The sequence below is a fragment of the Hoplias malabaricus genome, chromosome 6 (assembly GCF_029633855.1).
Source record: "Hoplias malabaricus isolate fHopMal1 chromosome 6, fHopMal1.hap1, whole genome shotgun sequence".
Taxonomy (NCBI): Eukaryota; Metazoa; Chordata; class Actinopteri; order Characiformes; family Erythrinidae; genus Hoplias; species Hoplias malabaricus.
The window spans coordinates 46,447,249-46,519,337 of record NC_089805.1 but is presented as its reverse complement, the minus strand read 5'-3'; the positions used below and the strand labels follow the sequence as shown (position 1 = coordinate 46,519,337).

Here is a 72,089-nt window from a genome sequence, read left to right as displayed (position 1 = left end):
CATCATGAAATCTGTAGATTACCAAAGGATTCTGGGTAGCAACGCAGGACCCGGTGTCAGAAAGCTATGATGTTGTCGTAGGTCATGGGTTCTCCAGCAGGACAATGACCCCAAATATACTTTAAAAAGCACCCAGAAATGGATGGAAACAAAGTGTTGGAGAGTACTGAAGTGACCAGTAATGAGTCTGGATCTAAATCCCATTGAACAGCTTGAGAGTGAAGTTGTGTAATAACATAATTTTGGGAGTAGGTCTTCTCAGCCCTATATATACCCTGCAAATTCATGTCAGTTCCACGTCAGACAAACTCGCCTCATTTAGTTCAGGAGATGGATGTGGACTCGACTGCTTCACGATGTTAGCTCGCTCCTCCGTGCTGGGTCATTCCTGCTGATCCCCATATTCTGAGCCGTGTTCGGCGTTTATCAACCCGCTAAACCTCCTGTTTTAAACTTGCTCCTGCCTCCACCTCGTCTCCACCCTTTTCTCATATTCATTTATCCAACAGGGGGGTCCGGCTTCATAGGCATTCATAAGCCGCCCAGAACTCTTCCCCAAAAGACTTCTGAGTTCACCTCCCTGTTTCAGCCTCTACGGGTGTGGTCCGTACTAGCAAAATTGCTGTTGGGAGAAGGCACCCTACAAATATAAGAGACCTGGAGCAGTTTATAAGGCGAGAGTGGTCCAAAGTTCCAGTTGAGAAGTGTAAGAAACTTGTTGATGATTATAGAAAGTGATTGATTTCAGATAGGGCAGCACGTTGGTGCAGTCACACAGCTCCAGGGGCCTGGAGGTTGTGGGTTCGAATCCCGCTCCGGGTGACAGTCTGTGAGGAGTGTGGTGTGTTCTCCCAGTGTCGGCGTGGGTTTCCTCCGGGTGCTCCGGTTTCCTCCCACAGTCCAAAAACACACGTTGGTAGGTGGATTGGCGACTTAAAAGTGTCCGTAGGTGTGAGTGTGTGAGTGAATGTGTGTGTGTGTGTGTGTGACTGTGTTGCCCTGTGAAGGACTGGCGCCCCCTCCAGGGTGTATTCCTGCCTTGCGCCCAATGATTCCAGGTAGGCTCTGGACCCGCCGCGACCCTGAATTGGATAAGCGGTTACAGATAATGAATGAATGAATTAATTATTTCAGATATTTTTTCCAAAGCGTATGCAACCAAATATTAAGTTGATGGTGACAGTTTTATCTGGCCCACTTTTGGAGTTTTGCAGGAAATTGTATCAATTGTTTTTTCCTCTTTTTCTTGTATTGGTCCAATACACACAAAGGAAATAAACATTTCTATAACAAAACATGTGTAATTGCAATAATTTTCTTGGAGAAAAAAAATTTCAGGAGGTGCCAACATTTTTGGCCATGACTGTATATATATTACACATTTAAAAAAGTTGGGACATTTACTGTAATTTGTTAAATTGCTTACACAAATGAAGAAAAAATTCTGTGTTATCACTGACAAACCTGATAGTATTTTGAAAATAAAAAACAATGTATTTGATGCCAGTTTCCAGAGTTAGCAGTTTAACCCTTGTGTTGTCTTGCAGGTCAAAAGTGACCCACTACCATGTTTAGCTGTAGAAAAAATACCTTAAACTATCTTTTTCCAACTTGAAATTTTATGACTTTTCCTAAAGAGACCCCTTCATTAGAAAAAATGATACTTTGTTTTTGTTTATGTTTCCATGTGAGCTGTACACCACTAGGGTTCAAAGATTGTCTTATGGGTCATTTTTGACCCGTGAATTATAAAAGCATTTAAACACCAGAAAAAAAGTTCAAAGGCCACACACAAACTCCCTCTAACACACACACACACACACACACACACATAAAATAAACTCTGGCCTAATAACACGTGATCAGTTCTTAGGTCGGAGTTTCTTTGATGGGACCCTGAATCAAAGTACCCCAGTTGGTTGCTTGCTGAAGCCATGAATAGACATTTCAGTGCCCAACAGGTCCTGGATGAGATATTTTCAGGAGCTCTGGAGGAACAAGAGGAAGAAGATGTATCTGAAGAGGAAGATGGGGAGGAATGCAACCCAGAGGATGATGCATCTTCAGATGAAGAGGAAATCCCTCACGCTGACAGAGAGACTTTTTTGTCAAAGAATGGCAAAATTGCATGGTCCTCATCAAATTCAGACAGCAACCAGGGAAGAACAGCAGCATCAAACATCATAAGGATGACTCCAGGGCCAACAAGGTATTTGGCTGCCCATGTCCAGGACATGTTATCCACCTTTCTCCTGTTCATCACACCAGCCATCGAAAAAATCATCCTGGAAAACACAAATTTGGAGGGTTTCCGGAAATATGGAGAAAACTGGAAAAAAAAATGGATGAGATTGACCTGCAGGGCTAAAAAGGGCTTTTGATGGCAGGAGATCAACCCAACTTGGATGTCAGGGAAGAAAAACAAGAGAAGGATGTTCCTTGAGCAGTTGGGAAAGGCTCTTGTCACCCCGTGTATTGAGAGAAGGGAGCGCCTGCCCCGCACAGAAGCCTCTGCAGCCATTGTGGAAGCTGTTCAGGGAGTAGCATCTTGTCCTGATCCACCTGAGTCTGCAGCTGGGTCACTCAAAAGAAAAAGGTGCCAGTTCTGCCCCTGGAAGAAGGACTGCAAGACAAAAGACAATCATCCAGTGATTAGCCTCGAGAATGAACGCTGGCGCGTGTAGCTGCCGCTGCTCTCCGGTTATTTATTTATTTATTTATTTTCCTGCTGTCTCCTATCTCTACTTTTTCGCCATGTGGATTAATGTCTTGTTTGTAAGGTTTGTCTTCGCTTGGGCTGTATTGTCCACAGTAATTCATCCATCTGCAACCTTAAACCAGTCGTCAGCTGCTGAACTTCTCAAGCTGCAGTTCCACCTGCCCCTTGTGCCGCCAGTACTTCACATCCTCCCGGACATCGCCCGGCCTCCTCGACGCAGATACATCCACCGCGGATCCCGACGGAACTTCCACATTGACAACTCCTTGGCCATAAGTACCATCTGGTCTAAATCTCGTCGCCCTTGGAGAAACCCTGACAGGAAAGTGGACCGTGCTGTCTTAGTCAGGATAGCTAGGTCGCCTAACACCATTGAATCCACGGACCATTGTGAAGCTAACGTCGGGCTTCTCAACACTCGGTCCCTCACGGGTAAAAGCCTTCTCCTCCGGGGCATCCTCCTCGACCGTAAGTTCGACATTCTCTGTCTTACTGAGACGTGGCAACAACCAGGGGACTTTTCCCAGCTGAATGAGCTCACGCCGGCTGGGTTTGTTTACATCTCTCAGCCACGTGTTACTGGTCGAGGAGGAGGTATCGCGATACTTTACCGTGAGCAGTTGAAAGCCACCACACTCATTTTACCTGTTTACATCACATTTGAAGTAGTAGCCATACAGCTGCATGGTCCAAAACCAACTGTTCTGGCTACTATCTATCGTCCTCCCAAGTCATTTCATAAATGACTTTTCAGCATTTCTCACTTTCCTCTGTTTACATTTTTCCAATATTATTCTGCTTGGTGATTTCAACATACATATGGACAATGTAAACCACATCACCACTAAGGATTTTACATCTTGCCTGGACAGTTTCGGATTACAACAGCATGTCAACTTCCCAACTCACTCTAATGGACATACCTTGGACCTGGTCTGCTGTTCTGGTGTAACTCCACACAACTGTACTGCCAACGAACTCCCTGTCTCTGATCATTCTGTTATTTCTTTCAAAATCAATATGGCTTTATCTAAAAATAGACCACCACGTACCATTACATATCGTAATATCAAAAATGTTAATCTAACCTCACTTTTATCAGGTATTGACAGTCTTCCAAATCCGAGTAATTCAGCCACTACTGATGATTTGGTACAACTCTATAACACCGGACTTCACTCTCTACTGGACTCACTCGCTCCTTTAAAAACCAGGACTGTCATTTTCACCCATTCCGCTCCTTGGTTCACAACTTACCTACGTCAGCTCAAAGCTACTGGACGCCAGCTGGAGCGCCTCTTCAAGAAAACTGGACTCACAATCCATAAGGATCTGTATCATAACCATCTCCTTCTATACAAAGACAACCTTCGCACAGCAAAATCCCAGTACTTCTCCCAACTAATTAGAGCTGGTGATGGAAACACACGGGCCCTGTTTTCTTTGGTCACCTCCACTCTCCGCCCACCAGACTCTTTGCCTTCTCATTTCTACTCTGCCGACCATTGCAACTTACTAATGTCATTCTTCAATACCAAAATAGATCTGATACACCAACAATTGCTTCCTGACACTCTCTGTACATTATTTTCTCCAGTTCCAGCCCTTTATATTCACCCATTTACTACATTTCAACTTCCAACCATCTCCAATATCTCTGATCTCATCCATAAATCTAAACCTTCCACTTCTCAACTTGACCCTCTCCCAACACCCCTGGTTAAAACATGTTTATCTTCACTATTGCCTCTGATAACTGCCATTATTCACTCCTCCCTCACTTCTGGATCTGTCCCTTCGTCTTTAAAGTCTGCTGCAATCACCCCTATTCTTAAGAAACCCGGTCTAGATCCTAACAACTTCAATAACATTCGTCCCATCTCCGACCTGAGCGCAGCATTTGACACCATCTCCCATTCTATCCTCCTCCATAGACTATCAGCCATCGGTTTTTCCAACACACCACTGGACTGGTTCACCTCATATCTTTCTGACCACACTCAGTTTATTCAGTTAAAGACATTCACATCCCAGCCATCTCCTCTCACTTTCGGTGTTCCTCAAGGCTTTGTCCTTGGTCCAATTCTCTTCATAATCTATCTTCTCCCCCTTGGTCATATCTTCCGTAAACACAACATCCAGTTTCATTGCTATGCTGACGACACCCAGCTCTACCTTTCTAGCAAACCCACTTCCTCTCTCCCTCCCACCTCCCTATGCAATTGCTTAGAGGAAGTCAAGTCTTGGTTCTCCTCCAATTTTCTCAAACTCAACAGTGATAAAACAGAGGTTCTCCACATCGGTTCAAAATCCACTCTTGCAAAAGTAAACAGTTTCTCCATCCCCATTGACAATACTTTTGTTTCCCCCTCCTCTCAGGTAAGGAGCCTGGGTGTCGTCCTTGATAGCACTCTGTCTTTCCAAACCCATATAAATAACATCACTCGCTCTGCATACTTCCATCTTCGTCATATCAACCGCCTCCGTCCTTCCCTCACTCCTGACAATACTGCCATCCGGGTCCACTCCCTGGTCACATCCCGTCTGGACTATTGCAATTCTCTTTTATCTGGTCTCCCCTTCAATACCCTTCATAAGTTGCAATTGGTTCAGAATGCTGCAGCCCATATTATCTCTAGAACTCCATCCATTGATCACATCACCCCTGTTCTTCAACAGCTACACTGGCTCCCTGTTAAATCTCGCATTGACTTTAAACTCATATTGCTTACTTTTAAGGCCATCCATCACCTTGCCCCACCATACCTCACAGAGCTCCTCCACATAAACAGACCCTGCCGGACTCTTAGATCCTCCTCATCCATCAGTCTCACTGTCCCTCCAGCCCGTCTGACCACCATGGGGTCTAGAGCTTTTAGCCGCACCGCCCCCCGTCTTTGGAATTCCCTCCCACCGGACATTCGTAATATTGACTGCCTGGACATTTTTAAATCACGCCTCAAGACCCACCTGTTCAGGACAGCATACAGTCTTTAGCCTAGTCCTTTGATTTTTGATTTTATGTATCTCTTTAATTAGCCAGTTTAGCGAACTAGCTTTGTTTATATACCTGTTGTTTTGCTTTGATTTTATTATGTATGGTGACCTTGAGAGTCTTGAAAGGCGCCAAAAATTAAATGTATTATTATTAAAAGCTGTGTGCTGCACATGTGAGAAATACATCTGCAAAGCCCATTCTCATCTTTGCACATACTGTCCTACATGTGCTAAATAGAGTTTATGTTCAATATTGTTCACAAAATCAAGCAACATTTTGCTGTTTTGTTAGTGTTATGAGAGAAATATTTTTATAATTCACTTCCTAAAAAATATAAAATAAAGATTGTTGACAAAAAAGTTCCAGATTGTTGACTGTCTTTTCCCTTTCAATATAATTAATTCAGAAGTAATAACTTCACATTTATATTATAGCAATAATAAACCTCTACTGTGTAAAATAAAACTGTTGTGACAGTGTAATCTTTTTCACTGGTGATCTTCTTGTATTGTGTAATAAGCTTTGGTAGGGCGGGTCATTTTTGATCCATAGGACAAGGGGAGTAAACAGAATGTTAAGATTGCACAAGGGTTAACTAGGGACCTCAAGATTGAGAATAAAAGGAGCTTGCACCAAAAGCTTAGTCTTTGCAAGCAAAGCTGGGTCACGGTTCAAAATTTTTGCCAAACTTTGTGAGAGAATTCTAACTCAACTCAAAGTGCAAGATTCAAAATGTTTCAACATACCCTGAAAAGCTTCAAGGAGTCAGGGGAAATCTCAGTGTGTAAAGCTCAAGGGTGGAACACACTGTAGAATGTGTGACCACCAAGCCCTCAGGTGGGACTGTTGGAGGTGTCATGCTTACAATGGACATAATGGGCTTTGGAGTACAAATGATTGTCACTGAACACAGTTCCAAGCTGTATCAAGAAATGCAGCCTGAAACTGTAAAGGGAAGCCATAAAACAATTTTGCGTTGGAACACCGGTGAGTTCTTTGAGCCAAAGTATTCTGTGTTCAACAATAGAAATGTGTTCTGAGGTCAGACGAGTCCAGTTTCAGCTTGATTTTGGGAAAAGATACGTCAGATTCTACATGCCAAATATGAAAGATATTTAGGCGGTTACTGAAAACACTGAAAACATTTTCTTTGTTATTTTGTTTGTTAAGTGAAGGTTCAAGTGAATTAACAAAATACAATTCCGTTTTTAAAGTGTCCCAACTTTCTTGACAAAGAGTCTATTCCCTAAGTCATGCCCAATGATATACAAATACATACCAATGACAAATAAATATGACAAATTTATACAAATATGGAAATACAGTTAAGTCCCATAGACTTATGTTGACATAAATTACAGTTGTTTATATGCTAATCACAAATGAACTCTGAATAAATACATGTTCTTAGGTATTTCTTAATTATTTTTGAGTTGTTTTGTATCCAGACCATGTTTTGGTAACGTTACTAACCTTTAAAAAAAGAAATCTCTAAGCAAGTATATTTTATCCTTAACGATACAGTGTGCCACAGCTGCTTTCCGCGCAGCAAAGCTCAGTCAGCGGCGCTGTACCTACTGTTCAGCTCTGAAATGAGCACCGCTACAGACTAGTAATTTAAAACCATTTTATTTCACATAATGCTACAAGAGATGATGTCTAGATGAGAGCATATGTTGTTCTACAACCTGAACATAGTTCTCTGCATTAATGGTGCCTTTCCAGACATGCAAGCTACCCATGCCACAAGCACTCATGCAACCCTATACCATCAGTGATGCAGGCTTCTGATCGGAGCGTTGATAACAACTTGGGTTATCCTTGCCCTCTCTGGTCCAGATGACATGGCGTCCCAGTGTTCCATAAAGAATTACAAATCGTGACTCATCTGACCACAGAAGGGTCTTCCATTTTGCCACACTCCATTTTAAAAGACCCCTGGCCCAGTGCAAACGTCTGAGCTTGTGGAGCTGGCTTAGAAATGGCTTCCCCTTTGCACTGTAGAGTTTCAGCTGGCAACGGCAGATGGCACAGTGGATTTTGTTCACTGACAATGCTTTCTGGAAGTATTCCTGAGCCCATTCTGTTATTTCCTTGACAGTGGCATTCCTATTTGAGGTGCAGTGACGTTTAAGGGCCAGGAGATCACGAGCATCCAGTAGAGTTTTCCGGCCTTGACCCTTACGCACAGCAATTGTTCCAGATTCTCTGAATCTTTTGATGATGTTATGCATGGTTGATGATGATAACTTAAAAGTCTTTGCTATTTTACGATGGGTAACACCATTCTGGTATCTTTCTGTGCAACAATGGTGGAATAGGTGATCCTCTTAACATCTTGGCTTCAGAGAGACACTGACACTCTGAGAAGCTCTTTTTATATCCAATCATGTTGTCAATTGACCTAATTAGTGTTAATTGGTCTTCCAGCTGTTCGTTATATGTTCAATTTCCTTTTTCCAGGCACTTATTGCTACTTGTCCCAACTTTTTTGGGATTTGTTGACACTGTGTAATTTTGAATCAACATATTTTTCCTTTAAAATGTTACATTTACTCAGATTAAACTTTTGATCTGTCATCAATGTTCTATTACGAATAAAATATTGACTTTTGCCACCTCCACATCATTGCATTCATTCATTATCTGTAACTGCTTATCCAATTCAGGGTCGCGGTGGGTCCAGAGCCTACCTGGAATCATTGGGCGCAAGGTGGGTATACACCCTGGAGGTGCCAGTCCTTCACAGGGCAACACAGACACACACACACACATTCATGCACACACTCACACCTACGGACACTTTTGAGTCTCTAATCCACCTACCAACGTGTGTTTTTGGACTGTGGGAGGAAACCGGAGCACCCGGAGGAAACAAACATCATTACATTCAGTTTTTATTTACAATTTGTTTAGTGTCCCAACTTTTTTAGAATCCAGTTTGTATATTATTAAGTAATTTGAGTATCCTGCAGGATGTTCAAGGCACCTTTTGTTTTTAAAGTGTGACATAATCAAAGATCAGTAATCTGGCATCTGGGATGCCCCATGACACAATGACAAGAGGTCTAGCATTTTAAAATTTTTTGGATCGTTTCACCTAGTGTGATATCTCCTACGGCATGTTCCTTGACGATGACCAAACAGAGCTTTGTTTGGCGCACATTTAAACACAGAGAAGAGAAAGAGCAAGGCTACTGCGACAGTTATCAGATGGAAAAAAGAATGTCAACACATTACATCAAGTTCTCTTTGCCGGACAGACAGTCTATTCTCCCCTCCTCGAAACACACTGAAGTGGGTCCACAATTGTGTTTTCTTCTTCTTCTTTTTGGAACACAAAACTAGCAACACACGCAGCACTTCTGTAGTCATGATTGACAATTTACAACTCAATGCAGACTCAATGCACAACAGTCTTCATGGTAGCGGCCAAAGAACAGTAATACAGTATACAAGGTAATGTGCAGATTATGCACTGTACAACAATATGCAAGATGATCAAATATAGCACACATACAAGATGCAAAAGTACACAATATATCAAATAACATCAGATGGTTGACTATAGGTGAAGGTGTTTAAATGCCTGCAACCCTTGTGTTACATTTCAAATGTGTCACACAATGCTTGAGAAGAGGGCCTTGGACAGTCACAATATTTTTGTGACAATTTTAAATATACATGTTTACATTAGTTAGTGGTGTATCAACTTGATCTTTCCTATAAAATATTAATTTAAAAACATAACAGAAAAGCAGAGCCTATTAACAACAGTGTAGAGGAACACACCCTTGATTAATGTCCTCCGTTTTATGCCAGGTGTCCACAAATGTCATAGCATCATGTAAGTATCATGCAAAAGCTATAGTTTTACTGAAAAGCTTTAATGAATTACAAGAGCATTCCTACAAGAATATGTGAGTTCAGGTAATGTCCTTATTATATTACCATTCATATATATTCACATCAGTCAATGATTTTCAAACTATGAACAGTCAAAGTGTCCCACACTGAGACAATAATCAGGTTCTGACAAAAGACACTTTCTTCCACAGTTGGAAAATTAACATCTTGATCCTTTTCAGAATCTCCTGCATCTTCAGTCCATATATAATGGGGTTAAACAGAGGAGGAATTATCAAATATTCCACTGATATCACCATAGAAACAATGTGAGGAATGTGTGATTCCAGGCGAGCATTGATGACATCAAAACAAGCATTGATTAAGAAAATAGTGAAGATTAACAGATGAGGGAAGCAGGTCTGTAGCGCCTTTCTTCTGAAATCTTTAGAATTCCTTAAACACACAGCAAGAATTCTGATGTATGAAAAGATGATGAAGATTACTGGAGGAAACACAAGAAGAATGAAATTAAATGCTCCATAAATATTATTTACAGATATATCACCACAGCTTAGTTTAACAATTGCATAATTATTACAGTAAATTCTGTCCAGCTTATACTTACACAGCCTGAGTCTGTATGTTAATATTGCTACTATACCATTTCCACAGGCAGGTAAAATAAAACAGAAGAATAAAGGTTTCCAGACAGTGGACAGTTTTACAATAGTTGAATATTGTAGGGGTTTACAGATGGACACATATCTGTCATAGGCCATTGCTGATAAAATAATAAATTCTGCAGTTATATAAGTGTTGATACAGAAAGCTTGGGACAGACAAGACTTATAAAATACCATCTGTACTTCTGATAACAAATCAGTCAGAAATTTAGGATAAAACGTGGTGGCTCCAAAGAGAGAATTCCAGAGTAAAGCAGTGATAAAGATGTACATTGGTTCATGGAGATGTTTGTCTGTGTAAATGACATAAATAACAAGAGCATTAAAGCAGATGGTGAGGATGTAGAAAATGAGAGTTATTGTAAAATAAATATATCTGTACTTCTCCAACTCTACTTGTCCCTCCAAAAATAAATATGTAAAATTTGTGGAAAAATCCATTAGTTCTCAATACATTCTCCCTCTAGAAACATGGAATAAACTTGTCTGGATGTTCTGGTGCTGGCAGCAATCACATTAACCCAGGCACCATCCAGTAAGTATCAAAGGTGCTGATTTACTGAGGCTGTGTACATTTAGAAATTTTAAAACATTTTTACAATGGGGAGTTCTTCAGCAACTGATGGACAGATCAGAGTTCAACCCTTTTTTGTTTCTATCGCAACAGCAGCTCTCCACTGGACTAACTGCAGAATTCAGAAGAATTACAGTCAGAAATGAAATCTGTGTTAAAGAAGGCTCTAAAAGGGCAGATTGTTCATCTTGACTCATAGTCCATCTAGGGCTGTAAATCTTTTATGTGTTTACTTTAGGATATGAATGTGATTTAAGTGAATACAACAGCTATGTTTTAAACAAAATCTAAATTTAGGGATATTATTGGGATTATGATTAAAAGTTTGAGTAATCTGAGATTTTTTTCAGAATGTGTTCATCTTGTTTTTAAGATTCTTTTTAGAATCCTAGTTGTTTTCTGTAGATATAGGAAACAGTGTGCATATAAGGAGTTTTATGCACATTATAGGCTCAGATAAAGTGTATAGGATTGTTTTAATGTGTAGCAGAAGTGGTTAAATGATCCTGCTTAATTTTGTTTAAATAATTATTGCACACTTTGTGTAAAGCCTATAAACTTAATTTCACTTCTCAAATATCACTGTGTTCATCTGCTATATTATATATTTAACTGAAATTGTTGATCAGAACAACCAATGACTTATAAAGGAAATTATAATTATAATTATCAGGTGCCAAACCTTTTCATACCACTGTGTACTGTAGGGAAGCCAATTCTGCAAGCTTTATCCAATCTTCCATCTCTTATGGAGGTACAGGGTTCTACTTCATTCTAAACAAAACAAGGGAAGCTGCACCTTTACATAGACCACTGGGGCCTCAGCGCTATCACTATCAAAATCAGTTTTCCATCAGGCTTCCATCTTTACTAGGTTGGACCTGCACAGGGCCTATAACCTAATTTGTATATATCAAAGTTTCATCTCATCTCATTATCTGTAACCCTTATCCAATTCAGGGTCGCAGTGGGTCCAGAGCCTACCTGGAATCATTGGGCGCAAGGCGGGAATGCACCCTGGAGGGGGCGCCAGTCCTTCACAGGGCAACACAGACACACACACACATTCACTCACACAATCAAACCTATAGACACTTTTGAGTCACCAATCCACCTACCAACATGTGTTTTTGGACTGTGGGAGGAAACCGGAGCACCCGGAGGAAACCCACGCGGACACGGGGAGAACACACCATCTCCTCACAGGTAGTCACCCGGAGCGGGGATCCCTGGAGCTGTGTGACACTACCTGCTGCACCACCGTGCCGCCCATATATCAAAGTGATAAGTGAAAATGATGCAATTTGGGCTGGTGAATGGCCAGCCATCTTCCAGTACCTAAATAATGACATTCTGATGGACATTCTGTATGATATCCTGACATACAGTCCTACCAGAGAGGAACAATTTGGCCATGTATTACACATCATCCAGCTATTTTTGGAGAGTTGTTTGAATGCAAAAAAGCTGGAGTTCCATGTCTTTACAGCCTCCTTTTAGTGTTTAATTTTCTCCAGGAGGACCTTGCACGTGGACTTTGTTTTTGCTTTGTTTGTGTTCCGCCTTATACCCCTCCTTGTCATTAGTGTTCCCACCTGTGTCTCATTTGTAATCCTGGCCTCTTGTTAATTTAGCAAGTGTTCCTTGTGTATATACACCCTTGGTCTCAGTGTATGGTTGTCTGGTCTTGTGTGTACGTCCCCCTCCTTGTCCTCCCTGCAGCCGTGACCATTTTGAAATTCATAAATATATGTCTGTTTGTGTGTGATAATGCATGGTTAGTGTCAGGCCCTGGTCCTGTCTTCTGTTGTTTCCACCATGTGCTCACGTAGCACATGGCTGTTTGTTGTTGTTCCTCTCTCCGCCCTTGTCCCACCTTAGCTCCACCCTCTCGTTGTGCCTCCTTTGTAATCCTGCCCCCTCGTTATCTATTCCAGGTGTCCCTTGTCAGTGTTGTCTATTTAGGCTCCTTTGTGTTACAGCCTGTTTTGTCAGACATTCCACCTTTTGTTTTGCTCATTCCAGTCTGGCTGTCTCTGCTGTTCCTCATTTTGGTTTGTTTCTATGTTTGCTTGTCTGCCTCCTCTGTTCCTCACTTTGTTTTTGCCCAAGTATACTTGTATCGTCTGTTCCTCGCTTTGTTTTTGCTCAAGTCTCAACTCTGTTTCTTTATATTTTGTTTAAATAAAAGTCAGTGTTTTAGCGTGTGCGCCTGTCTCCATCAGTCGATCCAGTCCTAACAATAAGGACTTATTTCTATGTGAATTTTTTATTTCTTCTTTTCTTTTCCTATTGTTTTGTTTCTTTTAAAAATTGATGAAATGTATAAGTTATAATTTTACATAAATAAAAAAAAAATGTAGATGTCTATGTTTGATTTGGTGACTCTAAATTCTAAATACACAATCAATAGAATGGGTGGGGAATTGAATGAGGAGTAAAGTGGTTAAGGGGTTTAACCATTTAGAAAAAAAGGAAAGTGGGTGGGGTGTAAGGAGGAATGGGGCATCATGGCTGGAATTTAGGGGAACCAAGGATACTTACTCTATGAAGTTTTAAAGTTAGATTGTTGGACGGAGAATCTTAACTACTGACAAAGCAGTAGTAGAGACAAGATACATTTCTGATTGAAGTTTCCCATTCAGTTCATCTTCTAAACTCTTAGTTAACCGTGAGCTAACTAATTAGTGGGTCGAGAGAGATCTACTGGTGAGCTGGCTTAGTTTGTGGTAGCAGCGAGTCTAGTGGACGTTTCTGAGCCAAAGTTCATTGTGAAAGTCTTCCAGCCTTCTGAGCTATGTTGGATGTGATTCTCTCTGGATTCCCCTTCATAAACCCTTAGCCCACCATCGAGGACTGAGTGAGTTGGTTGTTTTCTGTTGGTGCTACTCAATGAGGAGCGAAGTGGGCATTTTAAATTCTGGCCTCGACACACCCAAACCTAGAGATGGGCTGCAACCGAAAGAATATATAATTTATAAAAGGGTAGGCATAGGTCTTATTTCTGTTCTTTTAAAGGGTACATAAGGTTTATGCTATATATGAAGAGGTGGGCCCACTGACCTACCAAAGGGTGTGTGTGTTTTTTTTTTTTTTGTTGTTTATTTCATCAAGCTAGTTATAATTATTTTATTGAGATAGTTGATAGAAAGGTTTCACACTAAAAACAATTAAAATGAGTAAACCTTGAAAATCTGTTTTAATTTGTGATTCTTTTTTCCTGTACTCAAGTACAACAGTTCAGAGAGTTTATCCTTACACATGTAATCTGTATCATATTACTAACAGATATAGTCACAACTGTCTATGTTATACAAATGGTATCAACAGTCAAAGAGTTGTACACCCTCAGGAAGAATCAGCCTGTTTGTTAATATTACTAATACATGTTTTGCTCCACAGATGAAAATGTTTCTGTACAATGGTCATTTTGACAATAATTGAATATTGCAGTGGTTTACATATGGGTATGTATCTGTCTTAGGCCATAGCTGACAACAGAGTAGACTCAGCAGATACATAAGTGTTGATACAAAAGCCTGGAACATATAGGATTGATAAGAGATGATCTGTTCTTCTGATAAAATATCACTCAATTTTGGGATAAATCACAAGTGGCTCCAAAGAAAGAATTCATCAGTAAAGCAGTGATGATGTACAATAGAGATGTTTGACTGTGTAAATGACAATTTTATTGCACTCGTGTACTGTGTTTTAAATGAAAGAATAAAAAAGTGAATAAAAACTGAATGTAATGATGTGGAGATGGCAAATGTCAATATTTTATTTGTAATAGAACATAGATGACAGATCAAAAGTTTCATCTGAGTAAATGTAACATTTTAAAGGAAAAATATGTTGACAAGTTGGGACAAGTAGCACGAGCATCCAGTAGAGTTTTACGGCCTTGACCCTTATGCACAGCAAATGTTCCAGATTCTCTGAATCTTTTGATGATGTTATGCAGAGTTGATGATGATAACTTAAAAGTATTTGCTATTTTACGATGGGTAACATCATTCTGGTATTGCTGCACTATCTTTCTGCGCAACAATGGTGGAATTGGTGATCCTCTTACCATCTTGGCTTCAGAGAGACACTGACACTCTGAGAAGCTCTTTTTATACCCAGTCATGTTGTCAATTGACCTAATTAGTGTTAATTGGTCTTCCAGCTGTTCGTTATATGCTCAATTTCCTTTTACCAGCCACTTATTGCTACTTGTCCCAACTTGTCAACATATTTTTCCTTTAAAATGTTACATTTACTCAGATTAAACTTTTGATTTGTCATCTATGTTCTATTATGAATAAAATATTGACATTAGCCATCTCCACATCTTTGCATTCAATTTTTATTCACAATTTGTTTAGTGTCCCAACTTTTTTGGAATCCGGTTTGTAAAAAAAAATGCAAAAATGTGCAAATAATTTAAAAAGGTTTGAGAAAGTTTACTACTTTTTAAATATTTGCCTCTTTTGAATTTGATGCCAAATTGATTGTCCAAATTTGGGAAAGGCATATATTTACCACTCTATTGCATCATTTCTTTATTTAATGACATCATAAAATTTGGGAATCGAGGAGACCAATTGCTGTATTTTTTAAAGTGAAATATTTTATCGTTCTTGCTTGTTATAGGATTTCAGCTGCTTGATATTTTTTTCAATTATATTTTTAAAATTTCGTATTGTGCCATTTTTTTTCAGTGAGCATTAATATCTTTAGCACCTCTCATTTAATACAGGACAGTACTGTTGTAATCCATGCAGAATGTGGCTTTCTCTTGTTACACTGAACTAAAAAAACGCTTTGCCTGAAAAAAGGTGTCTGGATGTTAGCATGTTGCTCCAAAACCTGTATATCTTGTTCATAGTTAACGGTGCCTTCAGACATGGCATGTACAATACTGCCTCCTCATACCATCATGAACGATGCATTTTGAACTGTGCATTTTTACAAGTAGGATGGTCAATCTGCTCACACAATATCCATGATTTCAATAAAGAATTTAAAATGTAGATTTTTCAGACCACATGATATTTTCCACTTCACCTCAGTTCCTTCTTAAATGAGATCAGGTCCAGAGAAGATCACGGCATTTCTGCATCTTGTTTACTTATGATTTTTACCTTTGCATGTGTTAGTTTTAATTTGTGTGTGTGTATTCAGTGACAAACAGTGTTTATATACAGTGGTTTTGGGAATTGCCACATCACAACTTGTTTACAAATGGAATTTGTACTTTAAAATACCTGATAGACCTCAGGACCAGGCATGACATTTACTGCTCTATGGTGATGGTCTTTTAGATAGAAAGGTGGGCTAAGTTTTTTCTAAGGTATAATGTTTCAGGTAAAAGATCTTCAGCACATAAAAATGAATAAAAATGAACATTTTGTGTTTGGTTCCTCTCTGTTTTTCATTTCTTTCTTAAGGACTATAAAGCAGGAGAAATGTGGAGACCAAAGCAGGACAACTGCTTTAGGACAAATGCTTCTGAAAACACTATGAAAATAAACTGAATTGCTGAATAGTAAATTGCTTCCTTTACTCTGATACTTAATACGTAGTATATACTCCTTCACACTTTTTATATGTTTGTGAAATACAAAGCCTTTGTGGGATTCATTAAAACTCTGTTCAGGGGTTTCTGTCATTTGTGGAGCATAGAGTTAATATTAATATAACAATAGTGCCATATAAACCTACATGGAAATTTTAATGCAGGTGTGCCCTAAAGGTTACTGAAGTGGGCTTGAAACAGAAATGGCACCTGTCTGATCCTCTGGAACTATGGGAAAAATGAAGGCAGCGGGAGTGAAGGAACTGTGCCTTCTTTTACCTCTGCTTTCACAACTGGGCTGCCCTCGAACATGACACCTGACTCCCAGCTGCTTCCAAGACAATGAATTGGCTGCATACCAGTCAAGGTATTTTTGTTCACTGCAGTGGATTGATTACATGCAGATTACAGCATCAATACAGCTATGCACTGACAATTAAACCATGTTTCATTTATTTTCCTTAAACTTTTATAAACATTTTAATTAATCACTAAATATAGGTCTTGTATTTTTGGTGAATTCCAATTCATAGATTCAAAAGGTTAAGATGATAATGCAGTGTGCAATTTGCACTTTGTGCAAACATTTGTGTACACATTTCATAACAAGTAAGTTCAGCCATATTCTATACACACTGTGTCTACTGCAGGTGCAAATTTTCTAGATGAGCATTAAACTGAATTTTGATCCAGTACTAAAAGTATATATCAGCATCTGAGGCCATTTATGTTCATGTGGCTGAATTACACCCTCATAATGTTAAATTGTGCCTAAACAAAGGAAAGAGATCATTACTGCAGTAAACAGGAACAAACTTGTGATTGATACAGTCCATAAACATATGAGCATATAATTAAAGTAATTTAACACAAAACTTAAATAAGTCCCTATAATAAACTACAGATTAACAAACTATGTATAGCAGATATCTGCAAAAGGTATCTGCAATGGTTTTTTGCCCATTTTACTCCATTAAAAAAATCCTCCTCTATTTTTGTTCTGTACTCGTTAAGTATTCAACAGTCCAAACAGAGTTTGTCTTCATATCTTTAATCTTTAGCAATATAATACCAGCCCATAATATTTCAGATAAGCTCACATCAGTCTATGCTATCCAAATGCTATCAAAAGTAAAAGAGTTCCATACTCTGAGAAAACAAAATCAGGATCTGAAAATAAACACTTTCCTCTTTCTTTGGAAAATCAACATCTTGATTCTTTTCAGAATCTCCTGCATCTTCAGTCCATAAATAATGGGGTTAAACAGAGGAGGAACGATCAAATATTCCACTGACATTACCACTGACACAATGTGAGGAATATGTGACTCTAGTCGGGTATTTATGACCTCAAAACAAGCATTGACTGAGAAAATAATGAAGATAAACAGATGAGGGAAACAGGTCTGTAGCGCTTTTCTCCTGAAATCTTTTGAATTCCTTAAACACACAGCAAGAATTTGGATATATGAGAAGATGATAAAGATCACTGGAGGAAATATGGCAATTATCAAAATGAACAGTCCATACAGATTGTTTACAGATGTGTTTCCACAGCTTAATTTAACTATGGAAAAATTATCACAATAAATTCGGTTTAAAATGTATTCACACAAATGAAGCTGAGAGGTTAATATTGCTCCAACACCAAGCTCAAAAGATGGCAAAAACCAAGAGAGAAATATAAGCTTTTGCACAGTAGACATTTTTATGAGAGTTGAATATTGCAGTGGTTTACAGATGGACACATATCTGTCATATGCCATCACTGACAACAGAGTGAACTCTGAAACAGCGTAAGTGTAAATACAGAAAGCCTGAAACAAACAAACTTGATAATAAACAACTTGTTTCTTAGATAGAAGATCACTTAAAAGTCTTGGATAAAGAGCAGTGGCTCCAAACAGTGCATTAAAAAGCAAAGCTGTGATGAAGATGTACATTGGCTCATGAAGACATTTGTTTGTAAAAATGACAAAGATAACAACAGAATTAAAACAGATGATCAATCCATAGATGATTAAAGTAATTATAAAATAAAAATATCTGTATGTCTCTAACTCCACATGTCCCTCCAGACTCAGGTAGGAACCATTATTAAAATAATCCATAGATTTTTGTGGAGTTATCCATGAAAACACTGCTGTACTTAATGAGGAACTGTCAGAATGTGAAGAGAAGACATCTGCACAGAGTCTGGTGGTGTGTATTTATAGGTTCAGATTTAAAGTCATTGGTGAATTGTTGAAAGCCCCTACCCTTTTTATTCCTCTTGTTTGACTTTTATACTAGCAAGTCTTTATTAAAACAAGAGTTTCAGTCTTTTTCACCTCAAGATCCATCTAGTTGTTGACACTACACACCTGTAAAATCACACAGTAAATTTTAAACACTTTACATGTAAACAAGTAATTTAGTTTTTCTGAGAAACCTTTGCCATAGGACATGTGATATGTATGACCTAATCAACCTGAATCAATTACAGAGGTGAGAGTGGCTACTGCATTTCCATTAGATTTACAGTGACATTTCTTTCTGAAAGTTATATTTAATTTTTGTTAATAAGATTAAAGTTTTTTTCACTGTCATTTATGGCAATGTGCCTGTGAAAGCCCTCCATTTATTGACTGGATGACCACCAGGGGGTATTTCAAAGGCCAGTGGTAGAAACTTTGCTTTAACCAGGCAAATGTTTTAATATTAACAACAGCCAGATAGTATTTATAGAAGTGGAAATTTATTATTTTTACGTAGTTACAAAAAATGCATCTGAAACTACATGGATAATCAAACTGCTTTGTAGTTCTGGAATGAACCAGTGGCATATATAAGGATGGTGTTTCTAAACTTTATCCTGGTCTCTTTCCTTGTCAAAATCGTTGTCACATTGGACCTGATGAACAAAAATCAACCGTGCTTCCTATGAAAAAATGGTTCAGACATCTAGACATCCCACTCCTTCTGTCTCTATACAAATGGGAGAACCAGATGTGAAGTTCCTAAAATTTGTGGATGACACCACTGTGGTCTCATTAAGACATTGACTCACCAACCACTTTCTCTACATCCCATCAATATCAGTATCTCTGTGGTTTCCTAATCATCATAAATGTTCCCTTAAGTATTGAATGTCCCTTAAGTAATTCCTTAAAAACAGTTAAGTGTTGCTTACAGTTCTTTAACTGTAAATTCCCTTACAGTTGCGGTGCGCAGCAGGTAGTGGTGCAGTCACAGAGCTCCAGGGGCCTGGAGGTTGTGGGTTTGATTCCCGCTCCGGGTGACTGTCTGTGAGGAGTTGGTGTGTTCTCCCTGTGTCCGTGTGGGTTTCCTCCGGGTGCTCCGGTTTCCTCCCACAGTCCAAAAACACACGTTGGTAGGTGGATTGGAGACTCAAAAGTGTCCGCAGGTGTGAATGTGTGAGTGAATGTGTCTGTGTTGCCCTGTGAAGGACTGGCGCCCCCTCCAGGGTGTATTCCTGCCTTGCGCCCAATGATTCCAGATAGGCTCTGGACCCACCGCGACCCTGAACTGGATAAGCGGTTACAGATAATGAATGAATGAATGAATGAATGAAAACCTCACCTTAACACTCAGAAGACAGAGAACATGGCTGCATTTTTTGAGGTTTTTGAAGGTGATTGTGTACCTAGGAGAGATTTTTGAGTGATGAGCAGTTACTAGGAGCCTGCAGATTTGACCATCATTCAATTTATGAAATCGCTAGTGAGCTAGAAGATGTAACTGTGCTTTCCCTGCAGTTTTACAGCTCCAGATATTTCTGTACTTCTCTGCAGTTTTCAGTAAGTGGTGGGAGATATTTTCTATATCTTCTACATAAGTTTTCTGTGTGCCGGGTTGTTCACCAAGTGGCAGCCGCTCTTAGCCAATGGCTAGAAAATGTAGTTACTTTTCTTTCTCTGGTTGAGCTAGAGGTTATAAAAGCAAAATATTTCAGGAGAGTGAAGACTTCCCTTAAGTGAAGACTTTCCCTTAACCAAGGGATTTGCTTAAGTGTGTTGCATAAATCTAGGGTGACCAGACATCCTCTTTTACCCGGACATGTCCTCTTTTTTAGACTTAAAAACAATGTTGGGGCGGAATTTCCCAAACGTCCGGGATTTTGTTTTTCTAGAGCTTACATAGAACTTCGAGAAGCGTTTCGTTCACAAACTAGTCCCACCCTCCCCTAATCCGTTTGGTTTGCTTGAGTGAGAAGTGGGAGTAGTGAAGTAGCCTAAAATCTTCGGATTGCACGGTCTGGCTGTAGAGCTACCGTTATTGGTCGATAACCTTCTCTGTAAACATTTAATTGGTCAGTCTGCACGTCAGTAGTCCTTGTTTACCTCAGGCAAAGCTCATGTACCTACCCTCATCTCGAGCAGCTATGCCGGAATGTAAATCTAAGTTCTTGGATGAATTAAAAAAGAAATCCCCATATGTTGTGTAGGAAATAAAGGTGTAAAGGACCTAAAAGCACACATAGGTTCAGCTAAGCATACAACGGCAGCGAGGGGCTAGAGCTCCCCCCCCGAGACATGTAATCTCTTGTACCATCTCACCCTAATAAAGCCCATCAGAGATTTCACTTAACTCAGGGAGAGCTGTAAGGAATTTACTGTAGTGACTGAGTTGCAAAGTTCCAATGTTTCCAGTATGGCATTCAATTCACACCAGTCGCTTCACCAGTTATTAAATAGAGAGCATTTAATAAATGCTTAAATAATGCTTAATAAAAGTATTATAAATGTGTAACTAACCTTCATTCTTACATTCACCATAAAATGAATCTCTCAGTCTTACTATGACACATTCAAAAATGCCTTTCTACACTACAGCATATTTGTATCCAGAGGGTGCAATATTTTAATGTTTATTACAAACATCTAATAAAAAACGAAAGAGTATTACTGTTTTATGTTTAAGTGCTGTAAAAATACAAATACATAAAAAAATACAAATTATAAGTTAAATATTAAAGAATTGTCTGATTCATTTTTACAATTCTATATTGTTAGTGTTGTTGAAAGCATCAATAAAATCTTTATTGTATTGGAAAGTGTTACAAGAGACTATGAAATCTGAAATGGCTCAGTTTTGACCTGGATTACAGATTTATTAGTGTTTTTGTATTTGGTGCCTCATGGTTTCTTTTTAAAATTCAACATGTTAAAACACTTGGCATGAATACAGTCAGAACAAATGTCCAAACATGTGCTTTTTACCCCGAAAATATCCATCCATCCATCCATTATATACTGCTTATCCAGTTCAGGGTCACGGTGGGTCCAGAGCCTACCTAGAATCATTAGGCGCAAGGCGGAAATACACCCTGGAGGGGGCGCCAGTCCTTCACAGGGCAACACACACTGACTCACACACTCAAGGTCACTTTTGAGTCAATCTACCTACCAACGTGTGTTTTTTTGGACTGTGGGAGGAAACCGGAGCACCCGGAGGAAACCCACGCGAACGGGGAGAACACACCAACTCTTCACAGACAGAAGTGTAAATTAAAGGATTGCCTCATTTCTTTAAAATGCAATGCAGAGAAAGTGCTATTCACTTTCATTGAGTCACCTTCAAGCTGTCAAATAACACCTAATTTCTGAGCTTGCTATAAGTGCAATTTTCTACAGGATCAATAAAGTGTTTCCTATATTATTTTATCTGGATTACTATTTCAGTTCTGTTTCTAAAGTAAATTATTTCATTGTTGATAGTAGAGTTGAATACTGATATTATTATTGGGTATTTTCCCAATACTGTGTTCATTTACTCGTAATCGCAAATAAGCAGGACTTGAGAATGTAAACAAAACTATAATATGTTTAATTCAAGTGCTTGTGTGCATGTATTTTTTATATATGTATATTTCTTATGCTCATTAACATCAGTCTGTACATGTAACTGTCAATCATTAAAAACCTTTAGAATAATAAACTGAACAAACAAGAGCATCATGTACAGGATGAATCCTAATCTAATTTTTAAAAGATGCATGCATCCTCTTTCCCAATATAATCATCTTGATTCTTTTCAGAATCTCTTGCATCTTCAGTCCATAAATAATGGGATTAAACAGAGGAGGAATGATTAAATATTCCACCGACATTACCATGGACACAATGTGTGGAATATCGGACTCCAGTCTCTGGTGAATAATTTCAAAATATATGCTTACAGAGAAGATAATAAAGGTGAAAAGATGAGGGAAGCAGGTCTGTAGAGCTTTCCTTCTGAAATCTTTAGAGTTCTTTAAACACACAGCAAGGATTCTGACATATGATAAGATGATAAATATCACTGGAGGAAATAAGGCAATATTCAAAATGACCAGTCCATACAGGTTGTTTGCAGATGTATCTCCACAGCTTAATTTAACAATAGAGTAATTTTCACAGTAAATTCTGTTCAATGTAAATTTGCACAGACGAAGCTGTGAAGTTAATATTATTCCTCCACTCATTTCACAAAAGGGTAGAAGCCAAGAAATAAATATCAACTTTTGAACAGTTGACATTTTTACAAGATTTGAATATTGCAATGGTTTGCAGATGGACACATATCTGTCATAGGCCATTGCTGATAAAAGAGTGAGCTCAGTTGCACAATATGCATAAGTACAAAAAGCCTGAGTCAAACAGGAATAATAAGAAATTATCTGTTTCTCTGAGAGAATATCACTCAGAAGTTTGGGATAAACAGCAGTGGCTCCAAACAGTGCATTAAAAAGTAAAGCAGTGATAAAGATGTACATCGGCTCATGAAGACATTTGTTTGTGTAAATGACAGAAATAACAACAGAATTAAGGCAGATGATCAACACATAAACAATTATAGTAATTACAAAATAAAAATATCTGTATTTTTGCAATTCCACATGTCCCTCCAGCATCAGGAGTGAACCATTATTAAAATAATCCATCTGTTTTTTCAAAGTCATTCAGGAATAATTATGAAGTCATTCATGAAATGTTTTTAATTCTTGTCCATAGGAGTTCCACTGCGGTAGTTAGTGATGAATGGTCAGAATGTGAAGAGAGGAAAATTTACATCTGCACTGACTGCAGTGGTGTGTATTTATATGTTCAAATCTAAAGAGCAAATCATTGGTCAATTCTGATAGTCCCTCCCATAGTTCTAAATTATTACAGACTTCTACAGCATCGGTATGCAATTACATATATAAACAAGGTTTATGATAAATCATATTCATTAACCTTTACCAAAAACATTTTAAAATTCTTGAGAATTTAGGATCCAAAACTTGCAACGTGCAAATTAATGGAAAGACTGTGTCTTCTGTCTTTGACATGTGAATTAGAGTGAAGTCTGGCACAACTCTCTAATGTCTAAGGTGACTTAGAAATTTTCTCTCTGTTGAGAATCTAAGTAAAGTCTTTTCTCTCAGAGGTGTGAGCCTGAGTGACATTTCTTATATCTGACTTTGAAGTCCTGAGTCTCTGAGATGCAGTGGCGGATGCTGGTCTTTTAAGGAGGGGAAGCTCAATTTCGGCCTACATCATAAAATGTGTCGGTTTATTTATACGTAAATTCTACCCTCCGTTCCTTTTCAAGAAAATGATCTGTGACCCTGTCGTACCAACAAGGCGTCTTTTCCAGGGACTTGACTAGTGTCCTCTCAATGGCCAGCAGAGCTAGGCTGCTTCAACAGCCTTGGCCCATGTGAGTGCTCTGTGACGGTGGATGGGCTCAGCAGCACCCGGTGGACAGAAACTGCGATAGAAGTCGCTAGTCGTTTTAACAAAGAAAATGAATCAACTCAAAACAGAATGAAAATGTAATTCTCCCACGGATATCTACACCAAAAGATTGCTGATTCGCTCATTTCGCTGTCAATCCAAAAGGGATTCAGCCTCAGACAGATCATCCAATCATCATGCAGAAGCTGAGGGTCCGGGCCAGCCGAGGCCAGCCCAATGCCCCATAGACCCCCAGAGACGCTGAGCGTCCGATGGGCGGGACAAAGCCCAGCATTTATCCAATGACTCATCTCGTTTCACTGCACTTCACTGCTTCTTTATTGAACTCTGTGGACGCTCAGCGTCCTCACTGTTTATAGCACTGTGAAGTTGCGGGAATGATTGAGAGGAAAGCCGCGTCTTTACCAGTGATAAGAAGCTGATTCTAAACAAAAGTTGAGCGCGTTGTAGTGCATATTGATTCAATGACATGTACACACAACAGTATATATTTGATCACTTATTTTTTGACATTTTAGGGGAAGCTGAGCTTCCCTTGCAGTCTTAGAGCAATCGCCTCTGCTGAGATGTGAATCTGAATTGAGGTTTGTGTCTCTAGTTTTCAAGTGTGAATTGAGTCTGAAATGAGCACAAGTTGCCCACTGGGTGGAAGTAAGCTCACTGGGGGAAGGAGCCACAGCTGGTGCAGGAGGTAGAGAAATACCTTTAAACACAATGGGGGCCCTGGAACCAACATTTTAATAGGGTTTGGTGTTTTCTACTCAGAAGTTGTACAGGGTTGGAGGTGTCAAGCATGTGTGGGGAGGCCTGTAGTGATGCTGTCACTGTACCAGAGAATTTTGATGAAGATTAAGCTGAGTAATAAAGAAAAGATTCTCAATTTACCAGTCAATCTATGTACCATCTCTCACCTATGGTCATGAATTCTGGGTAATGACTGAAAGGAGGAGTATGGATTGATGTGGGATCAAACCTCTGTTTCTCTCATTCCTCTCTTTTCAAGAGGTACTATTACTCCTACAGAACTGTTATGTTAATGCAACCATTTTCTTATTTATCTGGATGGGGATCATTTCAACATTGCATTTAAGAAAGGCTCAGCTTGCACAAAAATCCAGATGCATGTACATGAGTCTTGAATCTTCCAGGTGTTAGTCCATATCAAGTCTAAATCTTTGAGGCTAATTTTATTCTTGAGTCTCAGAATAGTAAATCTGAATAAAGTTGGGTTCTCTCAGGTGTGAGTCAAAAATATGATATATGCTCAGAGCTGTATGAGCATATAAATTAAAACTTATTCAGGGTCAGCCTGCATTCCAAATAGCACCATAATATATACATTAGGCACTTTACAGGATATAAATATAAAATATGATATCTAAATATAATTTTTTAATAATTTTGCATACAACATTTGAGAGTAAAGTCTATTTATTTCATATTGTACCAAGATGTAGATGTAATCTAGGAATCATTTTATTATAAGCAACATATAGCCCACTGGGACACCACGCTCCTCCGATTCGCATGTCAAACAGGTTTGCCCCACTCAGGGAAGCACTCACTGAGGAGCCTGTTGAAAGTGCCTTGGTTATAGGAGACTCGACACGTGAAATTAGCTACTCCTTTAGGGGTGCCCGCAGTAACAGTTAGCTGTTTACCGGGAGCCAGAGCGCTGGACATTAGTGACAAACTTGGACTGTTGTTACACTGCGCTGTGTATGTGTATGTTTTTTCTCTCTCTCCCTCTCTGTCTCAATAAAATTCTAGGTTCTGCAGTCTGTTCCAGTCCATGTGTTCTGTATTTCACCGTTTCTTGTACGTCATCTCAGCTGGAACACGCCTGTGTGAACTCTGCTAGCGAGCTGTGTTTGTGCTCTTTGCTTTTGTGACTTTGTTGTGTATATTGAATTCTGCATGTTTCTTGGTTTTGACTTTGTGCCATTTCTACTTTGACTACGCGTTTGTTTTGCCCCTGTTTGGTTACTGACGCCAGATTTATATTTTTGTATAGGTTTTTTAACACTGTGTATACATTTCACCATAGTCGGGTTGGCTGCCATTTGTTTTGGGAGTGGGTTTTGTGTGTGTTTTTGTGTATATCAAGGGAGTGAGGTAAGACATTGTCTTTTGTTTCATTTTCGTTTAACTTAGGTAAGTTAGAGCTGTCTGTGTGTCAGTTAGGTGTGGTGTTTGTTTGTTATTTTTGTCGGCAAAAGGCCATCCTGAAGTTCACCGGTGTTTGTGTCAATGTATATATCACATCTACAATATATATTCTATTCATTATCCATTCTGTGTTTCTGTTTGTGTCCTAATCATCCACTTTGTCCACATTTTCATTTTTGTTACAGTTATTCATTTCCCATACATTAATCACAAAACACACACCTTAGTCTGTTACGGCTCAAACCTAGACTATCCCTAGAGGATAGTCAATCATGTAAGGAACGATGATATTTATCTGCGGCAGTCTGTGGTAAATAAGGGTAATATTCGAGAATTGGCCCAGACAATGTCTGATGCTGTAATCTTTTCTGGTGCCATCCTAATGCAGTGCAGTGTTGAAGCCTACAGCAGACTTTTGGCGTTAAACTGCTGGATATCCAAGTGGTGTTCTAAGAAATTAAGTGGGATTTATAGACAATTGGTTCAATTTTGAAGGCAAGCCTGGTCTTATAGGTAGGGATGATATCCACCCTATGTGGGAGGGTGCTGCCTTACTATTTGCAGCATAGCTCATAGTCTTTTAGTTAGTCAGCAGAGTAGTGTAAACAGCTGCTGACCCGGGACCAGGCCACAGACAGACAGGCTAAACTGACCATCTGCGAACTGTCTTGAGGCGTCACCTATAGGTTCAACTGTATTGAGACTGTATTGTAGTGTCTTTCCCTCAAATTAAATCTACATGTAGAAAAACAAAATCTGCCTGTTTCAACAACTTAATCAATATTAAATCATATTCATATGATAGCAGCAACACCTCAGATTTAAAATTTGGGTTACTCAACATAAGATCACTAAACTCAAAAGCAGTCATAATAAGTGATATCATAAATGATCATAATTTTGACATTTTCTGTCTCACAGAAATGTGAGTTAGACCCAATGGATATTCTGCACTAAATGAAGCCACCACTGTAGACTACAATTATGTACATAGCCCAAGATTATCAGGCAAAGGAGGTGGAGTATGTGTAATTTACCAAAATGCCCTAGACATCAGTTTTAAACAATGTGACACCTTTACTTATTTTAAAGTTCTTTCCACCATTATTACAAATCTGGTCACAAAGAATAACCTTATATTTATTATATAACATTTACAGATCGCCAGGGCCCTACTCAGAATTTCTAAAAGAATTAAGTGATTTCACTGCAAACCTAGTTGTACGCAATTATAAAGTTATAATTGTAGGAGATATCAATATTCATTTTAAGAAGGCAGATGACCCACTAAAAAAGGCATTTACTTCAGTCCTAGACTTTATTGGTATTACTCAAAATATATAACTGGGCCTAAACCCTACTGTAGTCACATTTCAGGAATAGTTTTGACACTGTGTCTTAACATAGAGAAAATGAATATCTTACCGCAAACCTCTGCAATCTTGGACCATTACCTAACTTCATATGAGGTATGTCTTAGCCATAATATATGTACATTCCCTCACTATTCTACAAAGCATATAATAATGCAATCTACCGCCCTACATTTTTTAGAAAACCTCCCAGAACTATCAACCACAGTTCCCACTCCATTAGACCCAATGGCACTAGATGTACTAACTGACTACTTAAAAAATACCTAGTACCACATTTTCTAAAAGAAAAATTATGAGACAGTAAAAGCTCACCCCCTGACAAAACCCATACCTTAAAACAAACAGCATGGAAACTAGAGCAGAAATGGTGATCAAACAAGCCGGAGGTGTTCCACTCTGCCTTGAAGGACAGCCTTATAGAGTATAGAAATGCCATCACTAAAGTTTGCTCAGCATGTCTGGCCTCGCTGATTTCCAATTAAAAATAAATAATCCTAGTTATTAGAAACCATGACATTAGTTATCAGTTGCGCAAACGACATGCAATTGTATATTTTAGCCAAGCCTGATGACAAACACAAATTAAAGGATTTAGAGGACTGTGTAAAAGACATGAAAGGCTGGATGTTGCATAACTTCCTCCATCTAAACAATAGCGTAACAGAGGTCCTGCTTTTGGGTCCAAATGTGGCAAAAATAAATTATCAGATTTCATTTTAAATCTTCAGGATGCATCAGCAGAAATTTAAGAAAACTTCAACTAGTTAAAAATGCTGCAGCCATGGTCCTCACTAAAACTAGAGAATTTGAACATATCAGCCCTGTTCTATCATTACTTCATTGGCTGCCTGTTAAATTCTGCATTCACTGGATTTTTCATAGTTCCCAGAATTCAGAAGGCCTCAGCTAGTGGAAGAGTTTTTTCTTATAAAGACCCAGAACTCTGGAATGATCTTCCAAAACGTGCTTGGGACTCAGGCACAGTCACAATCTTCAAATCTAGGTTAAAAACTCATTTGTGTAGTTTATCTTTTGGTAGTTAATGCTCCCCATAGATAAAGGCGACTGATCCAGTGGGTTCATGGACACAGGGAATTATAGTAAGTTGAGATTGAGTTGTAAAAAGTGCTATACAAATAAATTGGATACAAGGACACCTGTGAGATAAATCAGAGCTTGCACCAAAATAATTTCAGAACATTTCCTAGAAACATTCCCAACATTTACAAAGGGTCAACTTTTCAAATATATGGAGGTTGAGAAGAATTTTATTTTAGCTTGTTGTTATAGAAAAACAAGTAATAAGATGTAAATTTCTGTCTGAGACTCACAGTACAGGCCTTGATGGCCCACCTATTCATATTCATACGATAATAGTGTGCTAATCCGACTGCTTTTATTGGAGGATTACAACTGCAACATTGTGTGTGAAAATTCCCACTACTTGTAATAAAGTTTGAATGCTCTCTATTGCTTTTAAGCAGTGATCTGAAGCTCGTGTTTATGGCTTTGTTTCCCCAAAGCAGTCTGTTATTGTGTTATTGCTTAATAATTAAAACACCAACAATCAGAACCAAATTATTCAGTCAGAGCTGCTGGTCTCACTGATGTGATGGGGGCTAATGGGCCATTATCTTTGACAGTGAGGAGGGATGTCTCATCTGTTATTCACACCTATGTCATGAATAGTCAATGTGTGAGCCACAGATATGGAGAAAATCAGTGTCACATTAGATTTATAGCAATAGAGAAGTAAAACTACATAGAATATTCTAGTGAAAGTGTACCAGAAAGTTTATAGCCAACACCTATGTCTACAAAGTTCAGAGCTCAAAAGAAAACTTAAGTACATGTTCACAACATATTTTTTCAGTACATTTGAAGATAGCTATTTGAGAAGTCAGTTTTTAAAGTGAATAAAAAACTGAATTACATACATATTTTGCTCACATTATTGTTGCTGAGTATTAGCATTTGCTTACAACAAACATTTTAGGCAGGTGAAAATTGTAAAAATATCAAGGCATGTCAGGTTACCTCAGACATGACTGAAAGGCCTAAGACTACATAGGGTTAAGAATGTGAAGCATAAGAACATCCATCCATCCATTATCTGTAACCGCTTATCCAATTTAGGGTCGCGGGTGGTCCAGAGCCTAGAATCATCGGGCGCAAGGCGGGAATACACCCTGGAGGGGACGCCAGTCCTTCACAGGGCAACACAGACACACACACACACATTCACTCACACACTTTCGAGTCGCCAATCCACCTGCAACGTGTGTTTTTGGACAGCTTAAGAACAGAAAAAAAAAAAAAAAAAAAAAAAATATATATATATATATATATATATATATATATATATATGTTCAAAACACTAAATAAAATATACAATGGGCATTGACCAAAGACAAGTTAACCTGACTCAAACAGATAATTAGAGAGTTAAACACAGACAGGTGTATAAATACACCTTCTGCCATGATAAAAAAAAAAAAAACGTTCATTCATTGCCACAAGCCTATCAATCCGTTTTGATTGCTAATCTTTGCTCAGAACTGCACTTTTGATGGGTGGTAGGCAAAATTTTTCATGTGTGTTCCTATTCCTCATTGAGAGTCCATATTTTTTCTTTTCTTTAACCTTTTTCTTCATTCTGTCATGTCCAAACACATGTCTGCACTCTCTGTAGTGTGAAGGAGTTCATATTTTTGAACCTCATTTCAACTTGATCCATCCTCATCTGACAAGTCACAGTCACAGATCGGCAGTAAGACTACATGTTCAGATCCTCATAAACATGTAAAGCATTTCTGAATAATTATAAAAGTACAGATACCTATGTATAGATTGATGGTGTAAACTCCATAGTTTGTGTTTTTTAACTAAATTTAAATAGTAAGAGTACTTTTTCAAAAGCCTCGTTTATTGATTATTTAATGTGGAACAGAATTCAAGCTGGGAAATTTACTAAAGTAGTCAGATGTTTCAGTGATATGATGTACACTAGGTTTTTGTGTTTTAAATGGATAAAGTGTCAAGTAATTTGTATAAAAGAAGAAATTCAAAAGCTAACACCATGTTCATGTTCACATAGTCACCTACTAGAGAATTTAAACATGGATAGCATAGGCTTTTAATTACAAAAAGAAAAAAAAAATGGCAATTACTTATTTTATATTCTTTCTCTAATGTAGGTAGATGTTTTAATGAAATGATCAACACATTCGTGTGTAAATATGTTGATTATGCCAGATCATTTTTAGCTAATATGGTGATAAATTCTTAAAATATTCTTGTGCTTCTTTTTAGAGGTGTAGCTGTCTCCTCATACAGGTAACCTGGTTAGGCTTAGAATCTCAGGAGGAGTGGAATTAGGCAGAAAGATGTCCCCACTTTTCTGAAACTGTATTGTAGTTTTTAAATGTGTACTGTGAGTATTACAAATTCATTTATTCACTGATTCATTCATTGATTCTGGGTAGGCTATGGACCCACTACCACCCTGATAAGGATAAGGGTTACAAACAATAAATGAATGAATGAAAGTTTGCCTTAGTGAAATCTTTGGTTCTTATAGTAAAACACAATGAAATTTCAACAGCTTTCTTTAATGCTGTCAGCCAAATTTCCCTCCTTAATCATAAATTTGAAGATGTTTTAATAACCAACAAATACCATGAATTTTATTAAACTAACTCTGAAAAAATATCACAGGATTTCTTGCCATATTCTATAATTATTATTGGGATAAAATCCCAGTGTAACATAAACATTACTAAAGAAATAATTATTGCATAGAGACACAAGCATGGTCTTATCAATAAATTCTACAGTGACTTTGTTTTTGTACATCTTGGCCCTGACATTCACATTTAATTATATATACAAAATAATTGTATATCACATGGTATAAAGTGTAAGGCCAATGTTGGCCCATATTAATTAAAGTTTTGTCTGAGCAAATCTAATAAAATTATTTCACAAAACTAAACTGCTCTAAAGAGCGGGGTGTTTCCTCTTTTTCCAGGAAATCCATAACTTGATTCGATTCAGAATCTCTTGCATTTTCAGTCCATAGATAATAGGATTCAAGAGAGGAGGAATTATTAAAATTTCCACTGATAGTACCATGCAAACTATGTGAGGAATATTTCCTTGAAGTCTTTGATTAATGATCTCAAAACAAACGTTAACTGAAAAAATAATGAAGATGAAAAGATGAGGGAAACAGGTCTGTAGAGCCTTTTTTCTGAAATGTTTAGAATTCCTTAAACACACAGCAAGTATCTGGACATATGAGAAGATGATGAAGAATAATGGTGGAAAAACTGCAATGGTAAACACAAACAGTCCATACAGATTGTTTACAGATGTGTCTCCACAGATTAATTTAACAATAGAGAAGTTATCACAGTAGATTCTGTTTAGTGTAAATTAACACAGATGAAGCCTGGAGGTTAATATTATTCCTCCACCAACTTCACAACATGGTAAAATCCAAGAAAAAAATATGAGCCTACGAACAGTGGACATGTTAACGAGAAACGGATATTGCAGTGGTTTACAGATGGACACATACCTGTCATAGGCCATTGCTGTTAACAAATTGAACTCTGAAATACCATAAGTATAAATACAAAAAGCCTGAAGCAAACAGGATTGATAAGAAATTAATTGTTTTTCAGACAGAAAATCACTCAAAAGTCTGGGATAAAGAGCAGAGGCTCCAAACAGTGCATTAAAAAGTAAAGCTGTGATGAAGATGTACATTGGCTCATGGAGACATTTGTTTGTGTAAATGACAGAAATAACAACAGAATTAAAGTATATGATCAAGACATAGACGATTAAAGTAATTATAAAATAAATATATCTGTATTTTTCTAACTCCACATGTCCCCCCAGTGTCAGAAATGTACCATTGTTAAAACAATCCATCTGTGTCTTTGAAGTTAGCCATACATTTTCATGAAGAGAGTACAGAATATAAATCAGTAATTGATTTCTATTTGATTTTGTAGTTGAGATGCAATGAACTACAGAGGTTTAGTCTCACTGTAATGAGTTAATGTGTTTAACATGCAATTTATATATATATATCTGTCACACTCACGTCCCGTCTAGCCCGTTTTCTCAGCACATGGCTTTGTTTTGTTTACTTTCATGCCCCGCCTTTGTTCCGCCTCCTCATCGTTTCCCTTGTTATCCGTTTCAGGTGTTTCTTGTTTGTTGTGTTATTTAAGTCCCCTTCCCTCACTTCCTGTGGTTGTTCATTGTTCCTTGTTCCACGTTAATTGTGCTTCGTGTTCCTAGTTCATTGTACCTTGTTACTTGTTCCTAGTTTCTTGTACCGCTGTTGTTGTACCTTGTTACTTGTTTCGTTCGCGTTGTTCGTCTCTCTTGCTCGTCTCTCGTGTTCGTTTCTCTGGCTCGTCTCACGCCCGTTTCATGCTCGTTTCCTGTTGTAGTTCGTTTGTGTTTGTTTTGTTCAATAAAGTCTCATCCCCGCGCCCCTAACAGAATGAACGACCCGCTAAAGGACGCAGCTAGCACGGACTATTTTCTCAACGAGGCGTTCAGGAGAGTACAGGAGTTTCTAGCGGCAAAGGTGGGCGATCAACCTGCTGCCCTGCAATCTCATATGGGAGTTCCCCCCGAGTTTGAGGGGACTTCAAACGTTGAGGGTTTTCTGCTCCAATGCCGCTTGTACTTTGACTACCTGACTGTTCCTGCGCCACACGAATTTATCAAAGTAATGTTTATGAGATCCCTTCTCAAAGGGAGAGCATTGGAGTGGGCGGATCAAGTGCTGGGAGAGAGAGCCCTGCATATTTCGGTGGAGACATTTAGCGACCTATTGAGAGCCAGATTCTCCCGATCGACTACAGAGAACATCTCCGCAGGACCCTCTGCTCCCGAGGACTACCCCCTCAGGTCCGGGGAAATTTTTTTGGGGGGGTTAAGGGTAGGGGCGGTTAGCCTTCAGCCTCAGGATGACGGAGGTGAGGCTAACAGGGGCGCACCTCTAGGGGATCGCATGAGTGCGCCCGTCAAGCCCCCTAAACCCTCTTCTGCTCCAGCACAGTTCCCTGCCTCCGTGGACGTCGGCGCTGCAGGTTCCCCTGCCTCCGTGGACGTCGGCGCTGCAGGTTCCCCTGCCTCCCTGGACGTCGGCGCTGCAGGTTCCCCTGCCTCCGTGGACGTCGGCGCTGCAGGTTCCCTGCCTCCGTGGACGTCGTCGCTGCAGGTTCCCCGCCTCCGTGGACGTCGTCGCAGGGGCTCCAGTCTCCATGGGTGCGGTGCAGCCAGCCGCTCCTCTGCTCGTGAGCGCGGCGCAGCCAGCCGCTCCTCTGCTCGTGAAAGCGGCCCAGCCAGCCGCTCCTCTGCTCGTGAAAGCGGCCCAGGCAGCCGCTCCTCTGCTCATGAAAGCAGCCCAGCCAGCCGCTCCTCTGCTCGAGAAGGCGGCTTCAACAGCCGTTCCTGCCCCCGAGACTGTTGCTACGGCCGTGTCTGCCCCGGTGACTGTAGATACGGCCGCTTCCGGTCGTACCCGTAAGACGGCCCCAAGGACTTCGGGGCCAATCCCCAGAACTGTGCCCAGGCTGGTTCCTCGGACTGCCCCACAGACATTCGCCAGTCCTGGGCACCCCCATGTTATTTTGATTCCTGTATCTGTCCCTGTTTTGATTCCTGTCTCTGTGCTTGTCCCTGTACCCTTGTCTGTGTCGGTTTTGATTCCTGTCCCTGTCACGGTGTTCGTCTGTGTCCCCGTAAACGTTCTGATCCCGGTTCCCCTGCCAAGTCCTGTCCAAGCACATACTCATATCCAGTCCCCTATTCACTCCCAGTATAGATCCTCTGTCTCAGCACCCGTCCAGTCTATGTTCCAGTCCAGTGTCTCTCCCCCTGTTTCCAGTATAGTCCAGTCCCAGTTACCTGTCCCGTCTCCTGTCCAGTCCTCTTTGCAACCCTCTGCCCTGTCTCATGTCCAGTCCTCGTTCCCTTCCTATGTTAAGCACCCCGTCCAATCACATTTGTCCACTCCCGTCCAGTCTCATGTGATCACTCCCTTTCAGTCTAGTCCTTTCCTGTCACAAGTCCCATCTCCTGTCCAGTCCAAGTTTCAGTCCCCTGTCTCTGCCCCTGTCCTGCATCAGTCCCCGTTTCAACCTTCTGTCCTGTCTCATGTTCAGTCCCCTGTTAGTCATGTCCAGCACCCTGTTCAGTCACGTGTCTGCTCCTGCCTTGTCTGCTGTCTTCTCGCGATTCCCGTCTCCTGTTTCTAGTTCTGTCCAGCATCCGTTACAGTCTAGTCCCTTGTTCACAGCTCCATTTCCCGGCCTGTCCTGAGTCCTGTCTCCGACAGTTCCTTGTTTTTCTAGTCTGTCTTGTTTTCCGTGCTCCCTCCTGCACCAGCTTCTGGGGGGTCTAGGTTACATGCCCCGGGAGTTGCGCGTTCAGAAGGGGGCATCTGTCACACTCACGTCCCGTCTAGTCCGTTTTCTCAGCACATGGCTTTGTTTTGTTTACTTTCATGCCCCGCCTTTGTTCCGCCTCCTCATCATTTCCCTTGTTATCCGTTTCAGGTGTTTCTTGTTTGTTGTGTTATTTAAGTCCCCTTCCCTCACTTCCTGTGGTCGTTCATTGTTCCTTGTTCCACGTTAATTGTGCTTTGTGTTCCTAGTTCATTGTACCTTGTTACTTGTTCCTAGTTTCTTGTACCGCTGTCGTTGTACCTTGTTACTTGTTTCGTTCGCGTTGTTCGTCTCTCTTGCTCGTCTCTCGTGTTTGTTTCTCTGGCTCGTCTCACGCCCGTTTCATGCTCGTTTCCTGTTCTAGTTCGTTTGTGTTTGTTTTGTTCAATAAAGTCTGTGTCCTGAGCGTTTGCGTCCGCCCTCCGTCAGTCTCATCCCCGCGCCCCTAACAATATCATACGGACAGAATCTTTGGTGATTTGCTGAAAGTCACTCCCTTCTTTTTTCCCCCTTAATTTTAGTAAGTGGCACGGTGGTGCAGTAGTTAGTGTCACAGTCACAAAGCTCCAGGGACCTGGACAACCTGGAATTTGTGGGTTCAAGTCCAGCTCTGGTTGGTGTGTTCTCCCTTCCACCGGGTGCTCCGGTTTCCTCCCATGATACAAAAACACACTTTGCTAGGTGAATTGGTGACTCAAATGTGTGTGTGTGTGTGTATGAAAAGGAACAAAAAGGCAAATTCATAGATGAAAACTGATTTAATGGAAATAGACAAGAAAAAATAAAACAAGGTAAGAAACTAAACATGTAAAATGAAACTACTAAACAGAACTATAAAAGACAAAACATAGATATAGATACAACTATACATTCATAACTATATACATTCACCTATACCATACATAGATAGGGTAGGGTGAGGGTTTATTTTGTTGAACGTTATTTACAGACACTTTAAAATCAGCAAATTTGAGGACAGAGGGTGGGACATTCAGCAAACCCCCAAGGATCCTGTCAATATATATGAATGCACACTTAACACCTAATCTCACCACAGTCTGACTGTGCATACACAGCTATACGTTGTGTCTGAAAAGCATACTCATGCAAATGCTAGATAAAATATTTATTTATTTATGGATAAGTCTTTTTTTTTAAACTCATGGATTTTTGTACTAACATTACCTACTTAACTCTGGAAGGACATGTAGAACTGGAGAAATATAGATATGTTTACTTTCTGATCTGTCTCTTTGTTTACTTATTAATCATTTCTAGTAATTCTGTTGTTCTTTCTGTGATTTACACAAACAAATGTCTCCATGAGCCAATGTACATATTCATTGCAGCTTTACTGTGTAATTCTCTTTGTGGAGCGACGGCAATTTATCCCAAATTACTCATAGATTTTTTATCTGAAAAACAGTGTGTTTCTTTTGAAGCTTGTATATTTCAGGCCTTTGTTATTTACACATATTGGGCCTCAGAGTTCACTCTGTTAACAGCGATGGCCTATGACAGATATGTGTCCATCTGTAAACCACTGCAATATTCAACTCTTGTTAAAATGTCCACTGTTAAAAAGCTCTTGTTCCTCTGTTGGTTTGTTCCTTCTTGTGAAAACAGCATAGCCATGATATTAACATCCAGACTTCATCTGTGTAAATATAAATTAGCCAGAATTTACTGTAATAATTACTCCATTGTGAAATTGGGCTGTGGTGATATTTCTATCAATAATATATATGGATTATTTGTTTTAACTGTAGCTGTGTTTCCTCCAGTGATCTTCATCATCTTCTCATATGCCCAGATACTCACTGTGTGTTTAAAGAACTCTAAAAATTTCAGAAGGAAAGCTCTACAGACCTGCTTCCCTCATCTTTTCATCTTCATCACTTTCACTGTCACATCCTGTTTTGAGGTGATTAACAGCAGATTTGAAGGAAATGTACCTCACATTTTTTCTATGATCATATCTGTGGAAAATCTTGTTATTCCTCCTTTAATTAATCCAATTATTTATGGACTGAAAATGCAGGAGATATGGAGCCGAATCAAGCAGATAATTTGAAATAAGAAGTCAGTTCTATCATTTTAATGACAAGAGTAGAAAATATGTATTTTCATTCCAAAATGTTGAATAATGTCTTGTAGGATTATGATATTGGCTTGATTTTATTTAATATGGACAATTCTGTGGTGTATGTTATTTACCAATTATTATCACATGTTCAGGTACTCAGAATTCTAAAGAAGCAGTAAAGGGAACACACTTGCTTCTGATACGCGGTGATTTTACACAAGACCCATAGCTGGAAGTGCAAAAGAAAGTGTGTGATTTGTTATTTCGCTTGAATTAGAAGAAGAAACACCCTTATAGATGCCTTTATTGCAGTGGATCTCAATTTTTTCTGTCATTCTCCACCACAGACGAAGGGGAATTTCTGCACCACATTTTAATGCATTGTATTTTATCGCCCCACAAAAATGTTAATAAAATACGCATGCAAATTTACAATTTTCTAACTAATTTAAGTAACATAAACTTATATCTCTAAATCAGTAGCTTAATATAAAAAAAACAGATACAATATTAACATCAGTGTTCAAAAATACTACGAATTAAACTGTGCTTCACTTTCTCACTTACCAATCTTTGCAAAAATGAGCAAAGACAAGGTTGTAGGAGTGAGTTTGATATTGGTGGAGGACATATTTGCTGAGTCAAAGCCCACCCCAAAATCAAATTATTAGATCGCTATAAGATGAGTCCTGTAGATAAGTCAGTAAAACACTGCATTTATAATGATGTGGAACAGCATTTGATTAACATTAACATCAGAGTGAAGCTGTGTTCCAAACAACACACTATGGAACTGTACTTAATACACTACAGAAACTCTGCCAAGTGTGGTGTATATATAATTTCACATTATTCAGTGCAGCAGTGTGCAGTTTAGGACACTGCCAGAGACTAAAATTAACTTGCTGCATGTTTCGAATCAAGCACCTCGCTACTCACTTCTGTGTGCTTGGGGTTGGGGTGAACAGTGGGTGGCTCATTATCATTTAAAAGAGCATGAATAGGGCCATTTAGACAGGGGATAACTTGGCTGTGAAGCTGGTGGGTATATTGTTCAAAGCAGAAAATGTCGTTTCAATAAGATCCAGAAATATGTTCTATTGTGGAGACACAGGAAAGTATGTTCCCGTCAAATGGCAACTGTCTATGGCAGAAGCAGAGGCAGGGTAGATTTATAAATTAATTTATTTACAAACTTTTTATTTATCCATAATTTATAAGTCAGAAAAGGTAATGAGAGAGGACAGAGGGTGGGACTTTCTACAAATCACCTAGGACCCTGTGTCTATATCAGAATATATAAATGGATATTAAACACATCTCACTACAGTCTGACTCTACAGATATTACTCCATATTTTTCAGACTGAAGAACAATCTCATTTGAGTAGAAAGTATATATAAAATCTGTTCTTTATTTATGGATACTTCTACTAATATAACCTACTTAACTCTGGAAGGACATGTAGAACTGGAGAAATATAGATATGTTTACTTTCTGATCTGTCTCTTTGTTTACATATTAATCATTTCTAGTAATTTTGTTGTTCTTTCTGTGATTTACACAAACAAATGTCTCCATGAGCCAATGTACATATTCATTTCAGCTTTACTGTGTAATTCTCTTTGTGGAGCGACGGCAATTTATCCCAAATTACTCATAGATTTTTTATCTGAAAAACAGTATATTTCTTTTGAAGCTTGTATATTTCAGGCCTTTGTTATTTACACATATGGAGCCTCAGAGTTCACTCTGTTAACAGCAATGGCCTATGACAGATATGTGTCCATCTGTAAACCACTGCAATATTCAACTCTCGTTAAAATGTCCACTGTTAAAAAGCTCTTGTTCCTCTGTTGGTTTGTTCCTTCTTGTGAAAACAGCATAACCATGATATTAACATCCAGACTCCATCTGTGTAAATATAAATTAGACAGAATTTACTGTAATAATTACTCAATTGTGAAATTAAGTTGTGATGATATTTCTATTAATAATGTATGTGGGCTCCTTGTTTTAACTGTAGCTGTGTTTCCTCCAGTGATCTTCATCATATTCTCATATGCCCAGATACTCACTGTGTGTCTAAAGAACTCTAAAGATTTCAGAAACAAAGCTCTACAGACCTGTTTCCCTCATCTTTTCATCTTCATCACTTTCACTGTCACATCCTGTTTTGAGGTGATTAACAGCAGATTTGACAACAATGTGCCCCATATTTTTTCTATGATCATGTCTGTAGAAAACCAAGTTATTTCTCCTTTAATTAATCCAGTTATTTATGGATTTAAACTGCAGGACATTTGGAGCAGGATCAAGAAGATGGTTAGGAGAAAGAAGGCAAATATCTTTTATTAAATGGGAAATTTGCCATTGTTCAAACTATGTGTTTTTAACTTGGCTGTAAAAAGGGTTATTTTTTAAAACTTTGACAGTCATGCGATTATTATATAGTTTAATAATGCTGTGCCAAATGAAACTACAAATGATTAGACAAATATGATGTATTTGGAATTTTAAAAAACAGTAAAACAATGTACTAATATATTAATCAACAGAGGATCAACACATTAAAACACACAGGTGATGTGCAAGCCTTAAACTCCTGCGTTGTTTTCACTATTTAACTCACATATTCATGAGCATGCCCTTAAAGGTAATAATCAGACATGTTTGTAGTGAGTTATTCCTCATGTGAAACTTTATGTATCAGCAAATCACTCAAGATCTTTTTTATTTTTAAAAAGAAAATAAACATCTATATAGAAAGTATTTGTGAATTAAAATGTAGTGATTTTGAACACCAAAACAATAATTTTAGAAAAAAAAAACAAATTAATCCAGTCTTAATTTTAGGTGGATTTTAATGTGACCAATTAATGTAATAACCCCTCTTTGCCTGAAAAGAATGAAATACTTGTGAAAGAAACTTTCTCATTTTCACCTGCTTATTCATCTTTTTCATTTTCATCCACCTATTTTGTGAATATTTGAGAAAAGTGTAACTTGAAAAGTCCATAAAACTTTGTTTCATATTTTGGTTTTCTTTTTTACAGTGTTTCAAGCATAAAATTGTTAAAGTGTTTATACATATTAAACTAAGAATAATATTGTTGCTGTATCTCCAGTTTTGTCACTATTTACTTTACGACATCATTTCAACCCTTCACAAATTGTCAACATTTCACAACCAACAGAAATGCTTCAAAAATGCTCCACTGATTTCCATTAAAGGTAAAGAAGTTTTTTCCTTCTCCTGTCAAGAAACTCTTCTTGGAGATAAATGATTTTGGACAGTGACAATATTCATTCATTCATTATCTATATAGAGCCTACCTGGAATCACTGGGTGCCAGGCAGGAATACATCCTGGAGTCCTTCACAGGTCAACACACACACACACACACACACACACACATTCCAGAAACAATATATTCCATGATTAATTAAGCAATAGGAATAGAAGCAAAGATCTTAAGGTTAGAGGGGTTACTGGTTCAATATCCAGGACCAGCAGTACCATACAGCAAGACACCTAACCCTGAAGCCCCCCCCCGAAAAACCACACACTACCAACAGTAATAATACTATCAACACACTACCACATCCATGTTTCACGGTCCCATAACAATACACTACCACCCCCATGTTTCACTGTCCCGTAACAACACACTACCACCCCCATGTTTCACCGCCCTGTAACAACACACTACCACCTCCATGTTTCACCGTCCCATAACAACACACTACCACCCCCATGTTTCACTGTCCCGTAACAACACACTACCACCCCCATGTTTCACCGCCCTGTAACAACACACTACCACCCCCATGTTTCACCGTCCCGTAACAACACACTACCACCCCCATGTTTCACCGTCCTGTAACAACACACTACCACCCCCATGTTTCACCGTCCCGTAACAACACACTACTACCCCCATGTTTCACTGTCCTGTAACAAAACACTCCCTCCCCCATGTTTCACCGTCCCGTAACAACACACTACCACCCCCATGTTTCACCGTCCCGTAACAACACCCTACCAACCCCATGTTTCACCCTACTGTAACAACACACTACCACCCCCATGTTTCACCGTCCCGTAACAACACCCTACCAACCCCATGTTTCACCCTACTGTAACAACATATTACCACCCCCATGTTTAACTGTCCCATAACATCACTCTGCCACCCCCATGTTTCAATGTTTCACCACTACCTTGATAATAAAAGTTTAAAACTTTCACTGTCTCAGGCCCCTGCCTTTGGATCCAGCACATAACAAGTAAATGTGTGATGTTTACCAGAATTTAATGTGCTTCTTCAGTGTCACTGATAAGCTTTCTCAGGCCTAACAGAGCACACAGACCAATTGTCTCAGAGAGGACCAGCTTCACAAATTAGACAGGGGAAAACTCTGCTGTTAGGCTGGTGGGTATACTGGTTAAAGCAGAAAAAGGTCGTTTCAATAAGATCCAGAAATATGATCTACTGTGGAGACACAGGAAAATATGTTCCCTTCAAATGGCAACTGTCTATGGCAGAAGCAGAGGCAGGGTAGATTCATAAATTAATGTATTTACAAACTTTTTATTTACCCATAATTTACAAGTCAGAAAAGTTAATGAGAGAAGACAGAGGGCGGGTCTTTCTGCAAATCACCTAGGACCCTGTGTCTATATCAGAATATATAAATGGATATTAAACACATCTCACTACAGTCTGACTCTACAGATATTACTCCATATTTTTCAGACTGAAGAACAATCTCATTTGAGTAGAAATTATATATAAAATATGTTCTTTATTTATGGATATTCTACTAATATAACCTACTTAATTCTGGAAGGACATGTGGAACTGGAGAAATATAGATATGTTTACTTTCTGATCTGTCTCTTTGTTTACTTATTAATCATTTCTAGTAATTCTGTTGTTCTTTCTGTGATTTACACAAACAAATGTCTCCATGAGCCAATGTACATATTCATTGCAGCTTTACTGTGTAATTCTCTTTGTGGAGCGACAGCAATTTATCCCAAATTACTCATAGATTTTTTATCTGAAAAACAATATCTTTTGAAGGTTGTGTATTTCAGGGCTTTGTTATTTACACATATGGAGCCTCAGAGTTCACTCTGTTAACAGCGATGGCCTATGACAGATATGTGTCCATCTGTAAACCACTGAATTTACAAATAAACAAATTGTGAATAAAAACTGAATGCAATGATGTGAAGGTGGTAAATGTCAATATTTTATTTGTAATAGAACACAGATGACAGATCAAAAGTTTAATCTGAGTAAATGTAACATTTTAAAGGAAAAATATGTTGATTCAAAATTTCACAGTGTCAACAAATCCCCAAAAAGTTGGGACAAGTAGCAACAAGTGGCTGGAAAAAGGAAATTGAGCATATAACGAACAGCTGGAAGACCAATTAACACTAATTAGGTCAATTGACAACACGATTGGGTATAAAAAGAGCTTCTCAGAGTTTCAGTGTCTCTCTGAAGCCAAGATGGTAAGAGGATCACCAATTCCACCATTGTTGCACAGAAATATAGTGCAGCGATACCAGAAGGGTGTTACCCAGCGTAAAATAGCTTTTTAAGTTTTTTAAAAGACTTTTAAGTTATCATCATCAACCGTGCATAACATCATCAAAAGATTCAGAGAATCTGAACAATTGCTGTGCGTAAGGGTTAAGGCCGTAAAACTCTACTGGATGCTTGTGATCTCCGGGCCCTTAAACGTCACTGCACCTCAAACAGGAATGCCACTGTCAAGGAAATAACAGAAAGGGCTCAGGAATACTTCCAGAAAGCATTGTCAGTGAACACAATCCACCGTGCCATCCGCCGTTGCCAGCTGAAACTCTACAGTGCAAAGAGGAAGCCATTCCTAAGCAAGCTCCTGATGGAGAATTCACTTATTCATAGATCAGGCATGGGACATTTCCCCAGAGCAAAAATATACAGACATGTGACTGCAATAAACAAATAATATAGAAAACATGTGACTGTAATAAACAAATAATATAAAGACATGAGAATTATTTTAAACAAATCAGTTTTATGGCAAAACATATTAAAATGGTCAAAGGGATACTTGAGTTTAAAACTCAGGCCTGAACTCTGTGGGAAAAAAGGAGAATGGTAGCATGAGATTGTTTGGTACAGCATGATAAGACATCCTTAGGAGATAAGGATACCTTTTTTAATTGGGCTCCTATGATACACTGCACACCTAGAAGATAAGGGTACCATTTTAATTGGGGTTCTATGGAATGCAACCTAATTAAAAAGATAGGAGGGGCGAGATGATCTCACCTCAAAAAGTGTATGTAAACTGTGGTTTTCAGTATGTCATTGTGAGTGATTCTGCAGGAGGCCTTCTGTGATTGCTCTCCAATGCTTTAAGAAAATAAAGAGCCTGCTGATCTTCCAAGAAGTCATCTTCATCTTTCAAGTATTTTTAAAAAAAGAACTAGAAACTTTTATTTGAACTTATTCTTTTAAGTATTTTAGTTTAGACTAGATATAAGATTCATACGTCGTGGTAACGACATTTTGGTGGCCCGTACTAAGGGGACTCTGAGAGACCCCGACCGGTGGCAAAAGATCGTTATCAGCACCAGAACTTGTGCATTTCGTTTTGGGGGTGAGAGAACCAACCTCATCGTAGCATGCATCATTAAAACGGGTAAGCAGAGCCTTTTTTCATATAAATTCTGCATATTGATGAGCTTGTGTCTCTCTGCCACAAAAAGTTGTAATGCAGTTTGTTATGTAAAGAAGGCTTATTGGAAGAGAGGCATGATTAAAATACTTTTGAAAAAAAAAGAGTTTAAAGGAAAAAACAGCATAAAAAGTCCAAAATACAAAAAATAAAGTTGTTGGTCCTTTAAAAACCTGCTGAGACTTACACAACTGTAGAGTGGAAGCTCAGGGAAAAGGCCGCAAGCATAAAAAGTCTAAAATACTTAAAATACCCTTGGCTGAATAAAAAGTAATAATAAGAAAGAGAAAGAGCTCAGAAAAGAATAGATAAAAGAGAAGGAAAAATAAAAGTGCACAGAAAGAGAGAGAAAAAATGCACATGAAAGGTACCAAGAGTTAAGTGTTGTGTGTTTGTTTGTTTATGGTTAAGTAATGGTTAATAGTTAAGTTAAATAAAGAAAGGATACTGCATATTTGGATTTAAGCCCTCTTTTTAGAGGCGGGATTAGCCTGGCCATAAACCCTGAAAAATTCACTAGGTGATTTTTTAGGTCAGTTTGATGAGAAACTGGAGGTGTGATACTGAGATTTAATTAGGGGTGCCCACTCGAAACACTGTTGACGAACACTGTATTGATGCTGCCTCTCTTTGAATTATTACACTTCATAATGTAGCATAAATTAAAAATAAGGAATATAGGTATAAGAAAATAAGTAGAGGTAGAAAATAAAAAGCATGCTGTTAAAGTGTGAATGAGTCGACTATGAGAATTGTGTTGAATGTTGAAAGTGGTGAGTGTGTGTGTGTAAGTTTAGTGAGTTTAGAAAAAACGAAAAGTCTTTCTGTGTGTGTGTGTCAGTGTGAGTGTGTCTAATAACCCTCCCTTTTCCCCTTCTATGTGTGTGTGTATGGTCAGCTGAGAGAGCTGAGTGCAGGTGGTGGAATGATCACCCCCCGCCTTTCTTTTCTCAATCATGTGTGTGTGGGTAGAACCGGTCTCTCCCTTGCGCTGTAAAGGAGATAATAAATTTTCTGTGGGTGTGTTTAGAGAAAGTAGGGAAAGGACACCTCTGCCCAGAGAGTGTCAGAGAGAAAGACTGTAAGAAAGAGTGAAGAAAGTGTTTAAAGATAGTGGAAAATGTGATAAAGAATGAAAGATTTAGAAATCAATGGGGAAATAAATTTGTAATGGTAAAAATTATGAGCTTCGTTCAAGGAGTAAATAATTTTATGAACCTCAAATTGAGGGTTTTGATATTTGTTATGAAAATTAGCCTTGAACAGAAGATGTTTTTAAATAAAAAGTAAAAACTATGAGCTTTCTGGGAGACTGTAAAATAAAGAAAATAGTAGAAAATGAGCTCCAGAAAGATGTTTCTTATGAGCTTTCTGGGAGACTAGAAAACAATGAGCTCCAGAAAGACGTTTTTTAGATGCTGAGAAGGCCTAAAATTCACTCTTGAAAAAGAGAGAAATGGCGGGACTTTGATTTGTGACGTACTGATATAAGCCACGTTGATTTGGTCTAAATAGAAAATAATAGTTATTTGGGAAAATTAAAAATATACATGTATGAAAAATATTGATGTATAGTGTTGTTACATTATGAACACACAGTTTAAGTTGAAGTAGTGAAGTAAAAATAGGGAATAACTTAATAAATCCCGAAAAAAAATATTACACCATTTTTCCTGATGTTGTCTGAAGAGGTAGGAACGAAGGTAGAATTGTCAGAATGCATGAAGCAGTGGAATAAAAAGCAGCTAAAAAAGAAAAGCATTTGCCGCTTAGAAGTTCATTTGATGCTGAATTATGTCAGGAGGTGAGAGAGATGGTGGAAAGAAAAATTACTATAACTAAGGCCCAGGTAGGGAGGAAAATTACGTTGCTTAGCAATAAATACAAGCTTTTGAAACTCATGCAATTAAAATGAGAGAAAAAGTGCAGGAGAAAGAAAGGGAAGTTCCTGGAAAAGATAAGAGATACAGTGACAAAGGAAGACAGGTAGTTAAAGATAGACCCCCACCGTATGCCCCTGAAATACAGTATGCAGCAGACAAGACAGCCAGAAGCACTCGCCTCTATACTGCTGGACTTGTGGTAAGCCAGGCAGTTGTGATTGCCAGAGTCAAGAATGGTATTGAAGGTGCCCAGGAGACCTAAGGGGGGAGTATCTAAATTTGGTTGCCTCAATAGTGGCAAATGAAGAACCAGTCGTGCCAAATAGCATTAATGGTCAACACTTTGTGAACAAAACGATTCAGAAAATTTCACAAGCACTGAGAATCAAACACAGACTAGGGTGTGTTTATCATCCTTGGTCACAAGGCAGAGTAGAAAGGAAAAATGGAATAATTGGTGCATAGAGTGCAAAGATTATGGCAGATAGAAAACAGAAAAAAAAAACCTTTAGCATTGATGAGCATGAGAATGTCAACCAACAGAGTCCCTCACCTAACGCCTCATGAAATGTTAACTGGTCGACCAATGCCAGTAATATACATGAAGGGACCCACCCATGGCCCCAACTTTGAACAGTTGCAAAAAGAACTACAAGAGTATGTCAAATGTCTGAAAAAAAAAAAAAAAACACTCCCATCAGCTACATCCACTGTGCAACAACAAAGCACAGACACAGGAGCAGAAGCAAGGGACAAGACAACGCCAGCACCAGACATCATCGAGTGGAGTACAAAGACCAGTAACTAGGAGCATCACTAGAGCTACACCACCATCAGCTGACGACTCTGACTGATTGATGTTGAGTCTAGGCAACGGCTGGAAAACAGTCATCCAGACTCATTTTTATTTTTATTTTTTTTAGCTCAGTTTGAGGTGTGAGCCAAGCGCCGCCTCTGCTGCAGTAACAAAATAACAGAACAACTAATTAACTCTGACTGAATAAATTGACATTATGCCTGCTTGACATCCATTTAGACATCCTGGACTTTGTGGACTGAAGGGAACCACTTGTGCATTGTTTATATTGTCCAGCATCATTGTGATAATCATTCTGTCTGCAGGTATTTCTTACACAAATTATGACCCAGAAGGTAACTTGAATGATATACATGTGTTCACACCACTAAACAGATTCACATAGATTAGAATAAATCACGCAAGTCCAGTTCTAATTTCACTCCAACGTGAGAAGCGAGCAGTAGTCTTATCTGTAGCATATTCTGCAGTAAAGCAGACCTGGAACACATCAGAAGGATTAGTTTGTGAACGCTACTGTCCAATATATAGTCAGCAGGTTTGCATGGGGACATTTTTTCACCAGGAGAATAAAATGTACTTAATGCTTACATAAGCCAGGTATATCTAATTGTACTCAAATTCCAAATTGTGTTAATCCAGCTTCAACAAAACCTAGACAACAGTTTCATAAGATACGTTGTGCCTTGGCACTAATAATGGTACATCACCTAAATCAGTCCAAGATAGAGCAAGATTATTTTGTGAAATATCAGAATTTAGGAGCTAATGATACAATTACATACATAAAGGGTATGTTCCACTCACCTGGAACTCAAAAAAATTCACAACGTTCAAGCCATGGGATTTTCATTGCTAGCGCACTTTGTGACTTTCTGATGTGCTATGAAAGTATACACCTTAATCATTCACACAGAGTAGTCATACACAAATGGGAAGCCCTAGAGTGGTACGTGCTAATGGGAACTATTGTTTCTGAGACTAACAATGGCCAAAAGGATAAAGGTGAGGTAGTTACAATGCACGCTACTCAGAACATGTTATATACATATTTGAAATTCACAGCCCATACGAATGTTGACAATGATTGCATAGCATGTTACTCTAAAAAAGGTGTCCCAACAATTGTTCCATTGGGAGGTTTAGCTGAATGTCTAAATAAGTCTACAGTATGCCCATTAATCTGCTTGTTGTGGAGCATGAATGTTAACTACAATCCTGAACGGGCTCACAGTTGTTCAATATTGTACAGACCATTCACTCATCCACCACCTATGGTGCAGGATGATGGATAGCCATACCCATATTGTTTCTGTCAAAATTCTGTCCCAAATGAGAGGGGAATAATTCACAGATGCAGAAGAAAGTTAAATAGTACAGGTTGGGATTTGGATAATAATATAAAGTTATTGAACATAGACTTGGGTGAGGGTACAGTAGCAGTAGCTGATATATTTTGGGTTTGTGATAATGGTAAACAAATAGCTCAATCTTTAGATCCAACCTGGAAAGGATGTTGTGCTCCAGTTACTTTATCAGGTCAGGTTGCACTATTACCTGTACACATACCAACAGCTCGGAACAAGCGAGATGTATCATCTTGGCTAGCAGGTAAAGACACTATATTTTCAAAAAATATATTTACTTTAACATATTCTAGAGTGCCAACTGACGTACCTGAACACATGGTAATGTCTCAATCTAGTATTGACAATTGGGTAGCCTTTTTTCCATGGCATCAGACTTATAAAAACGCCCATTGGATTAATTATATTTGGTACAACCTGCAAAGGTTTATGAATATCACTATTGGTGCTTTGGCTTCTTTAGGCCAGCAGATAGATGCAACTTCTAAAATGGTGGTACAAAATTGGTTTGCTATTGATTCTATGAGAGCTACAGATGATGGTGTTTGTGTTCTGTTTGGAGAAGAGTGTTGTACTTACATTCCTATGAACACTGCTGAAGATGGTAATTTCACTGAATTTATGACACAATTGAGAGATGAACATGTGGCCAACTCAAAGGCAGGAGTCCCTGGAGAGGGATGGTTCTCTTGGCTATTTTCAGGCCAATGGAAAGCTGTGTTGATTAGAATGGTTATGTTTTTGCTTTTGTTTCTTCTTATTTTGTTTATATTGGGAAGTTGTGTTATACTATTTATTCGCAGTATGGTGGGTAAGATTATGTCTGGACTCACAGGACAATATCTTTTACTTCAACCTGTACAATCCAGTGGATCTTCTCGAACTATTCATGTGACATGTCATGTCCGACCTTACACCAACTCGGATCGTCAAGTTATCTGACTCAGGTGAAGTGCTGGGAACCTCTCCCTATAGTCAGCAACGTGCCTATCCACGTGATGTAAAATCACAATAGGTAGAAGACAACATCTTCAGGAGCAAACAGCTTCTTTGCATGTTTCATGTTATCCATGTATTTACTCATATGTTATTCTTTTTGTTATTATTTGCTGTAATCAATTATCCATATATTCATTTGTATTTACTCATGAGGAAATGCAGTTGCATATGCCATTCTTGTTTATTAGGAACAGGGATAGTTAAGCTTGCTAAACATTATATATATACATTACTCCCAGATAGACTCTGTATTGTATGGTAGTCAATATTAGGATGTAATTTGACCTATTGGTTATTAGCTGATTAGCCACAAAGACTGTGAATGGGTGTGAAGACAGGGCTATAAGGCCTGAGCAGTTGTGAAATGCCCATATAATGGGAGAAAGGAGGACCTGAAGATTCAGCACTATGGACCTATTGCCCAAGAGAGGGTTTGTGCTTGATTGATGAGCATGGTCTATGTATATAAGCTGTGCAAGCCTCCACTTTTTGACTGACTCTTAAAGTCACCCAGGACAGTTTGTCCAAGGACAGTCGACATTTAAAAAAAAAGTTGTTATAGCCGTCCATGCTGGGATGTGTCTTACTAGTAAGGTACCTGCCTAGTATTCTATCTTACAAGGTACCTGCCTAGTATTCTATCATACAATAGTATGACCTGTCTGGGGAGAAATGATGATATATTATGGTATGTTTTACTTAGTTTATTTTTAGTCCAATACTCTGCATTATTCAGACACATATATCCAGTTATTATACACAGTATATACTAACAACTATATAAATGCATATATTACAGTTAGAGGCCTGTATTAGACATGAATGGGAAAGCATTCCTATTTATAAACTTGAGAAACTGGTCTCCTCTGTCCACAGACGTCTGTTGAGTGTTGTAAGAAGAAGAGGGGATGCCACACAGTGGTAAAAAATGGCCTTGTCCCAACTTTTTTGGGATTTGTTCACGCCATGAAATTTTGAAACAACATATTTTTCCCTTAAAATGATACATTCTCTCAGTCTAAATTTTTGATCTGTGATTTGTGTTCTATTCTGAATAAAATGTTAGATGTTGGCACCTCCACATCATTGCATTCAGTTTTTATTCACAATTTGTTTAGTGTCCCGACTTTTTTGGAATCCGGTTTGTAAATGGGCTCCTTGGTTTAATTGTAGCTGTGTTTGCTCCAGTGATCTTCATCATCTTCTCATATGCCCAGATACTCACTGTGTGTTTAAAGAACTCTAAAGATTTCAGAAGCAAAGCTCTACAGACCTGCTTCCCTCATCTTTTCATCTTCATCACTTTCACTGTCACATCCTGTTTTGAGGTGATTAACGGCAGATTTGACAACAATGTGCCCCATATTTTTTCTATGATCATGTCTGTAGAAAACCAAGTTATTTCTCCTTTAATTAATCCAGTTATTTATGGATTTAAACTGCAAGACATTTGGAGTAGGATCAAGAAGATGGTTAGAAGAAAGAAGGCAAGTATATTTTATTAAATGGGAATGTGGCCATTGTTCAAACTATGTGTTTGAACAATGCTTCAGGGGCCTGGAGGTTGTGGGTTCAATTCCCGCTCCGGGTGACTGCCTGTGAGGAGTTGGTGTGTTCTCCCTGTGTCCGTGTGGGTTTCCTCCGGGTGCTCTGGTTTCCTCCCACAGTCCAAAAACACACGTTGGTAGGTGGATTGGGGACTCAAAAAGTGTCCGTAGCTGTGAGTGAATGTGTGTGTGTCTGTGTTGCCCTGTGAAGGATTGGCGCCCCTTCCAGCGTGTATTACTGCTTTGCGCCCAATGATTCCAGGTAGGCTTTGGACCCACCGTGACCCTGAACTGGATAAGCGGTTACAGATAATGAATGGAAGAATGAATTAATGTTTTGTCAGCCAATAAATGGAGACTCCAAAACATGTCGGTGGTCCGGCCATTATTAACCAACACAACACAGAGAAAAGAAGAAGCCACCTGGGATATAAATAGGGTGTTACACAGAGACCTGTATCTCTTACTCACTATTAAACATGGGAAAGACAAGAGAACACACTATTCAAGTAAGGCAGAAGTGTGTTGACCTTCATAAATCAGGCAATGGCTACAAGAAAATAACCACTCACATGCAGATGCCCTTATCTACAGTCAGAACAATCATCAAAAGTTTCAAAACGTCTGGAACTGTGACAAAGCCTGGAAGAGAACGTTAGTGTATCTTGCCACCACACACAGTGAGAATGATGGTAAAAGAAGTAAAAAGAGAATTGAATCAAATGGTAGCATCTTGGGGTTACGAGGTCTCTCAAACCACCCTCAGGCGCTATCTACATGCCAAAAAGCTGTTTGGGAGGCATGCATGGAGAAAGCCTTTTCTGAGTTATACTCATAAGCATAAATGGGTGGAGTTTGCCAAGCAGTACTGAGATAGACCAAGATAGAGCATTTTGGCAACAAACACTCTAAGTGGGTCTGCTGTAACACCAAGGATGAGTACGCAGAAAAACACCTCATGCCCACTGTTAAATATGGGGGAGGATCGGTGATGCTGTGGGCCTGTTTCTCCTCCAAAGGACCCAAGAATCTTGGATGGGACCACAAACTCTTTGAAATATCAAGACATTTTGAATCAGAATCTGGTGGCCTCTGCCCAAAAGCTGAAGATGGGTTGTCACTGGGCCTTTCAGCAAGATAATGACCCTAAACATGTGGCCAAATCTACTCAAAGATAGTTCACAAGGCACAAAATCAAGCTCCTCTCATGGCCATCTCAATCCCCAGACCTTAACCCAACAGAAAACCTGCGGGGTGAGCAGAAGAGGAGAGTGCAAAGTAGAAGACACAGGACTCTGGATGATTTAGATAGGTTGTGCAAAGAGGAATGGTTGAATATTCCTATTTCTGTATTCTCCCATCTTGTGAAGAGTTATAGGAGAAGACTAAGTGCTGTCTTGTTGGCAAAGGAGGATGTACAAAGTATTAACACCAGGGGTGCCAATAATTGTGGCACACATGATTTCATTAATAAAATGTATTTCTTAATGTGTGATCTTTTTTCCCCCATCAAATAAAGGCACTTGAGTCAAAACTTAGAATTTTCTCTTTCTATGCATTGTTTTCCTATATTATTAAAAAAATAAACAATTTATTAGAAGCCAAAGAAAACCTCTTAATCAGGGGTGCCAATAATTATGGAGGGTGCTGTAAAATACTACTAATCACAACACAAAATTAAGCAAACAACTGAATTAATTCAATGACTTTATTAAACTTATTTGTGTTACATTTTGAATTATTAAGTTACAATTGAATTAAAAGCAACAAACAAATAAATGTACTGTAAATAAATTCGTGAATACAAATAAACAAATAAAATAACTACAGGCTGGGCCTACACTCATGGCCAAAAATGTTGGCAATTATGTTGGAAATGTATTGCAGTTTTGTAATACACATTTTTTTCCTTTGTGTGTATTGGAACAACACAAAAAAGCAAGCCAAAATTGATATAATTTCACTGAAAAACTAAATTATTGGCACCTTTTCAAAAATGTGAGTAAATACATCAGTTTCAAGCCTGTGATGCTGGTTAAAACTCACCTGTGGCAAGTAACAAGTATAGGCAATCTAAAAATCACCCCTGAAACAAGATAAAAAGGTTTGACTCAATATTTGCATTGTGTCTGTTTGTGCATATGTTGAGCATAGAGAACAGAAAGAGCAGAACTGTTGGAGGGCATGAGAACAAAAATCTCAGAGTCCATCTCAACAGTCCATCTCCTGAGATCTCAATGTTCCTTTGTCCACGGTTGCAACATAATCAAGAACTTTACAACCCATGGCTCTATAGCTAATCTCCCTGGATGTGGATGTAAGAGAAAAAATGTTGAAAGGTTGCAATGCAGGATAGTCCGGATGGTGGATAAGCAGCCCCAATTAAGTTCCAAAAGAAATCCAAGCTGTCCTGCAGGCACATGGTGCATCATTGTCAGCGCAAACTATCTGTTGACATTTGCATGAAATGAAACGCTATGGCAGGAGACCCAGGAGGACCTCACTGCTGACACAGAGACATAAAAAACCTAGATTGAAATTTGCTAAAACATACATTAGTAAGCTACAATCCTTCTGGGAAGATGTTTTGTGGACAGATGAGAAGTTTTGGTAAAGCACATCGTTCTATTGTTTACTGAAAATGGAATGAAGTCTACAAACCAACACAGTACCTACAGTTAAATATAGTGGGGGTTAAAATATGTTTTGGGGTTGTTCTATTGCACTGAGTGGCTTGACTGTGTGCAAGGCATCATGGAATCTGTAGGTTACGAAAGGATTCTGGGTAGCAATGTAGGGCCCGGTGTCAGAAAGCTATGATGTTGTCGTAGGTCATGGGTTCTCCAGCAGGACAATGACGCCAAATATACTTTAAAAAGCACCCAGAAATGGATGGAAACAAAGTGTTGGAGAGTACTGAAGTGACCAGTAATGAGTCTGGATCTAAATCCCATTGAACACTTGAGAGATCTTAAAGTGAAGTTATGTAATAACATAATTTTGGGAGTAGATCCTCTCAGCTCAAAAAACACACGTTGGTAGGTGGATTGGCGACTTAAAAGTGTCCGTAGGTGTGAGTGTGTGAGTGAATGTGTGTGTGTGTCTGTGTTGCCCTGTGAAGGACTGGCGCCCCCTCCAGGGTGTATTCCTGCCTTGCGCCCAATGATTCCAGGTAGGCTCTGGACCCGCCGCGACCCTGAATTGGATAAGCAGTTACAGATAATGAATGAATGAATGAATGATTTCAGATATTTTTTCCACAGGGTATGCAACCAAATATTAAGTTGATGGTGACAGTTTTATCTGGCCCACTTTTGGAGTTTTGCAAGAAATTGTATCAATTGTTTTTTCCTCTTTTACTTGTATTGGTCCAATGCACACAAAGAAATAAACATTTCTATAACAAAACATGTGTAATTGCAATAATTTTCTGGGAGAAAAAAAAAAGTGCCAACATTTTTGGCCATGACTGTATATATATTACACATTTAAAAAAGTTGGGACATTTACTGTAATTTGTTAAATTGCTTACACAAATGAAGAAAAAATTCTGTGTTATCACTGACAAACCTGATAGAATTTTGAAAATAAAAAACAATGTATTTGATGCCAGTTTCCAGAGTTAGCAGTTTAATTGGTGACCTCAAGATTGAGAATAAAAGGAGCTTGCACCAAAAGCTTAGTCTTTGCAAGCAAAGCTTGGTCACGGTTCAAAATTTTTGCCAAACTTTGTGAGAGAATTCTAACTCAATTCAAAGTGCAAGATTCAAAATGTTTCAAAATACCCTGAAAAGCTTTAAGGAGTCAGGGGGAATCTCAGTGTGTAAAGCTCAAGGGTGGAACCCACTGTAGAATGTGTGACCACCAAGCCCTCAGGTGGGACTGATGGAGGTGTCATGCTAACATAATGGACATAATGGGCTCTGGAGTACAAATGATTGTCACTGAACACAGTTCCCTGCTGTATCAAGAAATGCAGCCTGAAACTGTAAAGGGAAGCCATATAACAATTTTGCGTTGGAACACCGGTGAGTTCTTTGAGCCAAAGCATTCTGTGTTCAACAATGGAAATGTGTTCTGAGGTCAGACGAGTCCAGTTTCAGCTTGATTTTGGCAAAAAAGAGACGTCAGATTCTACATGCCAAATATGAAAGATATTTAGACGGTTACTGAAAACACTGAAAACATTTTCTTTGTTATTTTGTTTGTTAAGTGAAGGTTCAAGTGAATTAACAAAATACAATTCAGTTTTTAAAGAGTCCCAACTCTCTTGAAAAAGAGTTTGTTCCCTTAAGTCATGCCCAATGATATATAAATACATACCAATGACAAATAAATATGACAAATATATACAAATAGGGGCGGCACGGTGGCGCAGCAGGGAGTGTCGCAGTCACACAGCTCCAGGAACCTGGAGGTTGTGGGTTCGATTCCCACTCCGGGTGACTGTCTGTGAGGAGTTGGTGTGTTCTCCCCGTGTCCGCGTTGGTTTCCTCTGGGTGCTCCGGTTTCCTCCCACAGTCCAAAAACACACATTGCAGGTGGATTGGCGACTCGAAAGTATGTATGTGTGTGTTGCCCTGTGAAGGACTGGCGCCCCCTCCAGGGTGTATTCCCGCCTTGCGCCCGATGATTCCAGGTAGGCTCTGGACCCCCCGCGACCCTAAATTGGATAAGCGGTTACAGATAATGGATGGATGGATATGCAAATACAATTAAGTCCCATAGACATATGTTGACATAAATTACAGTTGTTTATATGCTAATCACAAATGAACTCTGAATAAATACATGTTCTTAAGTATTTCTTAATTATTTTTGAGTTGTTTTGTATCCAGACCATGTTTTGGTAACGTTACTAACCTTTTAAAAAAGAAATCTCTAAGCAAGTATATTTTATCCTAAACGATACAGTGTGCCGCAGCTGCTTTCCACGTAGCAAAGCTCAGTCAGCGGCGCTGTACCTACTGTTCAGCTCTGAAATGAGCACCGCTACAGACTAGTTATTTTTATAACCATTTTATTTCACATAATGCTACAAGAGATGACGTCTAGATGGGAGCATATGTTGTTCTAGAACCTGAACATAGTTCTCTGCATTAATGGTGTCTTTCCAGATATGCAAGCTACCCATGCCACAAGCACTCATGCAACCCTATACCATCAGTGATGCAGGCTTCTGAACGGAGCGTTGATAACAACTTGGGTTATCCTTGTCCTCTCTGGTCCAGATGACATGACGTCCCAGTGTTCCATAAAGAACTTCAAATCGTGACTCATCTGACCACAGAACAGTCTTCCATTTTGCCACACTCCATTTTAAAAGACCCATGGCCCAGTGCAAATGTCTGAGCTTGTGGAGCTGGCTTAGAAATGGCTTCTTCTTTGCACTGTAGAGTTTCAGCTGGCAATGGCAGATGGCACAGGGGATTGTGTTCACTGACAATGCTTTCTGGAAGTATTCCTGAGCCCATTCTGTTATTTCCTTGACAGTGGCGTTCCTGTTTGAGGTGCAGTGACGTTTAAGGGCCCGGAGATCACGAGCATCCAGTAGAGTTTTCCGGCCTTGATCCTTACGCACAGCAATTGTTCCAGATTCTCTGAATCTTTTGATGATGTTATGCACGGTTGATGATGATAACTTAAAAGTCTTTGCTATTTTATGCTGGGTAACACCATTCTGGTATCGCTGCACTATCTTTCTGCGCAATAATGGTGGAATTGTCGATCCTCTTAACATCTTGGCTTCAGAGAGACACTGACACTCTGAGAAGCTCTTTTTATACCCAATCATCTTGTCAATTGACCTAATTAGTGTTAATTGGTCTTCCAGCTGTTCGTTATATGTTCAATTTCCTTTTTCCAGCCACTTATTGCTACTTGTTCCAACTTTTTTGGGATTTGTTGACACTGTGAAATTTTGAATCAACATATTTTTCCTTTAAAATGTTACATTTACTCAGATTAAACTTTTGATCTGTCATCGATGTTCTGTTACGAATAAAATATTGACATTTGCCACATCCACATCATTGCATTCATGCATTCATTATCTGTAACCACTTATCCAATTCAGGGTCGCGGTGGGTCCAGAGCCTACCTGGAATCATTGGGCGCAAGGAGGGAATACACCCTGGAGGGGGTGCCAGTCCTTCACAGTGCAACACAGACACACACACACACATTCACGCACACACTCACACCTACGGACACTTTTGAGTCGCCAATCCACCTACCAACGTGTGTTTTTGGACTGTGGGAGGAAATCGGAGCACCCGGAGGAAACCCACATGATTGCATTCAGTTTTTATTTACAATTTGTTTAGTGTCCCAACTTTTTTGGAATCTAGTTTGTATATTATTAAGTAATTTGAGTATCCTGCAGGATGTTCAAGGCACCTTTTGTTTTTAAAGTGTGACATAATCAAAGATCAGTAATCTGGCATCTGGGATGCCCCATGGCACAATGACAAGAGGTCTAGCATTTTAAAATTTTTTGGATCGTTTCACCTAGTGTGATATCTCCTACGGCATGTTCCTTGACGATGACCAAACAGAGCTTTGTTTGGCGCACATTTAAACACAGAGAAGAGAAAGAGCGAGGCTACTGCGACAGTTATCAGATGGAAAAAAGATTGTCAACACATTACCTCAAGTTCTCTTTGCCGGACAGACAGTCTATTCTCCCCTCCTCGAAACACACTGGAATGGGTCCACAATCATGTTCTTCTTCTTCTTTTTGGAACACAAAACTAGCAACGCTAGTAGCAGCACTTCTGTAGTCATGATTGACAATTTACAACTCAATGCACAGCAGTCTTCATGGTAGCGGCCAAAGAACGGTAATAGAACATACAAGGTAATGTGCAGATTATGCACTGTATAACAATATGCAAGATGTTCAAATAGAGCACACATACAAGATGCAAAAGTACACAATATATCAAATACTATCAGATGGTTGACTATAGGTGAAGGTGTTTAAATGCCTGCAACCCTTGTGTTACATTTCAAATGTGTCACACAATCCTTGAGAAGAGGGCCTTGGACAGTCACAATATTTTTGTGACAGTTTTACATGTACATGTTTACATTAGTTAGTGGTGTATCAACTTGATCTTTCCTATAAAATATTAATTTAAAAACATAACAGAAAAGCAGAGCCTATTAACAACAGTGTAGAGGAACACACCCTTGATTAATGTCCTCCGTTTTATGCCAGGTGTCCACAAATGTCATAGCATCCTGTAAATATCATGCAAAAGCTATAGTTTTAAAGAAAGCTTAAATGAATTACAAGAGCATTCCTACAAGAATATGAGAGTTCAGGTAATGTCCTTACCATTCATATTTATTCACATCAGTCAATGAATTTCAAACTATAAATAGTCAAAGAGTCCCACACTGAGACAATAATCAGGTTCTGACAAAAGACACTTTCTTCCACAGTTGGAAAATTAACATCTTGATCCTTTTCAGAATCTCCTGCATCTTCAGTCCATATATAATGGGGTTAAACAGAGGAGGAATGATCAAATATTCCACCGATATCACCATAGAAACAATGTGAGGAATGTGTGATTCCAGGCGGGTATTGATGACATCAAAACAAGCATTGATTAAGAAAATAATGAAGATTAACAGATGAGGGAAGCAGGTCTGTAGTGCCTTTCTCCTGAAATCTTTAGAATTCCTTAAACACACAGCAAGAATTCTCATGTATGAGAAGATGACGAAGATCACTGGAGGAAACACAAGAAGAATGAAATTAAATGCTCCATAAATATTATTTACAGATATATCACCACAGCTGAGTTTAACAATTGCATAATTATTACAGTAAATTCTGTCCAGCTTATACTTACACAGCCTGAGTCTGTATGTTAATATTGCTACTATACCATTTCCACAGGCAGGTAAAATAAAACAGAAGAATAAAAGTTTCCAGACAGTGGACAGTTTTACAAGAGTTGAATATTGTAGGGGTTTACAGATGGACACATATCTGTCATAGGCCATTGCTGATAAAAGAATAAATTCTGCAGTTATATAAGTGTTGATACAGAAAGCTTGGGACAGACAAGACTGATAAAATACCATCTGTACTTCTGATAACAAATCAGTCAGAAATTTAGGATAAAATGTGGTGGCTCCAAAGAGAGAATTCCAGAGTAAAGCAGTGATAAAGATGTACATTGGTTCATGGAGATGTTTGTCTGTGTAAATGATATAAATAACAAGAGCATTAAAGCAGATGGTGAGGATGTAGAAAGTGAGAGTTATTGTAAAATAAATATATCTGTACTTCTCCAACTCTACTTGTCCCTCCAAAAATAAATATGTAAAATTTGTGGAAAAATCCATTAGTTCTCAATAAATTCTCCCTCTAGAAACATGAAATAAACTTGTCTGGATGTTCTGGTGCTGGCAGCAATCAAATTAACCCAGGCACCATCCAGTAAGTATCAAAGGTGCTGAACTACTGAGGCTGTGTACATTTATAAATTTTAAAACATTTTCACAATGGGGAGTTCTTCAGCAACTGATGGACAGATCAGAGTTCAACCCTCTTTTGTTTCTATCGCAACAGTAAAACACAGCAGCTCTCCACTGGACTAACTGCAGAACTCAGAAGAATTACAGTCAGAAATGAAATCTGTGTTAAAGAAGGCTCTAAAAGGGCAGATTGTTCATCTTGAGTAAAAATTGTGTTATTTAAGTGACTCATAGTCCATCTAGGGCTGTAAATCTTTTATGTATTTACTTTAGGATATGAATGTGATTTAAGTGGATACAACTGCTATGTTTTTAAACAAAATCTAAATGTAGGGATATTATTGGGATTATGATTAAAAGTTTGGGTAATCTGCGATTTTTTCATAATGTGTTCATCTTGTTTTTAAGATTCTTTTTAGAGTCCTAGTTGTTTTCTGTAGATATAGGAAACAGTCTGCATATAAGGAGTTTTATGCTCATTATAGGCTCAGATAAAGTTTATAGGATTGTTTTAATGTGTAGCAGAAGTGGTTAAATGATCCTGCTTAATTTTGTTTAAATAATTATTGCAAACTTTGTGTAAAGCCTATAAACTTAATTTCACTTCTCAAATATCACTGTGTTCACCTGCTATGTTATTTATTTAACTGAAATTGTTGATCAGAACAACCAATGATTTATAAAGGAAATTATATTTATAATTATCAAGTGCCCAAACCTTTTCATACCACTGTGTACTGTAGGGAAGCCAAGTCTGCAAGCTTTATCCAATCTTCCATCTCTTATGGAGGTACAGGGTTCTACTTCATTCTAAACAAAACAAGGGAAGCTGCACCTTTACATAGATCACTGGGGCCTCAGCGCTATCACCATCAAAACCAATTACCCATTGCTGCAGCAGGCTTCCATCTTTACTAGGTTGGACCTGCACAGGGCCTATAACCTAATTAGTATATATCAAAGTCTCAACTCATCTCATTATCTGTAACCGCTTATCCAATTCAGGGTCACAGTGGGTCCAGAGCCTACCTGGAATCATTGGGCGCAAGGCAGGGATACACCCTGGAGGGGGCGCCAGTCCTTCACAGGGCAACACAGACACACACACACACACACATTCATTCACACACTCACACCTACAGACATTTTTGAGTTGCCAATCCATCTACCAGCGTGTGTTTTTGGACTGTGGGAGGAAACCGGAGCACCCGGAGGAAACCCACATGGACACGGGGAGAACACACCTCACAGATAGTCACCCAGAGCTTGAATCGGACCCACAACCTCCAGATCCCTGGAGCTGTGTGACTGCGACACTACCTGCTGTGCCACCGTGCCGCCCATATATCAAAGTGATAAGTGAAAATGATGCAATTTGGGCTGGTGAATGGCCAGCCATCTTCCAGTACCTAAGTAATGACATTCTGATGGATGTCCTGGATTGCTATGCGTATTGACTCTGTATGATATCCTGACATACAGTCACACCAGAATGGTGTTACCCAGCGTAAAATAGCGAAGACTTTTAAGTTATCATCATCAACCGTGCATAACATCATCAAAAGATTCAGAGAATCTGGAACAATTGCTGTGCGTAAGGGTCAAGGCCGTAAAACTCTACTGGATGCTCGTGATCTCCGGGCCCTTAAACATCACTACACCTCAAGCAGGAATGCCACTGTCAAGGAAATAATAGAATGGGCTCAGGAATACTTCCAGAAAGCATTGTCAGTGAACGCAATCCACCGTGCCATCCACCATTGCCAGCTGAAACTCTACAGTGCAAAGAGGAAGTCATTTCTAAGCCAGCTCCACAAGCTCAGACGTTTGCACTGGGCCAGGGGTCTTTTTAAAATAGAGTGTGGCAAAATGGAAGACTGTTCTGTGGTCAGATGAGTCACGATTTGAAGTTCTTTATGGAACACTGGAACGCCATGTCATCCGGACCAGAGAGGACAAGGATAACCCAAGTTGTTATCAATGCTCCGTTCAGAAGCCTGCATCGCTGATGGTATGGGGTTGCATGAGTGCTTGTGGCATGGGCAGCTTGCATGTCTGGAAATGCACCATTAATTCAGAGAACTATGTTCAGGTTCTAGAACAACATATGCTCCCATCTAGACGTCATTTCAGGGAAGACCCTGCATTTTTAACAAGATAATGCCAGACCACATTCTGCAGCAATCACAACATCATGGCTACGTAGGAGAAGGATCCCGGTACTGAAATGGCCAGCCTGCAGTCCAGATCTTTCACCTATAGAGAACATGTGGCACATCATAAAGAGGAAGGTGCGACAAATAAGGCCCGAGACGATTGAACAGTTAGAGGCCTGTATTAGACATTCCTATTTCTAAACTTGAGAAACTGGTCTCCTCTGTCCGCAAATGTCTTATTTTGGATCTGATAACCAATTATCCTGTTGTCTGGATCTCCATGAGAAGGGTCTCTCTGCACTGGATCCCTCTGAACATTTCTGTAAGTGTCTGCACTCAGTCTGTAAGTGTCAGCTTCCTAAGAGTGCAGACTCATCCGGGTAATGTCTGGGATGAATGTTGCAGGTGGACGTGTTCACATATACCCTCTGTATACAGTGTAGTCTTATGTCTCTATGTTTAAAGTGTGAATTGAGCACAAGTTGCCCAAGAGGATTTAGTTTGCATGTTGGCCTCCTGTCCACACCAGACTGGTTGTTTGTTTCACTAATAACAGAGATTTTGAAAATGCTCTCCAATGAGGAATGGTTGAAAATGTTCTGTGATATCAGGTTAACTAGCTAAACTAAGCATTTGCTAAAACATGACATTACACAGACTGTCTGTCGCTGGCTAAAATTAAAATAGCTCTTAAGTTCTTATATAGTGAATTACATTTTCATAAATCTACAATATACACGTGCAGACAGCAGTAAATTTCAGATTCCTATATATTGTATGAATAAATATAAATGATGCTGTATTAGAAATATATAATGCACAGTTGAGAAATTAATTTAGTAATTTCATGACTTTTGCAGTGCACTACATAGAGTATGGTGTGATGTGTGACTTAAACTCTGTTTCTCTAAAGCTTTGTGGTGTTTTGATGTCTCGCTTTAAGAGGCAATATGAACACATAAAGCATAATAAAACTTTTTCATATTTGTCTGGATGGGGATATATTTATAAATGGTTAGAAAAAGTCTAAGTTTTCTCAGCATCCATTGACTTTGCGGCTGAGATTAATTTAATGGTTTGGATGGATGAGTGAATACTTTTTGCAGTACAGTGTACCTACTCTACGGGGGTCACACTCATTGAAGTAGGGTGTGAAAGGTGGCTAAAGTATGCAGGGCAACAGATGATCTAAAGCAGGGGTGGGCAATGTTTTCAGCTCACACACTGGGATTTAAAAATTGTCAGGCAGGCCAAGAGATGGGGGTTATGGGGAGTGGGAAATAGTATACATTAATTTAAATGTGAAACCTAAGAAGTAAAGATTAAATACCTACCTTATTCTGTTTTATTGGGAACACTGTTGTTGGTTACCCTTATTTCTAGTTTCCCTTATTGCTAGTGTAGGGAATTTTTTGTGAGATTTTAGTTGTGGCAGTTCTCAAGAAAGTTCTCAGGTGTTTGTCAGTTAACTGGGATCTGTGGCATGATTTGTTGATGTTCATCACACTGAATGTGTGCTCACACTTTTCCTTGTAGCTGTGTATTCAGCAGATTAATGCGTAACAATATATGCACAGTGAATGCAAAATCACAAAGCCACTCTGCATCGGTCAGCTCAGGAAATTTATCAGCTTTCCCCATCAACTCCAAAAAGGAACATATCTCTCCTTTGAGCTGCAACACTCACTGTAAAACTTCCTCCAAACTTAACCAAAGGACATTCGAGTGGTAAAATAAGTCAGTTCCTTCCTGTTAAATTTGGTGATCCATCTGTGGTGACATTCAAAATTTTACACCATGGTAGCTTAAGCCTCTCAATGACACCAGACAACCTGTCATACAAGTCCACTCTACTCCATGGCCAAAAACTCCTCCGTGATCTCAAATTCCCATTAGTCCCTCCAATAAAAATTAGGAGATGTGCAGTGTCTTTTATGTCATTACTTTCATCCAGTGCCATCAAATAGAAATTAAATGCCTCAGCTTTTTTTTTTTTAACTTGCTGGTGAAGTCTTCCTCAATTAGTTCTACACGAGTTACTGTTCTTCGTGATAAACTAATTGGTTCAAATTTGCTTTTTGCTCGCTGGACACAATAGACTTGCTCTCTCTACTATGCATTCTTTAAAAAACTCCCACTCAGAGAAAGGCTTGTTGGCCTTTTCTATTTTGAATGCAAGCAAATAACTTGCCTTGGTACTTGATTTTACCTTCTTAAATAGTAGGCTGAAAAAAATATTTGCTGAGCCTGCAAATTGGTTGCTAACTTCTGAGTAGTAGCTGCCCTTTCTTGCTTTGACAGGTTGCTAGCATAGTAAAATGCTTGGTAGAAAAGTGGTGACATAGATTGTATTATTTGAAATCAGCAACAGTCCCCCTCAACCCTAACCCCGCAGTCTTCGGGGTAGAAACACAACTTACATAATCAGCTATGTAAGTCTTGAATGTCTGAATAGCCTCTGGAAGTAATCCAGTGTGAAAAACCACCTAAAAATCAAGGTGCTCCTTCAACATTTTTGTGTGTCATGTTCGTCATGAAATATTCTAATCATATTCACTATAATCATAAATGAAGACGCTGCAAAGGAACAAGAAAGACGGTGTTTACTTTCAGTTTCGTTTTGACTCACATGACGTCATCTCACGCTGTCTCTGGGCGGAAAAATATGAGTCATCAGCAAAAACATATTCCTATCATTGACTTATAGGTTTTCAAGGTTTTTGTAGGTTTCATATCAAATAATAATGCATTAGATCAACAAATATAAACTAAAAAGCTTAAATTATTATTTACTGTGTATGTTTATCTTTAATAGCTATATACATAGAGTTCATATTAACAAAGGAGACATACCACCTTTGACAGGACTTCAGTGAAAAAAATATTTAGATGTCTACTCCTTATTTAAAACTCAGCACTCACTCACTTTAGGAGTCTTTGTTGAGTCTGGGCCTTAACTTTAGGGCAAATGAGATGATTGAATATCTGTATGTCAAGAACCCAGAGTTGGACTGATGGAGGTGGACACACATGTTACAACACAAAGAATTTTATTTATAACAAGCATGTCAAACAAAGACTGACTAGGGAAACGATGACGGAGGGACAGTGGAGACAGAGGCTATAAAATAACAAGACATTGTAGAGAAACACTACAATTCTAGGAATAGGAGCGAAGCAATACAATACTAGGACTTGGAATGAGGAAAATGACAGAGACAGACAGATCGGACTAAGCAACATGAAGCAACACAACATGACTTCGCAAAGGAAACAGCAAGACTGGGAATTAGAACGAACGACCGATACGAGGAAGCGAGTCAAAGGACTTAAATACATCACACAGACAAGACACACATGAAACAGATAATGAGGAGGACGGACAAGGAGGCAGAACAAAGGCGGGACATGGGCAGAGACATGGACAATAGCAAACAGAGCCATGTGCTGAGAGAGCACATGGCGGGGAAAACAGACATGACAGGACGAGGTTGTGACAGATGCCCCCTCCTGAACGAGCAACTCCCGGGGCACATACACCTAGACTCACAAGGAGCTGGCGCAGGAGAGAGCACAGAAAACAAAACTTGCCACTCTTGTGGGACTTCTTGAAGCCTGTTAGCCTCATGTCCTTTGTCTAGGAGTTTGAGGCTAACAGCACCAGCCCTCAAATCCCCCCCACCACCAAAAAATGTCCCCGGACCTGAGGGGGTAGTCCTCGGGAGCAGAGGGTCCGTCCTCAGGTGTAGACTGGGAGAATCTCAGAATCTTAATGAATCTCAACAGTTCACTAAAAGTCTCCACAGTAAGATGCAGAGCTCTCTGTCCCAGCACTTGATCTGCCCACTGCAATGCTTCCACTTTGAGAAGGGATCTCATAAATATGACTTTAACAAATTCATGTGAATTCAGGCGACATTGAAGCAGAAAACCTTCACAGTTTTAAGTCCCCTCAAATTCTGGGGGAACTCTCATAAAGGACAGCAAAGTAACAGGTTGATCACCTACCTTTACAGCTAGAGATTCCTGTACATTTTTAAAAGTCTCTTTGAACAAAGAGAACGCGGAGTCGGATTGACGGAGGCAGACGCACACGCTACAACACAAAGACTTTTATTTATAACAAGCATGTCAAACAAAGACTGACTAGGGAATCAATGACGGAGGGACATCAGAGACAGAGGCTAGAAAATAATAACAAGACATAGGTAGAGAAACACTACAATTCTAGGAATAGGAACGAAACAATACGATACTAGGACTTGGAACAAAACAATACTATACTAGGACTTGGAACGAGGAAATGACAGAGACAGACAGACTGGACCAAGCAACATGAAGCAACACAACATGACTTCGGAAAGGAAACAACAAGACTGGGAATTAGAACGAATGACCAATATGTGGAAGCAAGACAAAGGGACTTAAATACATCACACAGACAAGACACACCTGAAACAGATAATGAGGAGGACGGACAAGGAGGCAGAACAAAGGCGGGACATGGGCAGAGACATGGACAATAACAAACAGAGCCATGTGCTGAGAGAGCACATGGCGGGGAAAACAGACATGACAGGACAAGGGCGTGACACTGTAGAACTAATAGACTCAGCTTTAGTGGAGGTCAGTATTGTTTGGTGTGAGCCATCTAGTGCAGTTTTAGGACAATTTTGTAAATACTCAAAGGGCTGCATAAAACAGCTTAACCGGCCATATATTGCCCACTGGCATTAGTGTGCCCACCACTGAACAAGAGTCTGTAATTGTAGAACTATAAAGTACCATTGAGTGGTCAAATGAGCTGAGGTCCTCAGGTTTTTTGTTTTCATTAAAAAAATGGTTTTAGTTAAGATCTCACTGGTATTCTATTACTTTTGCGTACATTGTAATATACCCACACTTACGGGCATTGAAAAGAAGTTGTGAATTTTGTGAATTTCATTAAAACAGCAGTTTACATATCATTGTCCCTTTTGGAGCTTTTGATTAATATTAATGTTCCAGTAGTGTTGTATAGTTATTGTGGATTTACATGGCAGCCATGGCCTAAATGGTAGTGAAGTAGGCTTGTGTGTATAGTTTCTACATTTGGGATCCAGAACTAATTTTCCAATATCAGTACTTTACCTTAGCAATGTCTATGTGACTGAATAATATCAGAATCTCACAGCAGCATCTAGTGTAAGTCTAACCAGAAGAGTAGAACCTGTTACTGGAACATAATTGTGAATAATGTCATCTTCGGTTACATGTTAGGTGTTCACACATTTGAGGGACATCCTGAAAATATCAAGTAACTTCTACAGTTTCGCTGGAAGCTTAAATGTAGATGGTAGCTAATTATAAAAATAATACATTTAGTAAAGTTTTTCAGCAAATACTTTTTTGATTAATGATTTTTTCCCTATGTATTCATAAGTAGAACAGTTCAGAGAGAGCTCATACCTTTAATCTTTTTTTATATTATCATCATAAAATATTTTTAGATATATTCACTTCATACTGTGATATTTAAATGCTATCAACAGTTAAAGAGTTCTAAATTAAGGAGAAAATCAGGATCTAACAGGAAACACTTTCCTGTTTCTCTGGGAAATCAACATCTTAATTCTTTTCAGAATCTCCTGCATCTTCAGTCCATAAATAATGGGGTTAAACAGAGGCACAATGATTAAATGTTCCTCTGACATCACCATAGACACAATGTGAGGAATGTGTGGCTCCAGTCTGATATTAATGACTTTAAAGCAAGCATTGACTGAGAAATTAATAAAGAGTTAGAATAGATGATGGAAGCAGGTTTGTAGAGCCTTTCTCCTGAAATCTTTAGAATTATTCAAACACACAGCAAGGATTCTGACATAGAAGAAGATGATGAAGATCACTGGAGGGTATACAAGAAGACTTGAACTAAACACACCATACAAATTATTCACAGATGTGTCTCCACGGCTTAGTTTAACATTGCATAATTACTACAGTAAATTCTTTTCAGCTTACATTTACACAGCTTAAGTCTGTAAGTTAATATTACTAAGATACCATTTACACAGACAGGTAACATGCAACAGAGGAATAAACATTTTTGGACAGTAGATATTTTGACAAGAATTAAATATTGCAGGGGTTACAGATGGACACATATTTGTCATAGGCCATTGCTGATAAAATAGTGAACTCGGCAGCTCCATACATGTTGATACAGAAAGCTTGGAACATACAGAACTAATAAACTATCATCTGGTTGTCTGATAGGAAATCAGTCAGAAGTTTAGGATACAGCACCGTGGCCTCAAAGAGAGAGTTCATCAGTAAAGTAATTATGAAAATGTACATTAGTTCATGGAGATGTTTGTGTGTGTAAATGACAGAAATAAAAACAGAATTAAAGAAGATGATGAGTATGAAAACAATGAGAGTGATTACAAAATAAAAATATGTGTACTTCTCCAGCTCTGCATGTCCTTCTAAAAATAATAATGTAAAATTAAAAGGATAATACATTAAATAATTCATCAATTTGCTTAATTTAACTTAAGTTGACAATAATCAGATTCACTCAGATGTCATGCAGTAAGAATTAATCAGGCTGTGTACAGTTATATATTTTTAAAGAGTTTCACATTGGGGAGTTTTTCAGTAACTGATGGACAGATATGGGTCAAACCCTCTTTTGTTTCTATTGTAACTAAAACAGCTCTCAACTGGATTAACTGCAGAATTCGTTCTTCTCTTGAAAATGGCATTTGGGTTAAAGTGAAATCATAAGTACAGGTTGTTTAACACGAATAATAGTATAGTAATTGTGAGGACCCATGAAAGTCAGTGGCACATCCATATACAAATTTAGAATTGTGCCTAATGATTTAGGGAGAGAATGTGATTTCTTACTGTTTAAGGAAAAACATGTACCTCTAAAATAGGAACGATATCTGCTGTGTTCAAATGATGTATCAAACTTATATGTGTGTATGTTTCTGTGGGTGGGTGCGTGTGTGTATGAGTTTCAGTCTGTCTTTATGTATTACAATGCCCATTTCCAGCACACTGTGTAAAATATAAGTTAAAAACAAAATGCAAAAATGTGCAAATTATTAAAAAAAGTTTGCTACTTTTTAAATATTTGCCTGTTTTGAATTTGATGCCAATTTGATGGTCCAAATTTGGGACAGGCATATATTTACCACTCTATTGCATCATTTCTTTATTTAATGACATCACAAAATTTGGGAATCGAGGAGACCAATTGCTGTATTTTTTAAAGTGAAATATTTTATCGTTCTTGCTTGTTATAGGATTTCATCTGCTTGATATTTGTTTCAGTTATATTTTTTAAATTTCGTATTGTGCCAGTTTTTTTCAGTGAGCATTAATACCTTTAGTACCTCTCATTTAATACAGGACAGTACTGTTGTAATCCATGCAGAATGTGACTTTGTCTTGTTACACTGAACTAAAAAACGCTTAAAAAAGGTGTCTGGATGTCAGCATGTTGCTCCAAAACCTGTATATCTTGTTCAGAGTTAACGGTGCCTTCACGCATGGCATGTACAATATTGCCTCCTCATACCATCATGAACGATGCCTTTTGAACTGTGCACTTTTTACAAGTAGGATGGTCAATCTGCTCTTAGCCGAGATCAGGAGATCAAATGTGACCACAGTGGCAAATTAAGTCAAACACCGGGAATCCCCTGGAGTCCAGGTGGAGGCTTAGGTGACTCTTAAGGTTTCACAAAACTTAAAGTGTTTTGTAGATGTAGAAAATCATTATAAATGTGTAAATATTCTTCATTCATACATTCACCATAAAATGAATCTCTCAGTCTTACTATGACACATTCAAAAATGCCTTTCTACACTATAGCATATTCGTAACAATATTTAAAGTTTATTATTATTACAAACATCTAATAAAATGAAAAGAGTATTACTGTTGTATGTTTAAGTGTTGTACATAAAAAATACAAATAATAAAAAGAAAAATATTAAAGAATTGTCTGATTCATTTTTACAATTCTATATTGTTAGTGTTGTTGAAAGCATCAAGAAAATCTTTATTGTTTTGGAAAGTGTTACAAGAGACTATGAAATCTGAAATGGCTCAATTTTGACCTGGATTAGAGATTTATTAGTGTTTTTGTATTTGGTGCCTCGTGATTTCTTTTTAAAATTCAACATATTAAAACATTGGCATAAATACAGTCAGAACAAATGTTCAAACATGCTTTTTACCCTGAAAATATATGATGACATATTAGCTTTGGTTAATATGTGTCACTTTAGAAAAAAGAAAGTGTAAATTAAAGGATTGCCTCATTTCTTTAAAATGCAATGCAGAGAAAGTGCAATTCACTTTTATTGAGTCTCCTTCAAGCTGTCAGATAACACCTGATTTCTGAGCTTGCTATGAGTGCAATTTTTTACAGGATCAATAAAGTGTTTCCTATATTATTTTATCTGGATTACTATTTCAGTTCTGTTTCTAAAGTAAATTATTTCATTGTTGATATTAGAGATGAATACCAACAATTGTTGGGTATTTTCCCAATACTGTGTTCATTTACTCATACTCGTAATCGCAAATATGCAGGACTTGAGAATGTAAACAAAACTATAATATGTTTAATTCAAGTGCTTGTGTGCATGTATTTTGTATATGCGTATATTTCTTATGCTCATTAACATCAGTCTGTACATGTAACTGTCAATCATTAAAAAACATTTCAAATAATAAACTGAACAAACAAGAGCATCATGTACAGGATGAAACCTAATCTAATTTTTAAAAGATGCATGCGTCCTCTTTCCCAATATAATCATCTTGATTCTTTTCAGAATCTCTTGCATCTTCAGTCCATAAATAATGGGATTAAACAGAGGAGGAATGATTAAATATTCCACCGACATCACCATAGACAGCATGTGTGGAATATCTGACTCCAGTCTCTGGTGAATAATTTCAAAATATATGCTTACAGAGAAGATAATAAAGGTGAATAGATGAGGGAAGCAGGTCTGTAATCTGAAATCTTTAGAGTTCTTTAAACACACAGCAAGGATTCTGACATATGAAAAGATGATAAATATCACTGGAGGAAATAAGGCAATATTCAAAATGACCAGTCCATACAGGTTGTTTGCAGATGTATCTCCACAGCTTAATTTAACAATAGAGTAATTTTCACAGTAAATTCTCTTCAATGTAAATTTGCACAGACGAAGCTGTGAAGTTAATATTATTCCTCCACTCATTTCACAAAAGGGTAGAAACCAAGAAATAAATATCAGCTTTTGAACAGTTGACATTTTTACAAGAGTTGAATATTGCAATGGTTTGCAGATGGACACATATCTGTCATAGGCCATTGCTGATAAAAGAGTGAGCTCAGTTGCACAATATGCATAAGTACAAAAAGCCTGAATCAAGCAGGAATAATAAGAAATTATCTGTTTCTCAGAGAGAATTTCACTCAGAAGTCTGGGATAAACAGCAGTGGCTCCAAACAGTGCATTAAAAAGTAAAGCAGTGATAAAGATGTACATCGGCTCATGAAGACATTTGTTTGTGTAAATGACAGAAATAACAACAGAATTAAAGCATATGATCAACACATAAACAATTATAGTAATTACAAAATAAAAATATCTGTATTTTTGCAATTCCATATGTCCCTCCAGCATCAGGAGTGAACCATTACTAAAATAATCCATCTGTTTTTTCAAAGTCATTCAGGAATAATTATGAAGTCATTCATGAAATGTTTTTAATTCTTGTCCATAGGAGTTCCTCTGCGGTAGTTAGTGATGAATGGTCAGAATGTGAAGAGAGGAAAATTTACATCTGCACTGACTGCAGTGGTGTGTATTTATATGTTCAAATCTAAAGAGCAAGTTGTTGGTGAATTCTGATAGTCCTCCCATACTTCTAAATTATTACAGACTTCTACAGCATCAGTATGCAATTACATATATAAACAAGGTTTCTGATCCATCATATTCATTAACCTTTACCAAAAACATTTAAAAATTCTTGAGAATTTAGGATCCAAAACTTGTGCAAATTAATGGAAAGACTGTGTCTTCCAAGTCTGACACAACTCTCTAATGTCTAATGTCTGAATTTTCTCTGTGTTGAGAATCTAAGTAAAGTCTTTTCTCTCATAGGTGGGAGCCTGAGTGATGTTTCTTATATCTGACTTTGAACTGAGTCTTGAGTCTCTGAGATGTGAATCTGAATTGAGGTTGGTGTCTCTAGTTTTCAAGTGTGAATTGAGTCTGAAATGAGCACAAGTTGCCCACTAGGTGGAAGTAAGCTCACTGGGGGAAGGAGCCACAGCTGGTGCAGGAGGTAGAGAAATACCTTTAAACACAATGTTGGCCCTGGAACCAACATTTTCAATAGGGTTTGGTGTTTTCTACTCAGAAGTTGTACAGGGTTAGAGGTGTCAAGCAAGTGTGAGGAGGCCTCTAGTGATGCTGTCACTGTACCAGAGAATTTTGATGAAGATTAAGCTGAGTAATAAAGAAAAGATTCTCAATTTACCAGTCAATCTATGTACCATCTCTCACCTATGGTCATGAATTCTGGGTAATGACTGAAAGGAGGAGTATGGATTTATGTGGGATCAAACCTCTGTTTCTCTCATTTCTCTCTTTTCAAGAGGTACTATTACCTCTACAGAACTGTTATGTTAATGCAACCATTTTTTTATTTATCTGGATGGGGATCATTTCAAAATTGCATTTAAGAAAGGCTCAGCTTGCACAAAAATCCAGATGCAAGTGCATGACTCTTGAATCTTCCAGGTGTTAGTCCATATCAAGTCTAAATCTTTGAGGCTAATTTTAT

At 38.6% G+C, this 72,089-nt stretch overlaps 7 protein-coding genes and 1 pseudogene across 7 annotated transcripts; 2 read left to right on the top strand and 6 right to left on the bottom strand.

Moving 5' to 3' along the window:
• Positions 1-9,742: 9,742 nt before the first annotated feature.
• Positions 9,743-10,690, bottom strand: LOC136700252 (olfactory receptor 4E1-like). Its single transcript, XM_066675532.1, has one exon. It carries the CDS (start codon positions 10,688-10,690, stop codon positions 9,743-9,745), a length of 948 nt encoding a protein of 315 aa, XP_066531629.1.
• Positions 10,691-17,552: 6,862 nt separating this feature from the next.
• LOC136700251 (olfactory receptor 52L1-like) lies at positions 17,553-18,500 on the bottom strand. Its single transcript, XM_066675531.1, has one exon. The coding sequence runs from the start codon at positions 18,498-18,500 to the stop codon at positions 17,553-17,555; it is 948 nt and encodes a 315-aa protein (XP_066531628.1).
• A 3,869-nt stretch (positions 18,501-22,369) lies between these two features.
• LOC136700250 (olfactory receptor 6N2-like) lies at positions 22,370-23,314 on the bottom strand. The gene has a single exon (XM_066675530.1). The coding sequence runs from the start codon at positions 23,312-23,314 to the stop codon at positions 22,370-22,372; it is 945 nt and encodes a 314-aa protein (XP_066531627.1).
• An 8,343-nt stretch (positions 23,315-31,657) lies between these two features.
• On the bottom strand, positions 31,658-32,599 carry LOC136700249 (olfactory receptor 6N2-like; annotated as a pseudogene).
• Positions 32,600-36,298: 3,699 nt separating this feature from the next.
• On the top strand, positions 36,299-37,210 carry LOC136700475 (olfactory receptor 52A5-like). The gene has a single exon (XM_066675851.1). It carries the CDS (start codon positions 36,299-36,301, stop codon positions 37,208-37,210), a length of 912 nt encoding a protein of 303 aa, XP_066531948.1.
• Positions 37,211-38,641: 1,431 nt separating this feature from the next.
• Positions 38,642-39,580, top strand: LOC136700248 (olfactory receptor 10J4-like). The gene has a single exon (XM_066675529.1). The coding sequence runs from the start codon at positions 38,642-38,644 to the stop codon at positions 39,578-39,580; it is 939 nt and encodes a 312-aa protein (XP_066531626.1).
• An 18,418-nt stretch (positions 39,581-57,998) lies between these two features.
• LOC136700247 (olfactory receptor 52Z1P-like) lies at positions 57,999-58,946 on the bottom strand. The gene has a single exon (XM_066675527.1). It carries the CDS (start codon positions 58,944-58,946, stop codon positions 57,999-58,001), a length of 948 nt encoding a protein of 315 aa, XP_066531624.1.
• Positions 58,947-70,015: 11,069 nt separating this feature from the next.
• LOC136700246 (olfactory receptor 6N2-like) lies at positions 70,016-70,951 on the bottom strand. Its single transcript, XM_066675526.1, has one exon. It carries the CDS (start codon positions 70,949-70,951, stop codon positions 70,016-70,018), a length of 936 nt encoding a protein of 311 aa, XP_066531623.1.
• Between the last annotated feature and the right edge of the window lie 1,138 nt (positions 70,952-72,089).

What these genes read in the sequence shown, in the direction of transcription:
- LOC136700250 (XM_066675530.1), bottom strand. Translation starts at nt 23,314, where the DNA reads ATGGATTATTTTAATAATGGTTCACTCCTGATGCTGGAGGGACATGTG.
- LOC136700247 (XM_066675527.1), bottom strand. Translation starts at nt 58,946, where the DNA reads ATGGATTTTTCCACAAATTTTACATATTTATTTTTGGAGGGACAAGTA.
- LOC136700248 (XM_066675529.1), top strand. Translation starts at nt 38,642, where the DNA reads ATGGATACTTCTACTAATATAACCTACTTAACTCTGGAAGGACATGTA.
- LOC136700251 (XM_066675531.1), bottom strand. Translation starts at nt 18,500, where the DNA reads ATGGATTATTTTAATAATGGTTCCTACCTGAGTCTGGAGGGACATGTG.
- LOC136700475 (XM_066675851.1), top strand. Translation starts at nt 36,299, where the DNA reads ATGGATTTTTGTACTAACATTACCTACTTAACTCTGGAAGGACATGTA.
- LOC136700246 (XM_066675526.1), bottom strand. Translation starts at nt 70,951, where the DNA reads ATGGATTATTTTAGTAATGGTTCACTCCTGATGCTGGAGGGACATATG.
- LOC136700252 (XM_066675532.1), bottom strand. Translation starts at nt 10,690, where the DNA reads ATGGATTTTTCCACAAATTTTACATATTTATTTTTGGAGGGACAAGTA.